At 37.8% G+C, this 72,089-nt stretch overlaps 1 protein-coding gene, 1 long non-coding RNA gene, 1 other non-coding gene and 1 pseudogene across 9 annotated transcripts; 3 read left to right on the top strand and 1 right to left on the bottom strand.

The window, feature by feature from the left end:
• The first annotated feature begins 11,211 nt into the window (after nt 1-11,211).
• Nucleotides 11,212-11,568, top strand: LOC135273658 (large ribosomal subunit protein eL43-like; annotated as a pseudogene).
• Nucleotides 11,569-15,960: 4,392 nt separating this feature from the next.
• Nucleotides 15,961-19,933, bottom strand: LOC135273659 (uncharacterized). The gene is made up of 3 exons (XR_010341451.1): nt 19,863-19,933; nt 16,522-16,574; nt 15,961-15,997 (listed from the first exon to the last, which is right to left on the bottom strand). It is a non-coding gene; the product is annotated as an uncharacterized LOC135273659 (long non-coding RNA).
• Nucleotides 19,934-25,289: 5,356 nt separating this feature from the next.
• Nucleotides 25,290-53,964, top strand: RBM45 (RNA binding motif protein 45). 7 transcript variants are annotated; one of them, XR_010341450.1, is made up of 12 exons: nt 25,306-25,697; nt 30,234-30,356; nt 32,019-32,145; nt 34,227-34,349; nt 35,132-35,317; nt 37,298-37,427; nt 37,605-37,689; nt 37,904-38,067; nt 40,266-40,466; nt 42,860-42,921; nt 49,141-49,180; nt 51,420-53,964. XR_010341450.1 is itself a non-coding variant. In XM_064373325.1 (11 exons), exons 1-9 carry the CDS (start codon nt 25,398-25,400, stop codon nt 40,456-40,458), a joined length of 1,431 nt encoding a protein of 476 aa, XP_064229395.1. In that variant the 5' UTR covers nt 25,306-25,397; the 3' UTR covers nt 40,459-40,466; nt 49,141-49,180; nt 51,420-53,964. The 7 variants fall into 7 exon arrangements, 5 of the variants coding, with proteins under 5 accessions (XP_064229396.1, XP_064229395.1, XP_064229394.1 ...); XR_010341449.1 differs by having other exon boundaries at nt 40,266-42,921; XM_064373325.1 differs by lacking the exon at nt 42,860-42,921.
• Nucleotides 53,965-57,678: 3,714 nt separating this feature from the next.
• On the top strand, nt 57,679-57,791 carry LOC135273791 (U5 spliceosomal RNA). Its single transcript, XR_010341593.1, has one exon. It is a non-coding gene; the product is annotated as a U5 spliceosomal RNA (small nuclear RNA).
• Nucleotides 57,792-72,089: the final 14,298 nt, after the last annotated feature.

Below are 72,089 nucleotides of genomic sequence, written 5' to 3'. Positions count from 1 at the left end.
GCCTATAGTGGCTAAATTTATGTATTCCACTTATACCAGGCAAAGGAATGGAAAGAAATACTCTTCCTTGTTTAAGAAAAATAATAGCTTCTGCTCCATTACATCTGATCTGTAATGATAGGAATAAGTATACCCGCAGGGAAGGAATCTGTTGACTGGCATTTTGTTAAAGTACAGCACTCTGTTGTTGTTGGTTTTTTTGTTTTGTTTTTTTTAATGGAATTAATTATTGACAAATCCTACCACTTAACTTCTTAAAGACCTGAATCCTACCAAACTCTACTACTGTTTTACTGTGGTCAAATTATTAAGACAAAGAAAAGCTCCCACGGGGAAGATAACAATAGAGATAACTCAGACTGAAAATAAACATAAGACTATTTTGAAGTCCTAAAGCAGCCCAAAGAAAGCACCAAGGAAACTTTTCCAAAGCATCCCAGCAAATGAAAGGTTGTGAGCCTGAGGCCAGCAGGTCTGTGGTGCTGGCCTCCCTGCTGGCAGTTTCATAAAAGCCTGAAGATCACAACAGGAGAGGCTGCATGTGTATCCCACTGCCTTTCATACAAGCATCATCATTCTTTTCTCTTTGTTTGATTTTCTACTCCACAGACTACTCTGCTGGACAAGATTGCTTTTCAACTTGGAGTGGAAAAGTCTGGTTTCCACATTCTTTCACATTTTTATTGAATACATTACCACCTCTCCACTGAGATAACTCAAGGAAACCTACCCACCTTATACAGACCAAAAATTCCCAAGTCCCGGAGCACATTCAGGGCACTGACTCTGGGTCCCGTGGTGATCTCTCCAGCTACTTGCAGATGAATCTTCACTATCTCCAGTGGGTTGGTGAAAATGACCTGAGAGCCTCCAGCCTGTAGGCAAGGGAGAAGAGAAAGGCAGATTTCACATCAGAGCCAGACTGGCAGCGTAATAAAGGAAAATCCAGAAAAGGCTCTACATCTTACCATCTTGAAAAGGAGGTGAAACCGCCTTCCTCATGGGGGAATGACAGTCTGATGCTTAGGCTGACCCTGGAGAAGTTCAGAGGGATGGTCCCAAACTCTGTCTCAGGTCAATCTACCTCTGGGTTTGTTTCTAATTGAAATGTCAAGATTGTTTCTCGGACCAGTCTTTCCAGGATCACTCCAGCCACATTCAAAATAACAAAACTAATAAATCCATTTGGAAAAAAAAAGTAAAGCCAGATGTGGCCGCAGGGTACTCAACGAAAGAAAAAGAGACAGTAGAAGACTGTCATCTTTTACAAGCCAGAGCTAAAATTCAGAGCCACAATTATTTTTCCTCTTTGTGGCAAGCATTCTTGGCAGCATACCCATTTGCTTCTGCTTCCTTAAACTGTAGAGCAATTAAAACTACTTTGGCCCCACAGAGGTGCCTTAAGTCAGAAGGGGAAAAGTCTCCTCCAGTTCAAATTCTAAAGTGTATTATCCTAAGCAAAACTCTGATACATGTACATGGCTACACCCACACAAAAGAGAAGAATTTAGAAAGATAAATTTCAGTATCATTTCAAGACAAAACCAGAAAAACTCTTCAAGGCAAAGCTGAGAAATGGAACATCTAGTTACCATGAGTACAACACCCTCAAGATCAAAGCCACATTCCAGATTCTTGCAGTGAGTGACAGAGATTTGAATTTGGATAATGAGAGTATATTTGCATCTGAAATCTGTTAACTAGTTGAGGAAAAAAAAAAACATTTAACAAAACATCTACCAACTTCTTTTTTTGGTTTCTGTAAGAAAGAAAAAATGTGTGTGACCATGGATATATAAAAATAAATAAAATAAATATATATCTCCTTTCATGAAATGAAAAACCCCATTTGTAAATCTTCAACAGTAGCTGTTTACATTATGTAATCATAACCGTATTCATATAATAGTCCTAATTATATTCATATTATCAAATCATTTTATATAATCACAACTAAACTCAAAGCATATCACATGTGAAATATGAAATCTGGGGCACTATAATTCCACAGGTATAGAAAGATTACAAACAATACCTAAAAACTCACATGCAGCTTTCAATGGCACTTCAGTGCTCAACCTTGGCCCACATTCCTGCTCATTTATCTAAAACCCAAAGCCCTCCTAGACCCACTTCTAAGGGGAAGCATCATGGCTTAGTCTATTTTCCTAATGCCTTGGGACTATAAATCCCCCAACTACCCCTATTCCAATCCTGACTCCTTAACTCGTTTCAATATTCACAATTGCCAGCACTGATACTAAATTCCTCTTCTCTTCGTGGACAGCTCATTGTCCTGAATAAGCCAGGAACTTAATCCCCTTTTTGTCTTTTGAGCAGGGAGGTGCAGCAATTTGCTGTCTCTTTCTCTTGGTTTCCTGTAACTCCTCAATTTGACAAAATCCAGACCACTGGCACACAGGTCCCCCAACGATGTACTGACCGTTGTATGTAGATTTGCCTGCATTTCTCTCTCTTTTAATCTTGCACTGCAGGCAGAAGGAAGCATTTTAATGTTTCAATCTAAGCAAACAATACTTTCAAAAGTATTGCTGGGTGAAAAATTATGTTAAAATGATAATCCAAGTAATTGCTCCTGTAGCTAGTATTAAAGACCAAACCAATTTAAAAAGTTTACTACTTCCCTGAAATCACTTGTTTAAATAATGGTTGCAAAGACTATCTTTTGGAAAATGGGCTTTATGTTCTAACTAAAGCAGATTTAAAAAAGAATTTTTATTCTAATTCCCCCAAATTTGCCACTACCAGACAGTGTCAGCCCCTGGGTGCCAAGTGTTAAATGTGGACATTTTGTTTAAATAAATACAAAGGTCTTTCACATTTGTAATCATTAGTAAATTATAACATCCTGCTAGGCAGGAGTACTCCAATCCATGTCCCCAATGCCCCACAGTTGCCTCCTCCCCTTCCTTCTCTCATGCACCCTTTTAGAAATAATTGCCAGTTGATTGAGATTTATACTCCTATAACAATGCTTCAACATTTTTGAAGTATACAAGTAACAGGCTTTCTACTGAAACTCTACAAAAATGGTACAATAAAGAGAAATAATTGATTGCATTTTGTTTGTTTACTTGAGGCAGGGTCTCACTCTGTCACCAAGGCCGAAGTGCTGTTGGAGGATAAGCTCACTGCAGCCTCGACCTTCCAGGGTTCAGGTGATCCTCCCACCTCAGCTTCCCGAGTAACTGGGACTACAAGTATGCACCACCATAGCTGGCTAATTTTTGTATTTTTTGTAGAGATGGAGGTCTTACCATGTTGCCCAGGCTGATCTCAAACACCTAGGCTCCAGCGATTCATTCGCCTTGACCTCCCAAAGTGCCAGGATTACAGGTGTGAGCCACCACACCTGGCCGGGACTACATTTTAAAAATACATACACCTTAATTGTTGTATGCTTTGAAGATTGGTTACCTAGCACACATACTAAATCCCAACAATGCACAGGACATAACCACAAATCTCAATTGATGTGCATTTATAAACACATATAATCTGGCAAGTGAGAGTGCAAACAATCCAACAATGACACTATAGCAAGGCACACATCTATAAGTTTCCTTCATGCCTATGTTTGAGGGAGGAAAGCTCCTGGCAATACATTATTTGTATATGCTTTAAAAATCAAAATGCAAGCCAAGTGCAATGACACATGCCTGTAGTCCCAGCTGCTCAAGACACTGAGCGGGAGGATTACTTGATCACAGGAGTTCAAGGCCAGCCTGGGCAATGGAGCAAGACCTTACATCTTCAAAGGTAATTGCCATACATTTTTAAAACCTCATGATAGGCCTAGGAACAGGAAGGCAAATACTTTCAAGAAACACTGAATAATTTTAGCAAAGATAAAGACTTCAAAAACTACAGTTACTTTTGTAGCAACTTAATAATTTGTCTAAAACTTTGGATGTTTATGATACTTAAAGGGAAACATACATGGCAAATATGCACTGTTCTTTTTGAAACTCTGAGGTGAATCACACTGTCTCTCCTACATATTAAACTGGGGATGGGGAAGTGGGAGTAAAATCTGAGATCAGTTCAATGATACTGGTAAGAAATCAAGCAACACAGAATGAGGGACTATGATGTTCAAACTCTTGAACTGGGTGTTTTCTCTCAGAGAAATATCATATTTATTCTATTATAAGACTCTTGATTATACATGATATCATTAATTTAAAAACAGCTTTCTTTTTTTTTTTTTGAAAGAAAGAAAAAAAAGAATGAAGAAGAGGAAGAAAAAGGAAGAGAAAGAGAGAGAGAGAGAATGGGAGTATTGCTTTCTTGCCCAGGCTAGAATGCAATTTAGTAATGGGTATTGAAAACCACTTTTATACCAATAATTATACTTGATGATGTAGACAGGAAGGAATAAGGGAAGAAAATAACAAATAAGCAGCCAACCAATATTTCATTTAAACCTATGAAATGCTATGCAATTACTAAAAACAGCTTTCCAAAGGATCAGCACATTTGCAGTAAATATAATCTTTAATATATACAATTTCATAAATGTAGTACCTTTTCAATAAAAAAGTACCTGTATTTCTACAAATATGCTCATGTTTGCTATTTCTAATAGCAGCAAAATTGAACAGGAAGAAATCCAAATTCCCAAGAAAACAGTTAAGTAGATACAATTTTATGCTCTTAATTGGGCAATATGATTTGATAGTAAAATCATGCCAAATGACATACACAGAACACAAAATATTAGGTACACATTTGATCATAAATATGTCAAAATTTACCTAAGTTTCTCAAAATCAAAGTGGCTTAAAAATAAAAACATTGATTTCCTCCTGGAAAGAGAAACTGAGTAGCTATGAGAAATAATTTTCAAAGCATACTGCATGGTACCTTTTAAATTTTGAAACATATGAATGTATTAACTATTCAACAACATCAAGAAACAAACCTGGTCTTAGAAACAATAGCTTCTTTATAAACTAAGTTCTCTCTTGCATATGCTCATTCACTGTAGATTTGGTAATTTAGCAAATATATTTTTTAAACTAGTTGGCATTACTGTGGATCCAAGCTTTTTAAAAAGCTTATCTATTACATATGAACATCAAAAAACCTAACCAAATATAGCTAGTGATCTGAAATAATAGACACTAAGATACATAAAATTTTAAATTAATCCACAATGATACACAGCTACAAAACCTTAAATGGACATTGCTAAATTTGACATCTTGCTGCGTCTGTTACTAATGTTTATATTAGATAACATACTACTCTATACCATACCGTTGCTGAATTGATTTTACTCTTGAAATCACCAAAATTAGCTTCTAATTCTTTAATTGCTTAAATTTCCTTCATTAAATTTGCTGCCTATTTTTCTAAAAGAGATACAAGCATTAATATCAAAATAGACTTAGATGCTTTCTATTTTTCAGTATTCTGTTGTCATTTCTGTGTTCTAGAATTGAGTTTAAAAGACAAATAAAAGGGAGCAAATCTTATTTTGAATGAGGGTTACCCATATATAACAGAAATGGAAAGAATAAAAAACTTCCATTTAATCTTATTTGCATTTTTTAATGAGAAAATCAACTAAAGCTGACAGCAAAAGTTAGTGGAGAAGAGGATGTAATACTGAGATGTCACCATGTCTCCAAGGGGCCTAAGGCCAAGAGGCTATATACAGGATTAGGCCTACTCAACCTTCCGCCCTCTCAATCCTACCCCCAGGGCAAGGTTCACAAAGAGGTTGGAGACTGGGCCCTGCTTGTGCCAAATCCTTTGTTTATTTCTTTCTTTGATCTGTTGTCTCCTATAGATTGAAATAATTTCCCTCCAACCACAAAATGTCCAATCTAAGCAACTGATTATAAAGTCTTCCCTTATAGAGACTGATGAAAATCTAACTTCAATTTATTTAAGGTCACATCAGCTCCAGATGAACACAATATGTGCATTTAAAGTAACCAGACAAACAATAAAAGTCACAGAACTAGTTGTCAATAGGACTGACTCAAGAGGAACAGGAACAGACAGTGACTTAGTCTTGCATACCACCAACCATTCATATTTTTGTAAAGCAATAGGAAATGCTATGGTTCTTTCCAAAATAGGATAGTGACAGTTTAAAAGAAATAAATTGCAATGTGCTCATTGCCAAGTGATGAGATATGCCAGGGTGTTATGAATTAACACTATATATACTCCTTACTAGGGTAAGGGAAGTGCTATGATCTGAATGTTGGTGTTTCCCCACAATTCATATGTTCGAAGTAGCAGGGCCTCTTGGGAAGTGATTAAGTCATGATGGTTCTGCCCTCCTGAATGGGATTAGTGCCCTTATAAATGAGGTTGAAGGCAGCTGCCTTGTCTCTTCTACCATGTGAGGACACAGCAAGGTGCCATCTTGGAAGCAGAAAGCAAGCTCTCCCTCACCACTGAACCTGCTGCTACATTATCTTGAACTTCCAGCCTCCAGAACTGTAAGCAATAAATTTCTGTTGTTTATAAATTACTCAGTCGAAGGTATTTTTTAATAGCAGTCACAATGAACTAAGACAGCAAGAGTGAAAATCCCTGTGTACCTATCATAAGTCACTTCTGACATAAATATATAAGGATTTTTAACTTGTACGCATATATATGTGTTCACATAAGTATGTAGGCCTAAAGTTGGACTACACTGATTCCTGGGGATGGGAGGTGGAAGAGCTGTTTCCAAACTACTCTTTAGAGATGTGCAACCTCAGCTTGCTGAGGTAGACATAGAATTCTTCATCATAAGGAGCTGGCTAGTTACAGATCTTGGCCCCCAGGATTAGTAAATGCTCCACCTAACAAGTGGGCTTTCTGCTTTACCAATATGAAGGGAGGGTGTGTATATGTGCAGTGTGTGCACACACATGCTTAAGCTGAAGGGATGAAGCATGGGAGAGTTGAAAGATTCTAGGTTTGGAAGACTATTGACCTAGATTGTCATGGATTTTGCATTCAGCATAACCACTCCATTCCCACAACTGCTCTATCTGCCTCACAGAAGTCTTGTGCACTGACTCATGCAAGAGCGCTATGCACACTGAAAGAAAGACACAAAGGGAAGCAATGTGTCCTCCAGAAATAGTGTTCACATAGGGCTGTCGAAGTTCACCTGCAACATGAGGGGGTGACATCAGCCCTTTGCTGAGCGATAAGTTAAGTTTTGAGTTTCATGACTTCCATCCACTCAGGACTATATACTCTCTGAAAGATGTAATGCAGTCAGCTAGGTAAGTTTATCACTGATCTCTGATTTGAGTTTAACAATTAAAAATAAAAAACAGGTACTTACTAAAGAGACTATTAGAAGGTACATATAGGTTAGTCCATTTAGATTTTTTATATTCTGCTTTGTTAATTTGGAAAGATATTTAAATTTATTCTCACTTAGGTTTCTGGATCTGTCCAAAAAACTACATAATCAATTTTTCTTTAAAAACCACTACAAACATCATTAATAAAAGCAATAAGCACATCACAGACTGGCAAAAAATATTCACAACACATCTATCTGACAAAGGGCTGTATCCATGACATATAAATTAACTTCTACAAATAGTAATAAATATGAAACCTAATAAAATGTAGGCAAAAGACTTGAAAAGATACTTCACACACACACCACACACACACAAAGATATACAAATAACCAATAAACACATGAAAAGATGATCAACATCTTTAGGAATCAGGGAAATGCAAATTTAATTCATAAGATACTATTTCACATACCTAGGATGATTACTATAAAAAGTGCTACAGATATCAAACATTAGTGAGGATATGGAGCAACTGGAATATTTGTACACTGCTGAGGACACTATAAAATGGTCTATCCACTTCTAAGAGCTGGCAGTTTATTTTAAATTGAACATACATCGACTCTATTCTACTCTTAGATGCTCACTCAACAAAAATGAAAGCACAGGCTGACAAAAAGATTTGTACAAGAATGTTTATAGCAACCTTATTTGTAATAGAAAGCAACCCAAACATCCATCAACAGAAGAACGGATAAACAAATTGTGGTAAATTCGTACAATGAAATAATACTCAGCAAAATTAAAAACAAACACAAACCTGATACCCACACAAGGATGACTCTCTGAAAACATATTAAGCAAAAGAAGCCAGCCATCAAAGAATGCATTCTCTACACTCCATTTACATGGAATCCAAGAACAAATAAAATCTGTGACAGAAATCAAAAGTGTGGTTGCATGGGGTAAAGGAGAAGGGATTGACTGGAAAAAGGCATGAATGAATTTTCTGGGGTGAAATGTTTATTATCTTAGGTGGTTACATGGGTGTAAACAATTGTCAAAACTCATTGAGCTATACCTAAAATCTTTTACTTTTAAAAATGTTAATTATACCTAAGTAAAGAACCAAATACATATAAGTATGTCAAATTCATATAATTATTAAAGGAAGAAAGGAAGGAAACAAGCAAGACGGTCACTATAAAGTTGAATGGGGTCATCTAGATTTATTTTGACACAAATCAATGATTTGATTCCCCCAAGAGGACATTACAGAATAAAAGGACTTAGTCTAAAAAAATCAGAATACTTGAAACCTCCAGCATATATTAGCTGTGTAATTTGAGGTAAGAGAGTTAGCCATTTTGAACTGCTGTTTTCCATCTACCTATTTTATAGAGGGTGACAATAATGTATAATAATGTACTTTGAAAATTCTAGGTTGACATTAAGGTCTTATTTTTGCCCACAACAGATATTATAATCAAACATGCAATTATATTTGTGTCTTCTAATAAACATGTTTGTACATATACGTATTATGTATAAACATATATATACAGGTGGTCCGCAACAATGATACGACTTATGATTTTTTGACTTTACAATGGTGCAAAAGCAATATGCTTGATTCAGTAGAAACAATACTTCGAGTACCCATACGACCTTTCTGTTTTTCACATTCAGTACAGTATTCGATAAATTACATGTGATATCCAATACTGTATTATAAAACAGACTTTGTGCTTTATGATTTTGCCCAATTTTAGGCTAACGTAAGTGTTCTCAGCATGTTTTAGCTATGACATTCAGTAGGTTAGGTCTATTAAGTACATTGTTGACCTAAAAATTTCCAATTCATGATGGGTTTATTACAATGTAACCCCATTGTAAGTCAAGGAGCGTGTGAGTGTGTGTGTGTGTGTGTGTGTGTGTGTAAAGAGGTTTCCTAATAGAAAAATAAACATATGATAAGAGTGATTTACCTACAAGAACAATGGGAAAAATTATTTAAAACCTACTGCTACATATTTAACACTCATACAACACTCAGCATTCATATTTACTGAGCACAGTATACCCACAAATATACTCTTATCCCATCTCCATCTAAAAAACATCAAGCAATTTAAAAAAATTATTATGTATTATTATTATTATATGTAGGGGGGGCCCCACTATGTTGCACAGCTGGTCTTGAACTCCTGGGCTCAAGCCATCTTCCCACCTCAGCCTCCCAAAGTTGAGGGGGTTACAGTTGTGAGCCACCATGCCTAGCCAAGGTCAGGTAATTTAAAGTAGTGTTCAATTTATAGATACTAGAAACAAACAAACAAACAAACAAAAAACATGTTGGGCTAGCACACCTAAGTTATCATAAATTCTGATCTAGTAAGTATTTTTTTAGAAGATTTTGATATAAATATAAAACAAAAGTTTGGTTAATATTCACAATGAGATTTAAAAATCTGAAAATACATAATCTGTCTATACTACTATTCCCAAAGGTTATATTCTACTTCTAAAATAAGACATTCCATTGTGACTCCCTCCTTCCTGTAGTAAGTGAGAATTGCTTGCATTTCCAAACAGGAAGTCAGAGTCAACCAAACTTCCATCGGGTTTTAAAAAGTGTGTGTGTGTGTGCATGCATGTGTACACACATCTATGCATAAGAGCATGTACACATGTATATGAAAACACTAGAAGTAAATATACCAAAACATTAGCAATCAAAAATAAAACAGACATTTAGTAATAACTCTCTCTGTTCAAGGCAAAAAAGAAAAAAACAACAGCAAAACTTAGGTTTAAAAATTGGAAAAGACCTAGATATAAAAGCTAAAACTATAAAACTCTGAAAAGAAAAAAAAGACACATACATACAAAGTCAATTTCTATATATTAGAAAAAAAGAGGTATATAACTTTATGGTCTTGGATTAATGATTTTTTAGATATAACACCAAAAGCACAAACAAAAGAAAAAATAGATTAAATGAACTTCAGTAAAGTCCAATTCTTCAAAAGATATAATCAAGAGAGTAAAAAATATGTTAAAAGGGACTCATATCTAGAGTATATAAAGAACTCTGTAACACAAAAGACAATCCAATTAAAAAACGGGCAAAAATTCTGACTAGACATTTTTTCAAAGAAGATATACAAGATGCACACAAAAAGATGCTCAAAATTGTCAGTCATTAGACTGCACGAAGGTATCACTTTTCACCCGTAGGATGGCTACAGTAAAAAGACAGAAAATAAGAAGTGTTGTCAAAGATGTGGAAAGTAGCCATGCATGATGGCACACGCTTGTAGTCCTAGCTACTCAGGAGGATGGAGCAGGAAGATCACTTGAGGCCAGGAGTTCGAGGTTGTAGCATGCTATATTCATACCTGTGGATAGCTACTGCACTCTCAGATTGGGCAACATAGTGAGACTCTGCTGATATTAAAAAACAACAACAACAAAAATACATGCACACACACAAGCAAAGATGTAGAGAAGTCAGAACCGTCACACTACTAATAGGGATGGAACAAGATGTAGCCACTTTAAAAAACAGTCTGGCAGTCCTGAAAATGCTGATTAGAGTTGCCATATGACCCACCAATTCCACTCATAGGTATATACCCAAGAGAAATGCAAACATGTCCACACAAAACCTTATACATCAATGTTCATAGCAGCATTATTCATAACAGCCAGAAGGAAGAAACAACTCAAATGTTTATCAACTAATGAATGAATAAACAAACTGTAGTATAGCCATACGTTCAGCAATAAAAATTACATACTGATACATGCTACAACATGGATGAACATTGAAAACACACTAAGTGAAAAAAGTTAGGCACAATGTCATGCTTTACAAAAGGCCACATATCCTCTTTCGGCTCGGACCAGCAACATGGCCAAACGTAACTAGAAGGTTGGGATCGTCGGTAAATATGGGACCCGCTATGGGGCCTCCCTCCGGAAAATGGTGAAGAAAATTGAAATCAGTCAGCATGCCAAGTACACTTGCTCTTTCTGTGGCAAAACCAAGATGAAGAGACGAGCTGTGGGGATCTGGCACTGTGGTTCCTGCATGAAGACAGTGGCTGGCGGTGCCTGGACATACAATACCACTTCTGCTGTCATGGTAAAGTCCGCCATCAGAAGACTGAAGAAATTGAAAGACCAGTAGACGCTCCTCTACTCTTTGAGACATCACTGGCTTATAATAAATGGGTTAATTTATGTAAAAAAAAAAAAAAAAAAAAAAGGCCACATATCATGATTCCTTATTTATTTATTTATGTACTTATTTTGAGACAGAGCCTCTCTCTGTTGCCTAGGCCAGAGTGCAGTGGGAGTGATCTTGACTCACTGCAACTTCTGCCTCCCAGGTTCAAGTGATTCTCCTGCTTAAACCTCCAGAGTAGCTGGGATTAAAAGCACCTGTCACCATAACCAGCTAATTTTTGTATTTTTTTGTAAAGATGAGGTTTTACCATGTTGGCCAAGTGGTCTCAAACTCATGACCTGAAGTGATCTACCCACCTTGGCCTCCCAAAGTTCTGGGATTATAGGCGTGAGCCACCACGCCCAGCCTCCATTTATGTAAATATTCAAAACTGGTGAATTTATAAAAACAGAAAGTACATTAATAGCTGCCTACCTGCCAAGTGCAGTGGCTCATACATATAACTCTAGTCCTTTGGGAGGCTGAGGCAGGACTGCTTGAGGCCAAGAGCTCAAGACCAGACTGGGCAAGTGAGACCCTGTCTTTATGAAAAAATTAAAAATTAGCTGAGTGCAGTGGCACACATCTGTAATTCTAGCTACTGGGGAAGCTGAGGTGGGAGGATCACTTGAGCTGGCAGTTCAAGGTTGCTGTGAGCCTTGATCACACCACTGCACTCCTGCCTGGGCAACACAGTTGTCTAGGACTTAGGGATATGGTGGGAAAATTGAGAAGTGAGAGCTAATAGAAAAATATAAGATTTAAGAAAAAGAAAGAAAAAATCTGAGCCACAGTGAGTAAAATGGAAAAAAAAAAAAAAGACAAGAGAAGTGATAGCTAAAGATACCGGATTTCTTTCTGTGTTGATAAAAATGTTCTAAAATTGATTGTGGTGATGGTTTCACAACAAAACACTGAATTATACGTACTAAATGGGGGAATTGCATGGTGTGTTAAGTGTATCTCAATAAAGCTGTTATTTTTTTCTGTTTTTTTGTTTTTTATTTGAGACAGACTCTCACTCTGTTGCCCAGGCTGGAATGCAGTGGCACGATCTCAGCTCAGTGCAACCTCTGCCTCCTGGGTTCAGGCAATTCTCCTACCTGAGCCTCCTGAGTAGCTGAGACTACAGGCACGCACCACTATGACCAGCTAATTTTTCTGTATTTGAAGTAGAGGTGAGGTTTCACTGTATTGGCCAGGCTGGTCTCAAACTCCTGACCTCAGGTGATCCACCCGCCTCGACCTCCCAAAGTACTGGGGTTACAAGCGTGAGCACCACACCCTGCCTAAAGCTGTTACTTTTAAAATTTGCATGAAACATAGCAGGTATTCAATAAATAAATGAATACATGAAAGAATGAATAAATGAAAACTATATCAAGTGTGAAAGAATATGGACTTGGAGATAGAAGTGGTTTGAACCACAATTTTGACATTTACTAAGTGTTGGATTTCACTGAGGTTTTAGCTTTTTCAACTCTAGTTGGGAATAATAATGAGATAATCCCTATAAAATGTTCAGCCCAGTAAGAAAAGAATCTACTGCTCATTAGCAATCTAGCAGATTAGAGCTATAGCAAAAGCAATAATCAGTGTCAATAATAGTAGTAACGTTTTAGTTAAGTTGGGTGCTAGAAGTATGAATGCTTAGTTTATTATTATTTGATACTTATATTGTTTGTATTCTTTTGCATATATCAAAAATCACAGGCCTTGACCAGTCTGGTGGCTCATACCTGTAATCCCAAAACTTCAGGAAGCCAAGGCAGGAGGGTTGCTTGAGCCCAGGAGTTCAAGACCAGCCTGGGCAACATGGTGGAACACCAGCTCTACAAAAAATACAAAAATCAGCAGAGTATGGTGGCATGCACCTGTGGTCCCAGCTACTGGGGAGGCTGAAAGATGGGAGGAGCCCTTGAGCCCAGGAGGTCAACGCTGCAGTGAGCTGAGAACATGCCACTCCACTCCAGCCTGGGCAAAAGAATGAGATCCTGTCTTAAAAAAGAAGAACAACAAATAAAAAACAAACAAAAACAAAAATCACATGCCTTTAAAAACAGATCATAAAACAAAACATACCATAACGACAAAATATATAATGCCCAAGGACTAGAGATTTTCACTTCCCAGTCACTTCATGATCTAGTCAACAGATACCATTTCTCCTAAAGGGGAATATTGTCATTTCCATGGCAATAAAATTTCCCTCTCATCTACAGGGAACTTGAGGCTTAGGTCCTAGCTAATCCTTCCTCTGGGAAAAAGGCCTAGAACTCAGTTTGAGCCATTTCTTCCTAATTAACTGCATTAGGTTAATGCATTAGGTGCATCTTTAAAATTGGGTAATTTTTGGAAGAACAGCAACATTCTTCTCACTAGTGACACTGATAGCACTCAGCCAAAACCCCACAAGGACACTGTACATCGTATCACCACCACCATACTCAGGATGGTGAGGACTCAGGGTCAGGGTCATAGGCAGCGACTCTTCACGTGTTAATCTGGTGGCTGTTTGTTGGGTATCGTTTAGGAAATGGTATAACCTATGTCCTACAGAGCCTGATATTCTATAGAGACTCATCCTTTTTAAGACTTTATTCTCTGTTGAAATTTATAGACTTTGGGAAGAAACAGCGAATTGTACTTTAACAATCACTTACACCATAGTATAACTGAATTTGTCAGTAGAAACTCAATAATTCCTCTTTTTTTTCCTCCCCTGAAAGAAGAGATTTAGAACAAAGTGGGAAGCAGAAAACGTTTGAGATGAAAAATTGCAGACAACCTTATCACTCTGCCTAGAGTCCAACCTGACTATTTTTCATGCTGTCAATTTCTCACTAGACAATCCATCAAAGCCTCCAGAAATGAGTCATGATTAAGAAAGATTTAGAGTGTCAGCACAACCCTCAAGGCACCCCAGACTTCAAAAGAAATTCCCAAAGTTCAAACTTATAAAGAGAGTCTGTAGCTAGGAATAACAAAGGAACTAAATATCTTATTTTGGTTTAACCACCTGTTCCCATGTCTGACATGTGGTTAAACCACTTAGGTCACATGTCAGACATGGGAACACATCAGCTTCATGGCCAAAAACCTGGATACTGCAAATGGAAACAAATAATTAGCTACATGGTACAGAAAGAGCATGACTTAGAAGATTTCTGGCAAAGGTATGCATGTGCTGTTATAAAAATGAGTTAGAAAGCTTCTTAACCTAATGGGAACTTAAAACCACCAAGAAAAAGAATATTTATGATTGGCAAAGCTTCTCTCTCTAGATAAGAACCAATTACGGGATCTAATTGGAGCAAAGGAAAAAGAGAAACTTAATTTTTGGTGATCCACCTAAGCAAAAGCTGTATTCTATGTCCACTGTTTACCCTTCATTAAAAAAGAAATGTTAGCCAAAGATATTTCCTTCCTGAGAATGTGCTGGGGCATGCATACAGGCACACACACCCACACAGCAATCCACCTCTTCCAAAGAACTCTGCAGAAAGGTGAGGACTCAGGTATGTGCCACAATGACACATATCAAGGAGAACCTGGAGCAACCTCTCTCTCTCTCTCTCTGACCCCTGAGGCAGTGTCTCTGAATTAAAAGCTGCCAAAGTCACTGACCTCATCACCTCAGGTTTCATAAGCAACTGAGGAAGCTTTAGCCAAGACTGTCAGCCAATTCAACTAGAAGTTATTAATGTTTCCAAGAACAAAATGACTAAACAAGTCTTAAACTGTATATTATCAAATATGAAACAAATACCACCAATGAAATTAGTCAAGCTGAAAACAGAGTATGTATTGGTCCAAATCCAATGCCATGTGTATACTTTAAAGACAGAAACATTTGTGTTCTAAGTAAATATAATCTGAGTCTCTGGGTTCAGAATTTTTGTCAATAGCTAAAATGTAGTTTCCATCACTATTGTTTGCCATACCCTCTGTCCTCTAAAGAAGAAAAATTATAATTAAACAATGGCTTACTTAGTCTTATACCTAAAATAAAAGAGCCCAATTAATCAGCCATCTTACACTTGTTTTAAAGTTCCAGTTAATATTTATGAGTGGTAATTCTATTCACTACTATATTTTCTGTACTCTATTTCTTAAAAGGAATAGGAATTAGGACTTTAAAAAGTCTGGAAAGTAATGCTTTAGGAGCATCAAAGAGATAGAGCTGATTATAATACTACCTCTTTTCTATACTCAAAACCAGTTAGCTTATACAATAAAATTCAAAAATTATTCCATATGATCATTGAGAAAACCTGCTTAGAATCCCTTGAGTTCAAGGGAAATGCTACTCAAAGATCTATCATATCTGTGCAAAAAGGTTAAAGGAATATATTTGTCACAAGAAACGCCTAAGATTAATACTTACACAGCCTTCTGCAAGGATTTCTGCTGGAAGTGGAACAGAGCCATCTCTTCTGGTAAATTTGTCCCGAACAAAATCATTAACCTAATTAGAAAGACAACATCGGTTAACCAAAATTCCTAACCATTTCTCTACTGGCACACTGTTACTTTTCCAAGTCAGCAAAATACTTGTCTTATAATATTAAAAATTATCAAATGCTTATATGTAAAATTAAAGTTTTACAAATTCCGTGATAGCGTGCCAGTCTCGGCAGCATCAATTTTAGTTTTGTTTTTGAGACAGGGTCTAACTCTGTTGCTCAGGCTGGAGTGCAGTGGTATGATCATAGCTCACTATAGCCTCAAATTCCTGAACTCAAGCAATCCTCCCGCATTAGCCTCCTGGCATGCATCACACTTGGCTAATTTTTTTTTTTTTTTTTTTTTGGTAGAGCTGAGTTCTTACTGTGCTTATACTGGTCTGGAACTCCTGGCCTCAAGTGATCCTCCTACCACCAAAAATCCTAGGATTATAGGCATTTGCTACCACACCCAGCCTTGATTTTAGTTTTCTGGCTTAATGGTAATCTAAACAAATGACACAAATTCAGTTAAAAACAAACTTACGGTCAGTTTAATGGCCTTTTCTGGAGCAACCCCTATAAGTTGTGGTATCAGACCTAGGTAAAGGGACAGAATCATCAGCAATATAGATGTACCAGACATGAATACACAAGCCCAACAACTACGTGTTTCACCCATATTATTTACCCATCAAACATTTTAGAGTTTTCACTAAAATGGGAAAAAGATTATCCTAAAAACTCTGCATATATTTAATAATTACTTACAAATGCAGTATAATGTCACGTTTTCTTGAGGTTATAAATCCTTTCTTAAGCACGCTTCCTTTAAAGCCTAGTTAACCAACACCTCCCAAAAAATACATAAGGAAGAAATGGAGCCATGGGTCTTCTCTATTCTGGGAACATTGCCAATAACAATGTAACCAAATTCCCTCCCTTGTTACAACCAACAACATATAAACATACACAGACACTGTATACTTGCAAAAGCTCTGAAAAGCATGCTGTTATGTATATCCAGATTTTGCCACCCAGATTTTGCCACAAACTATGCTACCGACATACTGGCATACAGTGGCTTGGTTATTATAGAATACTAACTCCCATAATCTTCTCTTCAGAGAAACACAGCATTAAATATTCACTCATTTAAAAAGAAGCCAAAACTGCAAAGAAAAATGCAGTTTTAAGTATTGTTTAATGAATATCTCCTATAAGCAAAAACATACGCCTGTTGTATTATTATTTACTAATATATGTCAAGTTTAAGACATTTTAAAAGAATCCCCTCAAAACAAAGGAAATCATAATCCTTAGGAAGTTAAATTTCCCAGGATGGCTGTATACTAGAAAAGAAAAAAATAAACAATATAACATCTATTGGGCTTGGCTTTCTGAAGCTCACAGCTTATCCAAATTGTTAGCATACTTTTTTGCATACATTTTTTAAAGATGCTAACAAATAAACATTTTATATCCTTTAAATCATCCAGCCAAAGGGGAGGTACATGTGTGTTTGCCTGCTTGCTGACTGCTGATCTTAAGCCTGCTGTGAGGACACCGCTGAGTGATTTTCCATGAGTTGAGAGCCAGCAAGTAATCATACGTAAGGCTACTGTCAGTCAGAGTGAATTATCAGTGACACACACAAATCCACACACACCATTCATGGGTAGCAGACTGATTTAAAGGAAGAAATCAGCAGATGGCAGTCTTAACTTTCTAACCCTCATGATTATCAGGCTCTATTACTTTTAATCTAACTCTCATAGAACCATGTCAGCATGCATATTTGTTTTACAACTTGCCTCAATAAGGCTCATGGAATTTAATAAAGTACTGATTTGTGTCATTTTATCATTGTTGCCTGCAAAGAAATGTAGCTAATCTGTCAACAGTTTTGTCAGTCATCTGACAGAATAATGCACCAGTTCCAAGCAATATATGACAATCTCAATAATCATAGTGCTCACATACAGGACTCCTACAATCTTCTCCCTAATACAAAAGTCTCTCATTTAAAGAACTGCTTTTATGAGCTTACATCCTGAATAAAACCAACAATCCCCTCTCCCACTTGCTATATTGCGTCCATTTAATTAACATGACATCTCTCTCGAATGAAATCTTCTGTAAGACCTTTTCATTGAGAAGGCTAAGCTATGCAGTAAATATCTAGGTTCCTTTTAATAGGGGACATTTTCTTTGCAATTTAAAAGCATATTAAAGAGGAGAAAGGTCATTATTCAACAAAGAAATATTGAAGATATCAAGGAAAAAAACAATTTTAATGCTACTCAACCTTGTTTCCCCATTAAATAAAATCTGGATATGCAGGGCTTAATCAGTTAGAACAAGCATTCATGTGGACAGATCTGCATTCTGGATAATGTATACCCCTTTCCACGGGGTACATGCTGTACAGGTGGAATTCTGAGATGATGCTACAGTTCTGAATATTTGAGGAAAAATCATCACATTCATTCTTAAGAGCAGGGTACTTGAGCCTGGTTTGATTTCAGAATGACTCTCTCTTCTTATTCTATATGCAATGCTAAAAATGAACATCCTTGTGACCCTCTCCTTCAATTACGAGTGTACCAACATTATACTTTTTACTTGAATACCTGTATATAATGCTAACCAGAGGTGTTTTTTCTCCCGTCCATGAGCCTAAAGCTTTGTTCGGGCCCAGTCTTTCTTAGGAAGAGGTTCTAAGCCAAATAGTTCAACAGAGCTCAGAATAAGCTAGGGATTAATGAGCTTGTGTGTGCAAACAAACAAGTACAGTAAATTACACAAATGCCCTGGACTTGAGCATGTAGAGAGTATTTTCAAAGAATCCCAAGTGGCGCCCAAAGAGATTAAGAAATTAATCGGGGAGAATTCTCCATGGGGCTGTTGCCTCTGATGTCAACTGCACCATGCTTAGTCTAGAGTGGCTGCTAACATTCCCTGCAGAAGAAAATCTCTCTGTTTTGACTGTGTACCTCTGAGCTAAATGGGGAAAACGAGCGAGATTTAGACTTGGAACCAAAGGGTATTCCTATTTAAAAAAATAAAAAAAACCTTCAGATGACTCATTTGAAAAAATTTATAAATGATCCCTGAAAGAGACAAAAACATTTGATATTTATTTTAGTTGAAACAAGTATATAGAAGGTAAACCCATTTTTGAGTGGTAGCCCAGCTTCTTTTCCACAGAAAAGAGATGTTTTTCTCTTCTTTAATTCTTTGAGAAAAGCCCCTCTATATTTCTTAGCTAACATCCTTGTATTTCACCTGCAGATACGTGTCTTGGTTTGTAGGAGCATGGTGACATATACCCATGTTGGGACAAACACAGAATTTGGATACCAAGAAATATAAATAGCAAGAAGAAGAAATGAAGACCTTGGGCCAGGCGCGGTGACTCACACCTGTAATCTCAGCACTTTGGGAGGCCAAGGCAGGGGGATCACCTGAGGTCAGAAGTTTGAGACCAACCTGACCAACGTGGAGAAATTTCATCTCTACTAAAAATACAAAATTAGCCGGGCGTGGTGGCGCATGCCTGTAATCCCAGCTACTTGGGAGGCTGAGGCAGGAGAATCGCTTGAACCCAGTAGGCAGAGATCACGCCATTGCACTCCAGGCTGGGCAACAAGAGTGAAACTTCCTCTCAAAAGAAAAAAAAAAAGAAGAAGACCTTGTTTGCAGATTAATACTGCTAATCACCACAAAGAGTGTAAAAAGGGAAATGAGCAAAGAGAAAATAAAAAGAGAGAAACAGCCCTAGTCTGGCTAGGCATACTACATATTGGTTTCCATAATTAGTGAGTTAAAATCTGCTGCTGGTTAGATCAAATCACTAACTTCAGCATCTGGGATTTGCTTACTCACCCCGGTAGAGTCCGAAGAAGCCCTCATAATGCAAGACTTTCTTAAAACAGTCAAAGCTGTTTTTGTACATCAGCTCCCCAACAACAGAGCCAGTGCCACGCTGGTTTTGCATTTGGGTCTTCACCAGATCTAAAGGATACACTGCAGTGGCTCCCACAGCTACAAACAGAACAATTTTTAGGCTTAAAAAAGAACATAATTAAATGGAGAGTCCCTAAGAATGACAAATCTCATCTTAAAGGATGAGAAAATAAAACACAATATGTATTCTCACAAAAGAGATTTTATAATACGTATTCTCACGAAAGAGACTTTATATTATCATTTTTCTTTCCCTCACACACAGTGTAGGGATAGCAGGCTAGTAACCACTGAAATCCACAAATACAGCTGCTTCAGAAAACAACTGTCAAGAATGCTCTTTGATATCTTAGGTTCATAAATTACAGAGTGGATTATTGAGTCACTTCCCAAATTAGATAATCAACACTCGGTTTTCTATAATAATAACATTCAACTATTATGTATAACATTTATTTACATTTTCCATTAAATGCCTAAATATTATGCCAGTTACTTCTTAAAATGACTGTATCTGTACACTAAGTGGCTATAATTTTAAAATTTAGTTTAATAAAGCATCTTGGTAAATTAATCAGTTACAACCATAACACTGGAGAACCACTTCAACATTATCCTATCCCTACGTATAGAATTTGGTTTAAAAGAAAATACGGCTATGCTTTAGAATTTCTCAGAGACTGAAAAGTGTATTTACATGAATGAGAGTATTACACATTTTGACTGTTGAAAGCTAAAACCTGCATATTCTTTTGTATTATAATTTTAATGGCTATATAGAAGTCCGCCATACAGAAATCTCATAATTTAACAAATTGAATGTGGAGTTTTAAATTCTTTTGTGTTAGAATTAATGCTACAAGGAACATCTTTTATTATTATTATCATTATTACCATTATCATTATTAGACACTATTATTAGACAGGGTTTTGCTCATCACTGAGGCTAGAGTGCAGAGAGATCCAAGATGGCTGATGATTAGCAGCTCGGGCACGTACCTCCCAGTGAAAGCGCAAAGAACGAGAGGACGCCACACTTTCAGACGAATATTAGTTGCTCACGGACCAGGAGATTCCCAGTGGAGGAGCTCCACGGGTCGCCAGGACAACTCTTGTGGCTGGCGTGGCGGTTTTGCTGGTGCCTTAGCACGCCAGTTCTTGGTGCAGAGTCCGGAGATTCCCGGGCAGAAAAGCACCATCAATCTTAACACCGCTGTTTTGGCCGGCTCAGTGGATTGCTCAGATTTCGGCGCAGGGAATCAACAAGTTGGACGTCAGAGACCCAGTTAGAAAGTCGGTAATTATAAAGACGACAGACGGACAAATATATAATGAAGGGAAGAAACCAGCGTAAAAAGGTAGAGAATACTCAAAATCAGAATGCCTCTCCCTCTACAGGGGATTGCAATTCCTCATCAGTAACGGAACAAGGCTTAATAGATTACACGTGTGTTCCAATAACAGAAGCAGGTTTCAAAACGTGGGTGATAAGAAACTTCTGTGAATTAAAAGAACTTGTTCTAACCCAATGCAAAGAAACTAAGAACCTTGAAAAAAGGTTTGACGAAATGTTAACGAGAATGGACAATTTAGAGAAGAATATAAGTGAATAGATGGAGCTGAAAAACACAACACGAGAACTTCGCGAAGCATGCACAAGTTTAAACAGTCGAATTGATCAAGCAGAAGGAAGGATATCAGAAGTCGAGGACCAGCTCAGTGAAATGAAACGAGAAGACAAGAATGCAGAAAAAAGGATGAAAAGGAATGAGCAAAGTCTCCAGGAAATATGGGACTATGCGAAAAGACCTAATTTACGTTTGATAGGTGTACCTGAATGTGATGAAGAGAATGAATCCAAGTTGGAAAATACTCTTCAGGATATCATTCAGGAAAATTTTCCCAACCTGGCAAGGCAGGGTAATATTCAATTCCAGGTAATACAGAGAACACCACAAAGATATTCTTCAAGAAGACCAACCCCAAGGCACATAATCGCCAGATTTATTAGGGTTGAAATGAAGGAGAAAATACTAAGGGCAGCCAGAGAGAAAGGTCAGGTTACCCATAAAGGGAAACCTATCAGACTTACAGCAGATCTCTCAGCAGAAACCCTACAAGCCAGAAAAGAGTGGGGACCAATATTTAACATCGTTAAAGAAAAGAACTTTCAACCCAGAATTTCCTATCCAGCCAAACTAAGCTTTATGAGTGAAGGAAAAATTAAATCTTTTGCGAACAAACAAGTACTTAGAGAGTTCACCACCACCAGGCCTGCTTTACAAGAGCTTCTGAAAGAAGCACTATACATATAAAGGAACAACCAATATCAGCCTTTACAAAAATATATCAAAAAGCAAAGAACTTTAACACAATAAAAAATTTACATCAACTAATGGGCAAAACAGCCAGCTAGCATCAAACGCCGGTATTAAACTTATATATATTTTAATTGGATAAAAAGCCAAAACCCATTGGTATGCTGCATCCGGGCCCGTCTTACATGCAACAATACACAAAGACTCAGAGAGAAGGAGGAAGATTTACCAATCAAACAGAGAGTAAAAATAAACTAATAAACAAAAAGCAGGAGATGCAATTCTCGCCTCTGATAAAGTAGACTTTAAAGCAACAAAGATCAAAAGAGGCGAGGAATGACATTACATAATGGCAAAAGGATCAATGCAACAAGAAGAGCTAACGATTCTATAGATCAACGAGATAGAAAATTAACAAGGATATTCAGAACTTGAACTCAGATCCGGAACAAGTAAACTTAATAAACATTTATAGAACTCTCCACTTCAAATACACAAAACATACATTACCACCTCACACCTATTCCAAAGGCGACTATATAATTGGAAGTAAATCACTCTTCAGTAATCGCATAGCATTTCATAGGTTTAAATTAAATATTGGTTGGCTGTTTGTTTGTTATCTTCTTCCCTTATTCCTTCCTGACTACATCATTAAGTATAATTATCAGTATAAAAGAGGTTTTCAATACCCATTACTAAATTGTATTCTAGCCTGGGCAAGAAAGCAATACTCCCATTCTCTCTCCCTCTTTCTTTTCCTTCTCCCTCCTCCCCATTCTCTCTCTCTCTCTCTCTCTTCCTTTTTCCTCCTTCCTATTCTCTCTCTCTCTAAAAAAAAAAAAAAAAAAAAAAAAAAAAAAGAATTTCTGACAACTTCTCAGGTTTTTTTTTTTCTCTTACATAGGGTTAAATTTTCAACAATTCTTTCTCCACTATAAAAAAAAAAAAAAGAAAGAAAATTACACATTTTCCACTAGATGGCACTGGTGTGCAAATAGTATTGCTCAGAATCTTTGTACTTCTCATCAATAAAATTATTACACTATCAAATTATTTTCATTTACCTTGATTGTTGTATAAGATAAAGGGAAATGGAAAGTTAAGAAAAGATGCTTCTTAGAGTTGCTCAGCCTCATGGTAAACAGAGCCCTCATTTTACAGATATAGAATGTAATACAAGGATAAATTATAAAAATCCTGTTAGTGCTAAATCCAGGGTGACAACTCACAATCCCTGACTCTCAGTAACCACCACACAACTGTACAATATCAAGGGTTGAGGAGTGGATATCATAGTCAAAGGGAACAAGAAAATTAATCTCAATTGTGCCATTATACAAATATTATCTCATTTGATCTCTAAACTATTTTGAGCTCCATATATATTATCTCATATAAGCATAACTATGCAAGGCTAAATGATTAACTCTTCAGGGGAAGGAGAGTGATTATTTTGTTCGGTACTGCATCCCTTCAGTATACCACAGTGCCTAACACATAGTAGATAGTCAAAAATATTTACTGTTAAATGAATGGGCAAATTAATTAAACTTGATAGCCACACTCCTGGGTAGCTATTGGGTGACTATCAAGCTTAATTAATTCAACCATAAAATAATATTATTTATTACCCATTTGGTAAGTAATATTTCTATTTTACAGTTAAGGAAACCAAAGCTGCAAGCTCACACAATTCAGAAGCAAAACCATAATCTGACACTAGCTTGCATTATATATTTACATGTAAGATTTCCACAGTGGGGAAAAACAAGCTCTCAGGACATGTCTTTCCTGTTCCGCATTATATATCTAGCTCCTGGCACAGAGCCTGGCACATAGTTGGAGTACAATAAGTATTTATCTGGTTAACTTCATAGCAACTTAGGTCTTAGCACCCAGGACTTGTTCATTTGAAGAACTCTGCTCTTGGTCCACTTAGGGGTTTATTCCTTTCCCTTCATTCCAATGCCACTGCTAAATCCAGGCCTTGTTTCTGGATTTCTGCTGGATTTCTGACCTCTCCTCTGACCTCACCTGTTAACAAGAAGGCATTCCCCACTTTGCTTGCACTCTATGATTTCTTGTAGTTCTACAGCTGAGCAGTCCACCCTCGCTGCCCTCCACCTCAGGGGTGCTTGTAGAAGTTGAGTAAATCGACAGATGGAGTTAGTGCTGGTTTTGGCTGTACTTGTATCTCTATTACTTTGGCTATGCTATAGGACTCAGCTTCCTCATTTCTAACAAATGAGGCTGCAATTGAATGATCTCAAAGCTTCCTTTCAACTTTAAGGCTCTATAGTTTGAACTCTGTCCTATAGTGACCATCTATTGAGCTTATGACCAAGATGGTGAGAAAGGACTCTCCACTTTGACCAAAACTTAGTTAGGCTCCCCTGAGTCCTCTGCATGACTAGGCTTGATCTTGGGCTTTCAGTCCTTGTAGCATCCAGGTTGTGCAAGAACCTGCTGAATCAGTGTAGTGAAAATTCTCATTCTTGGTATCTGACCACCATCGATATTAATCACCTTGGCATGCCTTCAGCAAGTATCCTGTCCAGTTGGTTTAGCCAGAATCCTCCTTAACCCTGATGTCTCATCTTAGTAATTTTCCATCCACTGACCTCCCACCCAGCTTCTTTGTTATGAACTTGTCCTTATTAGAGTCAAAATTCAGTCCAATCTCTCTCTCCCACTGCAAGACCCCATTGCAGCTGTCCCTGGCCCTATCACCATGGCTCCCTTTGAATAAAGTTGGCCTTACTGTACCATCTCTAACTAGTGTCATGAGTAATTTTTTGTTTAACACTGGGAAGAATCTTTGGCCTTAGGGGTAGGGTAAAGCCAGCGTTGGGAAAACCTGCGCACTAGGCAGCACAGTTCTGCCTGCAGGGAACGATTGCACAACTGATATTTGGGCCTGGGCTCAGTTGGATTGGAGACTTAGACTGCGTCAGAGTCCTCCATGTCGCCAGGGGGAGCCCTCATGTGCGCGGCTGGACGGCGCCGGGCGCCGGACTCCTCTGTTTCCCGGAAGCGGAGCTATGAACCCGTAAAAGCTCGCTGTGATATAGCCGCGGTGGCGGATACCGCCGAAGCAAAGAGCACCGAGGCCCCTGCGTTCGGGTGTTGCACCATGGACGAAGCTGGCAGCTCTGCGAGCGGCGGGGGCTTCCGACCGGGCGTGGATAGCCTGGACGAACCGCCCAACAGCCGCATCTTCCTTGTGATCAGCAAGTACACGCCCGAGTCGGTGCTGAGGGAGCGCTTCTCGCCTTTTGGCGACATCCAGGACATCTGGGTGGTGCGGGACAAGCACACCAAAGAGTCCAAGGGCATTGCCTTCGTCAAGTTCGCCCGCAGCTCACAGGCCTGCAGGGCCATGGAGGAGATGCATGGCCAGTGCCTCGGCCCCAACGACACCAAGCCCATCAAGGTGCGGGTGCCGGGGTCGGGGTGCCCTCAGGGGAGGGAGTGGGCCTTTCGGACCTCCCTTCACCTGCTGCTCTGCGGGGGTGAGGGAGGGGTGGAACGTCCGTTCCCGGCAGCTGACTAGGCAGCACCTGGCGTGGGGAGGGGGCGGCTTTGAGGAGAGGCTCCCCTCCCAAGAGGCTGTGCCGGGTTGCAGGGAGGGAAGGGGACGGGATGCGGAGAGAACGTTTGCCCCCGAGAGCGGACCCGGCAGCTGCGGCCACCGGGTGGCAGAGCAACAGTAGCTGGGCCTCCCCGCTCCCTTGCCCTTACTCATCCACCAGCTCTTGACACTGCCAAACTCGTCCTAGCCTACTTTAAGGACTTTTCTCACCTTCCTCTCTCAGATGCCCAGAATTTCCATATATGAAAAACAGAAAAACTCTCCTTTTCCTCAAGTAGAGATGAAGCATAACAACTTGACAAAAGTACTTTAACTAGGGGCCTCTGGTGTTGGACATTTTCCCAGTACCAGACGAAAGAATGTATGTATATAATACTTAAGTACAGGTGTTTAAAGAGGCCACTACGTATTCATCACACTTTGTGATTTTGAAAATTATTTTAAATGAGCTCTGTTTCTGAAAGTGTTAATAGCATGTATTTGGTTCTTGACTCTTTCTGTTACTGCAACTTTTCTTTGAAAGCAGACCAAAGTAAACTGCCTTAAGAAGTGCCAAATCATTGAGATAATGACACATGGCGGGAAGGGTCATTTTGAGGGTTATCTGAGTTAATCTATGCTTTTAGCACACTGCCTCACACATAGTAAGCTCTTGTTATTGATCGGTAGTAGCCAAGATGTCACTGCTTACTCTCTGTGACCTCAAATCAGGACTCAATCCTGAGAATCTGCCAATTGCTTAAATTGTACCCTTCATCTGCCCCATGTAAATAGTTGCTGTGTATGTTATTCTGCTGGTACTTTGCACAAAAATATTTTCTCAATTAAAAAAAAAGTTTTCTAAATTGAGAATGGTATTAATATGGACTTATATATAAAAAAAGGACTCAGAGATATTTCAGTCTCTGGAGGTCTTACTCCATCCACAAAAGAGGAGCCTGGGAATATACCAACAACACAGTAAACAATCCCTCCCACTTCTCCACACTTCTTCGAAGTGTGTCAGAATAGTACAGCAACATAATTAATTGTAGGGCTATAGCATACAGGATCAGGAGTTGGCAAACTTTTTCTGTAAAGGGCTGGCCAGTAAACATTTTAGGCTTTGTGGGCCACGTACAGTCTCTGTCACATATCCTTCTCTGTTTTTATAGTCCTTAAAAACTGTAAAAACAGTTCTTTCATCGTGGGCTATACCAAAAATGGAGCTGTGGTTTGCTGACCCCTGTACTAGACTGATGAGTTTCACTGCTGTCCAATTATGACTTTAGTGGAGAGGGTTTTTATATTTTTAGTATAACATGGCCACAGACCCCATGTGGGCAACTCATAAAAAGTGCCATATTTGAAATAGATGGACCACCTTCCCCTGATGAATATCTACAAGAGAAATTAAAGGCCCAACACTGAAATGTACCCTTTCTTTTCACCACAGAGAAATTAAAGTTCTTGCTCCCAAAAAGAATTAAACTTTATAATTTTGTTTTTCACATTTTTGACTATTCAGTTTTAGCCAGAAGGTTGTTTCGCTAGAGTGCAGTGGCTTGATCACAGCTCACTACAGCCTCCACCTTCCAGGCTCAAGCAGTCCTCTTACCTCAGCCACCCTCCTGAGTAGCTGGGACTGCAGATGTGCACCACCATGCCCAGCTAATTATTTTTTTGTTTTGGATGGAGTTTCGCTCTTGTTGCCCAGGCTGGAGTGCAGTGGCGTGATCTCGGCTTATTGCAGCTTCCGCCTCCCAGGTTCAAGCAATTCTCCAGGCTCAGGAGTAGCTGGGATTACAGGTGCCCACCACCATGCCTGGCTAATTTTTGTATTTTTCATAGACAGGGTTTCACCATGTTGGTCATCAGGCTGGTATCGAACTCCTGACCTGAGGTGATCCACCCGCCTCAGCCTCCCAAAGTGCTGGGATTACAGGCGTGAGCCACGGTGCCTGGGCAATTTTTTAATTTTTTGTAGAGACAGGGTCTCACTATGTTGCCTAGGCAGGTCTCAAGCTCCTGGACTCAAGTGATCCTCCCATTTCAGTTGTGACCCACCATACCCTGACAGCCTAGTTTCATTCAGTAGCTGCAGCTTGAGCCATCTTCCACGGGAACACTGTTGTGTTGTTTTCAGCATTTCCAGTTAAATTAATTCAGCTTCAATATTTCTCATGTACTTTGCTTTGCAAAGTTTCAAAGGATCTATAAGACAAGACTATTAATTGTACCAGGCCTTGTTGGGGGAAACCCCACAAGAGCCAAGGAAAGGGTCTGAGACCTTGGTCTGTTCTCATATAAATATTGAATTAGAAGAGAATTAGAGATCGTTACATAGTTATTCCTATAATAATCACATAGCTATTCACATGTAATCATAAATATATACATATATACAATCATATAATCTTTAATTTTATTAGTAAGTCTCAGGTCATGAAGTTTGGAACTGAAGTGGCATTAGGAAAGAGGTGACCCTAAGGCAAGATGCTCTAAGCCCTCCTTCATGCCCGCATAAGGGCTGCTGGAGGGCGCCTCGGCTATGCAGCAGCGCCAGTGCTGTGAAGGTGCCCACTGGTTAGCCAGCTAGGGAAGGAGATGTCCAAAATGGCCGAGATATCTCCTTCCTTGGGAGAGTTAGGAGAAAACTCCGCTCTTCCAAGCCCTTGTGGTAGCCCTGGCAGCTGTCAGGGAGGCCCGCAGTCATTCGAGGGTTTATTTGTCTCTATGTGATGCTGTGCTTCTGTGGTCACGTTCCATGTCTACTTTCATGTTCCGCTTCTGCACCTGGTTCCTCTCTTTAAGATAAGAATTAGTAATAGTAACATAAATGTTAACATCCCTGATATTCTTGACAAATATGAAAAAAGCGCTGACACATTAGGTTTTCTCCTCGCCTCAGCTTCTTGAAAATCCTGAGTCCCTGTTTCCAAGATATGTGATGTTCCTGACCCTATCACTGACCACCATTACCTCACCCTACCTACCCTGCCCCCTGCTTTGTACTCAATAAAAGTCAGAGTGTTCAGGCACTCGGGGCCACTGCCAGACTCTGCACTTTGGTTGGCAGTGGATGGCTGGGCCCAAACTCTTTTCTCTATCTCTGTGTCTTGTGTCTTTAATTTCACAGTTTCTCATCTCCACACCTGTAGAGAGGGACTCACAGGACCCTATAGGGCTGGACCCTATAAGGCCTCAGCCAGAAAATATTGTCCAAGTAAGTTACTCTGTGACTAGCTATGTTATCTGGTGGAAAGGGGGAAACCTAGAAAATAGAAGAAAAAATTCTTGGCTTTAGTTTTTCAAGAATGCTTCTTATCTAGAGCTTATGAACACCCATAGTCTATGAAAGTAAAAATTAATGGGAGAAATCTACCATGAGGAGGTTATTTCACATATGTTCTACATATAGACTCTCCTTTATCAGAGATTTGAAACAGCTCAGTCCTCTGAAATTTAAAAATTTGTACTCTGATGGCACTTCCAGTCTCATCTTACCTGAGGTTCTTTTTTTTTCTCTAGTGTCTTTGCATATACTTAAAGTTTCCTTATTTGTATTTCCCTATTTACCATATATTACTGGTATCAGCCACAAGACTTTCTAGTGGGCCATTTCTCTGTTACTGAATACTGTACTCATAGAGTGCTTGACAAAGTATAGATTTATTGAAGTAATAACTAGAAGTAGACTATATAGGGATATGTCTCTAACCCTGTGGTTTTCTTAGTTGCTGCCACCTACTCTGGGATTTCATAGGTTCCAATTTTCTCATGCTTGAATGATACAGAGCCCCCTTTACCAGCAGTAGATCGGAGACCAAGATATAAAGCCCCCTTTAAAGGAAAAAGAAACAAACAACGAAAGGCCCCTTGTTTATGGTGTTTTAATTAATTGTACTTCATTTCTTCAAATTGCTCTGGCTAAAAATAAATGCAAAAGTAGAAATATGTTTGGGAAAAACAATGCAGAGATTGGTATTATCTCATATAAAAAGTCATTGCAGGCCCAGCGCAGTGGCTTACACCTATAATCCCAGCACTTTGGAAGGTTAAAGTGGGAGGATCGCTTGAGCCCAGCAGTTCATGACCATCCTGGGCAACATAGCGAGACCTCATCTCTACAAATAATAAAAAATTAGCTAGGCATGGTGGTGTGTACCTGTGGTCCTAGCTACTTGGGAGTCTGAGGTGGGAGGATTACTTGAGCCTAGAACATTGAGACTGCAGTGAGCCATGATCACACCACTACACTCCAGCCTAGGTGGCAGAGCAAGACCCCATCTCAAAACAAAAAAACATAAAACTCATTGCAATAAAAATTGCTTTTGAAAAAATTTAAGAAGTGGGAAAATAGTTAACATTATTTTTGGGGTTTTGTTTGTTTCTTAGGTTTTCATTGCTCAGTCCCGATCATCTGGAAGTCACCGAGATGTTGAAGACGAAGAACTTACAAGAATCTTTGTTATGATACCAAAGTCCTACACAGAAGAAGATCTGCGGGAAAAATTTAAGGTACTTATGTTTTCTAACCAGTTAGCATATGTGATAACTCACAGTCCTACACAGGTTGTATGGGTACTAAATCTGAAGTGTTGTTTGAATAAGGTCAGTAGAGTAGTCATGGGGAATTACATAACTGTTTTCATAATTTTCAATCTACTCTTTAAATATTAAACCTAGCATAAATTAGTTTTTAAAATTAAGGATTATATAAAATCTGAAAAGTAGTAATTGTAGTCTCCCCCTGCTTTATTGTGACAGTAGAGATTTCACAGAAATGAAGTACAAAGCTCAGAGACTTTTAAGTAAAGTTACAGCTAGTAGGTGGTAGGGCTGTGATTTAAACCCAGACTCTCGGAGTCTGGAGCCTGTTCTTGGTCTTTAAAATTTCAAAGCACTCTCTTATCACTCCCCTCTATTGCCTGGCATGTAGAGGCGAATCAGACAGGCCCGAGTGTCTGAACTGTATTGTCTAGTATTTGTAACAGGCCTATGGTGTGTTGATATGGTACTACTCATTCACAGAAAGTCTTATTCTTTGAAGAATTTTCATCCTAAAATTGGGCCTTTGAAGGAGTTACATATAAAGAAGAAAACTAAGTACAGCTCTGACCTATATAAATGAAATTCAAAGATCATTTTAAGTCTTTTTAGCCATTAACTTATGCGATGATAAGCTTTCACAAAAATTATTAAAAAGCAATTTTTAAATTATTTTGAGTTGTAGTTTTTTATCTTTTTTCTACTAATCCTTCTATGAATTGGGTGGCAACAAGCAAGAAAGAAAATAAGTAGTAAAAAGTAATTTTCAAACTTCCTCTCCTACCCCAATTGAGAATTCAAAAAAATACTTCAAAAATAACAAATATCAAAAATGTATATTTCATACTTTCTCCAGTGGTAAGAAAAATGTTTTTTACCTTAAATATTTATAAATTTTTATCTTAACAAATGTGACACTTTAATGTATAGTAATTAAGTTGCTAATTAATTACTTAATTTATAAAATAAATAGTATCAATGGTTTATATTCCATATTTCTTTACATTAAAAGTAAACACTACTACATGTTTCTCAGAATAGTAACTTTCTGAGTGAACCAGTATATTTTAAAGATATCCTTTGAAAGCAGTCCTTCTAAAGAATACACAATCATTTATGCTCCTGTTAGAAGACAGACAAGTAATTATAGCTAATGTTCTTTGAGTGTTTAGTATGTTCTAAGCCCCATGTAAGCACTTCACATATTTTACTTCAGTTAACCCTTAAACAACCCTGTGAGGTAGATACTACTGTTACTTTCTTTTAATAGATAAAGAGGTACGCACAGAGAGAATAAATAAACTGCCTAATTAATAAGTGGGTGATCCAGGATTTCAATCTAGAAAGTTTAATTCCAGAGCTCTGGCTCTTAACCACTTTTGGGCAAGACTTTGGAGCTATCCAGACCATGTACAGATTCTTACTTTTTTTCCTGTGGCTTTGTCACTCTTTGATTTCTCTAAACCCCAGCTTCCTCATCTCTGAAATAAGCAGTATAAAATATCTGCAGATTTTATACTGCTTACTTCTTTGTTTGCATGCAAGGGTCGCATATAAACAAATTTTTGGTTCAGAAATACTCTGTTCAATTAATTTTAAGTCCCCTAAGATACTGTCTTTTAACTCTCTTAGGTGTATGGAGATATCGAGTATTGCAGCATTATTAAGAATAAAGTCACTGGAGAAAGTAAAGGTTTGGGCTACGTACGATACTTAAAACCATCACAAGCTGCCCAAGCAATAGAAAACTGTGATCGAAGTAAGGATGTGTTTGTTTAACATTGTTAAAAACTTTTGTAAAATATTCTGATTATTCTAAATAACTGAATTTATTATTGGTTTTTGCTAATAACCATATCTGGTAATGTAATTTTAGTAGTAGGTATTTAAATACATGCAGTCCAAGGATGAAAAATACCTTGGGGCTATGATGAAACATTCACTGAGGCACTGTCTTAAAGAAATAAGAGCAACTACTTTAAGTTAGTGAAATGCATACTTTGCTTATTATTTGCAGAGGTTTTGGGGGGTTTTTTTTCATGTATTTTAGAATTTTAAGTATTAAAAATTGACTTATCTTTTCAGGGTTTTTAAAATATTCTTTATATTTGTTTATATTTGATCTACACCCCAAAGAGTATACAGTATAACTAATAAACATATAGGTTAAAAATAAGATTTATAAGATGTGCTAACATAAGTAATTAATATAGCTAGGATTAATTTCAAGCTAGTGTGACATGAATTTGATCTTCTGATGTTGCTGTATATATAAAGCATAAGAATTTTAAAGATGTCATGGAGAACATTCTTTGTTGCTATACTTCTAGTTAGGTATATTGACCTTTAGAAATTAGATGTGGAATAATTAAATTACAGGATGTTAGGACATTATAAAAATTTATGTGTACTGGAAAGAATTACTGTTAATCAGTAGAATTCTTAGATACCCCTAAGGTACATACCAAAATTTTCTCTTAGATCCTTCTAAATTTCTCATTTAGCTAGCACTAATTGAGTACCTGTGGTATACTCATCAATATGCTAAGTGGAGGGATACAGATGAAGTATATGGCAGCCCTAGCATTTAAGGAATTTATAACTATATTGAGTAGCCAAGATCTAATAGGCAAAAAAAAAATAAAGAATAATGAAAAAACTTTTTTTTGAAGGCTCTTTGAAAGCAAGAAGTATGTCTTTTTTGTCTGTCACTCCAAGTATCTAGTACAATATTAGGCCCTCAATGAAGATTTATTAAGCTCTCTATAAAAGTAACTGCCATTTATAGTAGACTCATTAAGAATTTGCCAAATGAAAAAAATGTGTGTAAGTATATGGTAGAGTCTATCAATGGTGAAAAACAAATGTGCTGGATGAGCATGGGAACACATGCGGAGGGGGTAGGATTTATGTCTGGTGTTGAGTAGGCAGGACAGAAGATGACAGCAGTGCTAGCAGAGGCACAAAGCCAGGAGTAAGCATGTCTTGCTTAGTGCTGTGAAGGCAGCTGTCTGAGTAAAGCACAGTATTTCTGTTGAGACTTTTTGAGACACAGTTAACTAGGTACATTGGAACCATATATGGGAGGTTAGGAAAAGTTCAAGGTTAGTCCACTTTAGGATTCTTTTGTAGATCGTTTAGAAAGATTAAAGTAAGAACAGTTTATCTAACCACACAGATTTCCAGAGAAGAATTCAAACTGGCTGGCTTTATCCTTTTTTAAGCCACTGAATAATGTGAAGAAAACTGAACCCTCCATGTACACATAAATGCATAATAAACATTTTGTTTAAAGTTTCAGAGGGTTCCTGAAAACTTCCCACCTTTTGAAGCTCATCCTTAGACCCCTAGTTAAGAACCCTTGATCCAGAAGAAAAAAAGACAGTTAAAGGACTGTTGTAATTAATTGAAGAGAATCTAAATTAAAAACAGAGGCAAGGAAGTTAGAGTGGAAGATAGCATATTCCAAGTGTGTGCATTTTAAAGGAAGAATCTTAGTGACAGGTTAAATATGAAGAAGCCCTGCAGGATTTTGATGTTGAGGAACTTAGGTGAATGAATGATAATGTTATCTGTAATAGGGGGAGATTGGAAGGGATAGCATAGAATTGTTGATCTTTCATGTCTACATTGATCCATAATTTGGGATACTTGCTATTTTTCATTTACTCTTTGCCATCTTCCAGAAAGCAAAGAAGTAGGTCTGGTGGAGATGGCCTTTGTATAGGTTTTACTTTGTACAATTATATTTATAAAGCTGAATCAGGCACTAGCAATCAAGTATATTTGCAGGTATGTTAAATTTGCTATGAAACTTGAAATTCATGGATTTTTTTTTAGGTTTTAGAGCAATCTTGGCTGAACCTAAAAATAAAGCATCTGAATCCTCTGAACAAGATTATTATAGTAATATGAGGCAAGAGGCTTTGGGACATGAACCTAGAGTAAATATGTTTCCATTTGGTAAGTAGGCCACCTTTACTTTAATAGTATAATGTAGTATATGCAATCTAATTTGGGTTTTAAAAAATACTCTGTTATTTATTAGTCATCTATAAATTTCACCTAGTGATTAAATATCTTAAATGTAGCTTTTTATTTCTAAAAAGTGGCTTATAACTCCTAAGGTTCTTAATATTTGGCATTTATTTTGTTTAACTGATTTCTAATTATAGTTTTCTCTGTTTAGTTACTCATCCTTATATTATAAACCATTGCCACTGCCACATATCACTGTCACTTTTTTGGGTGAGCTTCTGCCTCTATGCAGCTGACCAAAAACTTAAAAAAACATACATAGATATCCTCTCAGTATGAGTCCTAAGATTTTGTCCCAGAACTACTGCTGCTTTAAAATTAAGGCTACAGAAAGGAGAGGAATGGCAAAAGTAGAAGCTATAATAGAAAAAGGGAAAATGGGTGATGAAAGTGAGGCCTATGAATGTTATTTGACATAAACTTTCAGGTAAAATTCTTGCTGTCTTTTTCAGTTTTGCATACTAAACTTATTTCTGTGAAATTAGACTATGCATTTCTGCTTATATTTCTTCATTAAAGATAGGCCAAGGGGGAAGAGTTGTCTGTTTTCTTGTCATTAGTCCCATCGGTAGTGCCGATGACCAGAAGCATACTACAAAATACAGTGCCTTTATTCAGTACAATGGACTCTTTGTTTTCTAGTATTTAAAATGTTAAGTGAATTGTTGGCTGTGTAGAAATCTAAAGATTTACTTTTTTTTATATTGTTGGAGAACAACAATCTGAATTTTCAAGTTTTGACAAGAATGACAGCCGAGGCCAGGAAGCAATCTCCAAACGCTTATCAGTTGTATCAAGAGTTCCTTTCACTGAAGAACAGCTTTTCAGCATTTTTGATATAGTACCAGGATTGGAATATTGTGAAGTTCAACGAGATCCTTATTCAAATTATGGTAAGATAATGTTCATATTAAAATATATATATACACAGAGTTTTGTTAAAATGGCTTTTCTCTAGTAGGACTTTTACGTCAGATACTGCTCATGTGACAGGAATTTTATCTTTCCTTTTTCCCTACTTTAGACTTCAAATTATGGTGATAACTTAAAAAACAAAGCCCTGGAACATATCTCCTTTTTACAAAATAGTTCACTGTAAAATATATTTTAACTCCAACAAAATACAACATTCTGTATTTCCAGTTGCACAACCAAAAAATACCTCAGGATAGAGCCTCTGACTCGATGTACTCTTGGTTAATGCTAGGCAAAGTTATGAAACTCACAGTGTTTCCTCCTCATTCATCCCTAGATCTCTTTCTCTTAAACTTGTACCCTTCATTCTCTTCATTCCAAGTATCTGAATGCCCTACTTCTCTCTCTGCTTCTTCCAATTTCAGTGGAAGCAAGACTCTAATATCAGCCATTTGAACTTATTAGTTAATTGATTAAACCCATTATCTAGCATTAGCCAATCCATCTTTGTGTTTTAAGCTTTTCATTTTATTAAGGCTCTTTGTTAATGGAGGCATTGTGGCATAATGGGAAAGTTTGGCATTCCATTTTGCATCAGAATCAGGTACAAATCCCAGCAGTGGCATGCAGCTTTGAGACCTTGGGAATTTGCTTATACTCTCTGAGCCTCTCTTTCCTCATATGTAAAATGGGATCATTGATACCTTCTTTGCCAGGGTTAGGTAAGAATTAGAGGTAATACATGTAAAATAACCTAATGCAGGTTCTGGCACGTAATAGGGCACTCAGTAAATCTAAAGGTTTTTTTTTCTTTGTTAGTGAAGGGTGGTAGAAATCATACTTGGTTGGCATCTCTTCCAGTTTTGTAAGGATACTTAATTTAGTCCTTTTAGAGTGACAATTCTGTTGATGTAGAAGTAGGGAAGTGAGTTTGGTCTTGTGGACCAGCAGAACTAAGTTAACTCCACCCTTCATACAGACACACCTGGCACGTTTGCTATATGCATATGAAGTTGTGTTTGTTTTGTTTTGTTACCTCCCTTTTATCTTGTATGTCAAAATGTATTTGTTCCTATACCTTCTGTTTTGTTTCTCTGTTTGGATGTGTCTGATATGTATGTGTCATTGGAACATCTTTTTATTAATAGAGGTGTCATCATATAGTTTGAATCTCATTTGATTTAACTTTAACTTTATATAGTCGTTTGATTTCTGTGTTTTATTTCATTAAATATTTTATTAAAATATTGGATGCTTGGGTTTCCAGATGAATATAAATTATAAGTGTTTCCCCAGTGGTTTGTATTATAAATATGAAAACCTTTTGGTTGTGTCACAAGCTCCTGGGCTCTCTAAGGAATGCATTATAACATTGTCCCTCCCTTTAACATCACCTTCCTAAATTGAAATTTGTCCCTTTGATGGAAATCTCTGCAAAGGAATGTAAAATATGTGATTGTGATCTGAGATAATCTGTTCTCTATTTTTGTTTTTCATTCAAATCACTTTTACTCTCCCTACTGCTGCAGATAGCCAGGATGAGTACATATTCCTTTCAACTATCACTTCTCATTTTGTTTCCTAAACAGTATGGTTGGAAAATCTTGATATTTCAAAGTAGATTTCAAAGAATAAAAATTTAGACTCATAAATATATTGGTATCATATAAGAAAGCCAGTACCCTAAAATTAAATTTATTAGACAGAATGTATGTTAATAATCCATTTTCCTTAAAATATCATGTTCATTTTTTCCCTAAATATTTCTTCCTTTTCTAGGAATACACCTATTGCACACATGTATATCAGAATTGTGTTTTCTGATACATTTGATTCTGTATTTGCTAGTTGTGTGATGTTAGAGTTCTAAATGGTTTCATTTTTGAGATACATTGTAACATAGCCCTTAGGCACTCAATCTGCTTTCCTTTTTCATTTCTATATATTTTCTATTTTAGGTCACGGAGTGGTTCAGTATTTTAATGTAGCATCAGCTATTTATGCAAAATACAAATTACATGGATTTCAGTACCCTCCTGGGAATCGAATAGGTGTTTCCTTCATTGATGATGGAAGTAATGCAACAGAGTAAGTACCATTCCAGAAATGTCTAAAGCTGAGCTTTGAGTGTACATGATTGATAGGACTTGAAGAATAAAAATAGAAAACAGTTGACCTCTTAGGTGAGAAAGTCACACAAAACAAGTTACTGTTAAAAGACTGAATATTTCTAGTTTTCTGTAAATTATCAGTTATTGTCTCCAGTCTCCTTAGAAAAATGGCAACACAGATGGTAGCTGCACAGCTTGCATCAGTGGTGTGGAATAACCCAAGTCAGCAACAATTTATGGTAAGTAGGTAAGAATTTAATCTTTGTAGTATATCAATAGTATATAAAATAAATATGAAGAAAAATCATACTTTTTCGATTACCTATATAAGAAAATTTTCAGAACTATAATGGAAGACCACATAGATGCCATGATACATATCTGTCTTTAGCTCTTGGCCAAAAATCTCTAAAGGGCATTTTTTTCTTTTTCTTGTTTTCTACCTGTTAATAGCAATTTGGAGGAAGCTCTGGATCACAGTTGCCTCAAATTCAGACAGATGTTGTACTTCCATCATGCAAAAAAAAGGCCTCTCCTGAAACTCCTGTGAAAGAAAGACTTTTTATTGTGTTTAATCCTCATCCTTTACCTTTAGACGTATTAGAAGATATATTCTGGTAAGAAAATTACACTTTTTATTATAACTTATTTATGCTAATAATTTAAGCATTCTCATAATCTAGACCCTTCCTTCATCCAGTACCTATCAGGTAGAGAGGATTTGTTCTGTGGTTTTAAAAACTACTTTTTTAAAAAATATATATATATATATTTTATTGCATTTTAGGTTTTGGGGTACATGTGAAGAACATGCAAGATTGTTACCTACATGGCAATGTGGTTTGCTGCCTTCCTCCCCATCGCCTATATCTGGCATTTCTCCCCATGTTATCCCTCCCCAACTCCCCACCCCCCGCTGTCCCTCCCCTAGTAAAAACTACTTATTTATATCATCTTTTTCAATTTCTGATCATTTTCTTCTCTTATTTATCAATCACACATCCTAAGGCTCCATATAGAATTTCCTGCTATTTTGTTTTGAAGACGTAAAATACGCCAGACCCAGTGACTCATGCCTGTGATCCCAACATTTTGGGAGGCCGAGGTAGGGGGAATCACTTGAGCTGAGGAGTTCAAGACCAGCCTGGGCAAAATGGCAAAACCCCATCTCTACAAAAAATACAAGAATTAAACAGTCATGGTGGTACACGCCTGTGGTCTCAACTACTTCTCAGGATGAGGTGGCAGGATTGCTTTTACCCGGAAGGTTGAGGTTGCAGTGAGCCAAAATTGTGCTACTGCACTCCAGCCTGGGAGACAGAGTGAGACCCTTTTTATTTGTGTGTGTGTGTGTGTGTTTTTAACTAAGCATCTTCTGTTTTGTTGGTGCACTGTTGTATCCTTAAGGGTTATACAGTCGCTTTGTGTAAATGATACTTGATTGTAGGGAAAAATATATAAATGCTTTTTATTAAAAAAAAAAAAAAAAAAAGGAAGATCTGGCTGGCTCACACCTGTAATCCCAACACTTTGGGAGGCTGAGGCGGGCAGACACCTGAGGTTGGGAGTTCGAGACCAGCCTGACCAACATGGTGAAATCCCATCTCTACTGAAAATACAAAATTAACCAGGCGTAGTGGTACATGCCTGTAATCCCAGCTTACTCAGGAGGCTGAGGCAGGAGAATGGCTTGAACCTGGGTGGCAGAGGTTGCGGTGAGCTGAGATCACACCATTTTGCTCCAGCCTGGGCAACAAGAGCGAAACTCTGTCTCAAAAAAAAAGGGGGGGAGGAGGAAGCTTCTTATTTTTGTGTTTTTAACATAACTTCTTTCTTCACTTTTTCTTTTAAGTCTTTTTCCCATTTGCCTTACAAGAATATTAGTGAATTAGATAGATAGGAAGCTTGTTAAAGAGCTGTACAAAATACCAGGGACATAATGTGGTCGTATATTGAGGCTTAAAAGGAAAAAAAATCAGGGACATGATTCAAGTCTTTTTGACCTTTATTTAACTGATGTATTTAGTTTTTTTCATGAATTTCCTCTTTGTGCAAGGCAGGAACTGTGTATGCTAAGTACAAGAGACATTATGTAAGCAAAATGTTAAATGGACAAGACATTATAGTTCTTGTCCTCTTAGAGCTGATCTCATGTAGGAAACAGATAAGTAACTAGAAAATTACAACCCATTGTGATTGGTGCTGTGATAAGGAATGTGTGAAATACATTGGAGCAGTTACCTTAGAAACTCTGAGAAGCCTTGAAAGAATGAAGGTGTATGTGGAGACCTGAAGGATAAAAATAATGAAAGCTGGTGGTATGCATGGTTATTTCTGCCATAGAGTATGTAAAAGAAGAGCTTTTAGATAGGGAATTTGAGAGTGTTAGGGAAGATGAAACTAAAGAGTCCAAGGACTATGTCAGAAAGGCTCTTGAGCTATATTAAGGAATTTGTTGTCACCCTGGAGGCAGTGGGGAGCTGCTGAGGGGATTTTTAGGGAGTAAATGATCATATTTAGGTTTTAGAAAGATCACTCCGAAGACAGAGTAAATAATGGATTGAAGAGGGACAAGCCTGGGGGGTAAGGAGACTAGTGAAAAAGGAATTAGATTCAGGTAAAGATGATGGTCTGAATGAGAAGAGAGACCTGAAAGAGAATGAATAGAATTGACTTGAGATGTTTAAGATTGACAAAAGTTGGATGTCGGATCTGGGGAGAAGGGTGAAAAAGGAGTCAAGCATGGACTCCAAATTTTAGACCTGAGCAGCTGTATTTATCGATTTTGGTGGCTTATTTTTTCACCTTGTTTCAGCCGCTTTGGTAACCTGATCGAAGTTTACCTTGTATCAGGAAAAAATGTGGGGTATGCCAAATATGCCGATAGAATAAGTGCGAATGATGCCATTGCCACTCTACATGGAAAGATTCTGAACGGGGTGAGACTTAAAGTTATGCTGGCAGATTCGCCAAGAGAAGAATCTAACAAACGGCAAAGAACTTACTGATTCTTGAGGTAAGCCTTTTTTAATCTGAATTTTAAAACATATTGAGTAAATAGTATAGCAAGAGGAATATGCATAAGTACTTTAATTATGAACTTTTCTTTTTAGTGGTTTAGAAGTTGTCAGTTAAAAGAGCTTTGCAACTATTTAAACTTTAAAAATTGTTGACATTTACTGGAAGAATGTTTTTGCCCTTCTATCAAATAAAATTAGATTTCAATTTAGCAAGATAAATCATTGTTTTTTGTTTGTGAAATCTTAGATTTTAAGAATTTGACTTTTTTACTATGTGCTTACATAAACTTTTTAATTGTCCAGTGCTAGAATATAGATTGCTTCAAAAAAAATTAAAATACTTCTAAAGATCTTTCACTTGAAGAATTTCTGTCTTGAGTTATGAATTGAGGTAATTTATAACAGTCTTTTATAAAGATAATGTTTTGAGTTCTCTCTAATGAAATGTCTAAAAGGCAATAAATAATATATCATTTTTGGACCTTCTGAACCTAACTGTTGGTGTTTTCTGGACTTATATTTGTGAGTTTGTACATTAAAACAATACATTCAGAAAATATTCTTGTGTGCATATATGTGTTTTTTAAGAAAACCTGACAATTTACCAAAAACTCTTTATCTATTGTAACTTATGATATGTACAGCCATATGAATTTCATTTCCTATTTTATTTATTAGTTTTCAAAAATCAAACTATAATTTCTTTTACTGTGACAGTTAGTTTATATCTGTGTGGTTTGGGGAAACATTCTTTAAAGTTTGGGCTTTTTTTATTCTGTAAAATAATTCTAAATTTCAAGGGAAGCTGTTTTCCTGTTCCCACAAACCAGTTTTCCAAGTCTACTATGGGTCAAATGTAGTAGATGGCAAGCACTTTGAATTTAGTTGAAGTTATTGGCTTGAAACCTTTATTTCTTTCACTTTAGATATTCTTTCTGACCAATTATGGGAGCTAGCACATATGAAAATGAATCCTATCAGGCCTCACTTCTGATGACCCTTCCTTTCCTAGAACAGGTCACATGATTAGTCCCTCCTTCATAGAAGGCATTTGACAAGAGAAAGTGCCCATTGGGCACATTACATATAATTCTAATTTTTTAATGTTTTTAAATGTTTTATTAAGTGACAAAACCACTCTTATTGTCCCATACATTGTTAGCAGTTTAACCCTGGAAATATTAAATTGCCAGTGAAAAAGAATTAGCAAGCATTTTTTCCTGTTTATGAATAAAATGTTAAGAATGAATTCTATTTGGACAGGCTGTTCTCTAGTATGCAAAAAAAATGTGTTTATTCCAGTCTGTGAATATTTCAACAATAGGAAATAAACAGTTCTTGTTTTTACTCAATAAATCTTTGTCCTTCAAAAGGACAATAATATAGACTTCTCAGTATAGAATAGTATATAAATTACTCTTATGGTTGAACCTTTTCTAATGATTATTTACATGTTAAAGAGAATATTGGGCTTATAATAAAAAGCTATTTAACTGTGACTGGGCTGGTGTCTATGCCTTTTTTTTAAAAAAGCGCATAATCTCTCTTTGTCACCCAGGCTGGAGTGCAATGGCCTGATCTGGGCTTACTGCTACTTCCACCTCCTGGGCTTAAGCAGTCCTCCCACCTCAGAATCCCAAGTAGCTGGGACTACAGGCATGTGCCACCATGCCCAGCTAATTATTATTATTTTTTGTTTTTGGTAGAGTCAGGGTTTTGCCATGTTGCCCAGGCTGGTCTTGAACTCCTGAGCTCAATCCATCTGCCATTCTCGGCCTCCCAAAGTGCTCGGATTACATGCATGAACCACTGCGCCTGACCCTCTTTGCCTTTTTGAGGCCCAGTTTTCTCATAGGGCTATTGAGAGACGAGTCAACAAAATTCCTTGTAAAATGAAAAAAGGCTTTTCAAGTCTAAGCTAAAACTCTTACATTTGTAGCTTCAGTGAAACCTTTGAGACATCCTTTTATCTAAAATAATGACATCCAAATGGTCAGAAACTAAAAGTATAATGATATAAAACTACCTCATGGCCAGCTGGCACTGTGAGAACTAAACTTTATAATACCACATTTTTCCCTTAAACTCATCCAATTTCCTACATTAGAGGAACTGCATATTCAGCATGGCTGTTCATAAAAATTTTAATCTGTCATTTTTCCCTTTTTTGAACTGTTACACATATTCAGGGCAGAGATAAAGTAGGGTCAGGTTAACTGAAATGGTTATTTGGATAGGATACGATTAGCTACATGGTTTTGAATTTCTTCTAATTGCAGCATGGCTTTTTAAAAATTTTTTGCTGCGGATCTTCTATTTACAATGGACTCCATTATGAGATTCTTCTTCTTTGTTGGTGTATTAAATAAATATATTATCTTATTTTAAGGTTCGATAAAATACTGTGGAAGACTTTCCCAAATTTTATATGGTTGTGACAAGTTTTTTTGGGTAGGTGCACTTCTTTATTTGTTTCATTAACTTTTAAGAGGCTACAAACACAACTCATGAAGGCTAGCTTATTTTGTCTCTGAGGTATGGGCCTGGTAGTAAGTGAGTCACGCCTAGGAAATAGAAGCAACTGATCTAAGGATATAACTTTGAAAGTAGTTGAGTTCTATTTCGAGATGGGTCTGATAACCACAATGTAATTGTCTATTTGAGGAAAATAGAAATTTTGTATTTCAGAGCATCGGATTTTTTATTAATTCACGACATTTTCCCTCTAGAAATTCAGTACCTGCATCACCCTTCTGAGTAAGTTTGGTTTTATTTCGGGGTGGCTCTGATTAAGCAGATAACATTGGGTATATTGAAATAAAGGAACAATTCCTAAAATTTTAGGAATACTACAATGCTGTTTGCTTTCAGGTGATGATTTTCATACTTGTGTTGTGTTCTTTCTACAGAACAAAGACTAAATAATGACATAATCCTCAGCTGACTGACTGAAAATGTGACTGGACGCATTCCCTGTGGACAGTTGACAGCTTTTTTTTTCATATACCTGATAGTCTGTGTACAGCATTGTTTTGTCTGGGAAGCAGGGATTGCTGACATGTATTTTTGAATCCATACATTAATGCTAAAGTGGATATAGTAGTTGTTCCTTAGAGCATATGTTGTTACGTGTAGCAGAAATAAAGTTTTCTTTGCTTAACTAAATCATGACTTATTTATGTGAAAGACAAGAAATAAAAAAATTTAACAGGCAGTCTTTAGAACTTGACTAAATGACATATTTCATTTATTTTGAGATGCACATCTTTCACATTTTAACACCTCTGGAAGTGGAAGCATCTCAATATGAATTGTATGGCTTAGTGTAATTGATAACCTTTTTTTCTTCCTTAATAAAACATGAAAAGGTGCTTTTTTCAATCAATTGCTTCTTAGAGTCAACAAAATATGGTAACTGCTACTCAATCTATACATCCAGGTTAACTGTTTACACTTAATCTAGGAACAAAAGACAAATCATTAGAAATATTTTATGCTGTATTTTTTTTTTAGTTATACCAAAATGTGTTGGTAATTTTGTAAAGCTCTTTTAAGATTATTAAGCAACAGTATTAAAAAAAATTAAAACTTGTTTATAATAAATTTAAATAAATCTCAGTGGCTTTGGGGGATGGACTTTTTTTTTTTTTTTTTTTTGAGACGGAGTTTTGCTCTTGTTACCCAGGCTGGAGTGCAATGACGTGATCTCGGCTCACCGCAACCTCCACCTCCTGGGTTCAGGCAATTCTCCTGCCTCAGCCTCCTGAGTAGCTGGGATTACAGGCACGCACCACCACGCCCAGCTAATTTTTTGTATTTTTAGAAGAGACGAAGTTTCACCATTTTGACCAGGATGGTCTCGATCTCTTGACCTCATGATCCACCCGCCTCGGCCTCCCAAAGTGCTGGGATTATAGGTGTGAGCCACCGCGCCCCGCCCGGACATTTTTATCTTTATAGAAATAATGGCCACTCCAAAAATGTGACATGTAAGGAATTTTCAAAACAGACTACAATAGGAGGCATAGTCATTTTGAAATTAAAGATTAAAAATTAGGTCCAGGGGTGGTGGCTCACCACACCTATAAAGTGCTGGGATTATAGGTGTGAGCCACCGCGCCCCGCCCGGACATTTTTATCTTTATAGAAATAATGGCCACTCCAAAAATGTGACATGTAAGGAATTTTCAAAACAGACTACAATAGGAGGTATAGTCATTTTGAAATTAAAGATTAAAAATTAGGTCCAGGGGTGGTGGCTCACCACACCTATAATCCTGTCACTTTAGGAGGCCGAGGCAGGAGGATTGCTTGAGCCCTAGAGTTCAAGAAGAGATCAGCCTAGGCAGCACAGGGGACCCACTCTCTAAAAAAAATACAAAATTAGCCAGGCATGGTGGCATGTGACTGTAGTCTCAGCTACTCAGAAGGCTGAGGTAGCAGGATTGCTTGAGCCTAGAAGACTGAGACTACAGTGAGCCACAAGAGTACTGCTCCAGCCTGGACGACAAAGTGAGACCCTGTCCTAAAAATAAAAACTAAAGATTAAAAATTAGGAATCTATTCTGCTTGTATTTTAAAACTTTAACCAAAAAACGTTATTAGCTCTGTGGTTGAATTATATGTATCAAAAAGACGTATCTCGGTGGCTCACGCCTGTAATCCCAGCACTTTGGGAGGCTGAGGCAGGTGGATCACGAGGTCAAGAGATCAAGACCATCCTGGTCAACATGGTGAAACCCCGTCTCTACTAAAAATACAAAAAATTAGCTGGGCATGGTGGCGTGTGCCTGTAATCCCAGCTACTCAGGAGGCTGAGGCAGGAAAATTGCCTGAACCCAGGAGGCGGAGGTTGCGGTGAGCCAAGATCGCGCCATTGCACTCCAGCCTGGGTAACAAGAGCGAAACTCCGTCTCAAAAAAAAAAAAAAAAAAAAGATGTATCTAAATCAAGCACTTGGCACTTTTTATAAAAAGGTATTATAAATGCTAAACATTTGTTCAAACATAATTATCTCCTCATTATACCTCTCACCTCCTGACTCAAACTAATAATGATGAAAGATTAAATTCAGCAATCTTGGCGTGAGGCAGGTGGATCATGAGGTCAAGAGATCGAGACCATCCTGGCCACCATGGTGAAACCCCATCTCTACTAAAAATACAGAAATTAGCTGGGTGTCGGGGTTTGTGCCTATAATCCCAGCTACTTAGGAGGCTGAGGCAGGAGAATTACTTGAACCCGGGAGGTGGAGGCTGCAGTAAGCCCGGATTGCACCACTGCACTCAAGCCTGGGCGACAGCGAGACTCTTGTCTCAAAAAAATAAATAAATAAAAATAAATTCAGCAGTCTTAATAGAGTATCTTATACTTGGACATCTCCATTGGAAAACTAAAATCCTTTCTTTTAAAAGTCAGTGATCGGCTGGGTACAGTGGCTCACATGTGTAATCCCAGCACTTTGGGAAGCCGAGGCGGGTGGATCACGAGGTCAGGAGTTCTAGACAAACCTGGCCAACATAGCGAAACCCTTCTCTGCTAAAAATACAAAAATTAGCAGGGCGTGGTGGCACATCCCTGTAATCCCAGCTACTTGGGAGGCAGGAGAATTGCTTGAAGTCGGGAAGCGGAGGTTGCAGTGAGCTGAGATCGCGCCATTGCATTTCAGCCTGGGTGACAGTCTTGTCTCAAAAAAAGTCAGTGATTTTAGCAAATTTAGATAAGAAAATGTCATCTTATCTTCACAGGCAAAACTGCTGACAAGAATTGGACCAGCTATCTTTCTGTGAGCCAGAGGATGTATTTTAAAAACAAAGCAAAGCTGGGTACAGTGGCAAGTGCCTGTAGTCCCAGCTACTCAGGAGGCTGAGGCCATAGGAGTGCCTGAGCCCAGGAGTTCAAGGCTGTAGTGTGCTGTTATTGTACCTGTGAATAGCCACAGTCTTCCGTTTCTTTGTTTTTGATTTTTTTTTTTTTAAAGCGATGAAAAACCTAAGTGAGGGGAGTTGTAGATTAATTGCCAAAAAAATAGGTATAATTATACCCAAACTCATTTACGGTACCTATGGTTCAGTTTTCACAGATTGGGATTAAATTGTTCCTTACAAGTCATTGGGCTCTGCCATGTAAGTAATGCTTGAATTACCTCAAAAATGTTTCTGCCAGGTGGTTAATCTAAACAGTGTAAAAGTAACAGTTATAGGAAGGAGCTCTCTACCTCCTACCAGAGTCCATTGCATCTTTGGTTAATCTTCACAATTGAGACAAAATCTGATTTCCTACAATTTTCCCCTATTAAAGTATTTCACTGGACTTTCTAGGAGAAATTGAATCTGTCACATGTTAGTTATCATATACCTGGCCAGCCCTCCACATTCTCTGTTCAGATTAAATGATCCTGGTTTCTCCCTTCTACAAGTCAGGCAGCCAGTCCCAGCAGCTGTGGTAAGAGTAAGGTACCTTATCTAGGTGTATTTCTTTGAATCCTAATATAAATTCTAAAGAGATCATATGATACCTCTCTACCTACAAAACACTTTGTGTTTTCAGTACAACCTGTTTTGTTTTCTTTCCCAGTTGCATGTCTCAGTAAACAATGCTTACTTAGCTTCTGCGTGCATTTCATCTTAATCCTCTCAGTTATTTAGCTTTGGTCCTGTCTTCCTGTCTTTTGCAGTTGATCCCTAAAGCTGTATTTTAACAACTAGAATTTCAGATTTTTCTTAGAATGAGGAAATTCTAGAACCTAAAAATAGCATTTAGTAATCTAGTTGTTTATGTCTTCACCTTAATGTTTACTTCTTAGGAGCACTTTGAGTATGAGAACATAATATATAAATATTTAGATGCTCAGCGAATGTTAGTTATTAAAACTGCTAATAGTGTTTATTAGTGTATATTTATTTTAAAAAATTTTTAAATAATAAGCAGTACAGCTCAATAAACCTCTCAAGTATGTAGTTAAAATAAGAAAAACATTTAAAATAAGCCTGATCAAAGCCTTCTTGTAAATTCATCAACTGAGGTCTTGTATGGTAGGTTACAGGTACTGAAAGCAACTGTAAAATTTGCTGCTTCTAAATCAACATGTTCCAAACTATGTTCCTTGGAATACTAGAAAGAATTTTTCATGGTTAAATACATTTAGAAAATGTTCAGTATTTTTAGTTCCACAGATTTCATCCACTATAGATAAAAAGATAGGGAAAAATACCCAGGAAATTATTGGTCTAAAATTTTAGCTTTCTCTGAATTTTGTTCTCTCTCAGTTGGGATCCTATTCAGTATGAATGAAGCCATAGAGAGCAGAAATAAGGGAATTTACCACTAGGTGGTGGTAAACATTGGTGATAAAGTGCAGCATTTCAATGTTAATTTAAGGCCCTGAGATGGAAATGAAATGATGGTGTTTGAAATGCCTAAAACTGTGCTTTTTTTTTTTTTTTTTTTTTTTTGAGGAATTTTACTCTTATTGCACAAGCTGGAGTGCAATGGTGCGGTCTCTGCTCACCGCAAACCCTTCCTCCCAGGTTTGAGCAATTTCCTGCCTCAGCCTCCTGAGTAGCTAGGATTACAGGCATGCATCACCACACCAGATAATTTTATATTTTTAGTAGAGATGGGGTTTCTCCACGTTGGTCAGGCTGGTCTGGATCTCCTGACCTCTGGTGATCTGCCTGCCTCGGCCTCTGAAATTTCTGGGATTACAGACATGAGCCACTGCACCCAGCCAAAACTATGGTTCTTAAACTTTGGTGTCCACAGGAATCACCCTGAGTGTTTGTTTAAAATATAGGTATTCTGGTTCTGTAGGTTTGGGGTGAGTTTTTGAACAAGCTGTGGTTATGATGGGGTGGTCAGTGGCATTCACTTTGGAATATACTGGCCTAAAGAGGTTTCGTATGTTGGACCTTAGGTTGGACTGTTGTAAAAGTAAGGCATCGAGAAGTTGTTTCTTAGTCTTTTTATCTTGGGCATTTTTTAGAATTATGCATCTGGTTTTTCCTCAGTTTAATATCAGTAAATATGAATTGCATTAAGAAACTGAAAAACACAGTCTCATAAATAACAAGTAATAGGCCAGCATTTTTATTGATGTTCATAAGGGATGGTAACTGTTTATGCCATTCAAAGCTTTTACCTAATATTTTTTATTTACATTTATTTTTAAGTGAGTTATATAAAAAAATTACCAAAGATTGGGGCTCTGAAGAAGTACATAGGTACATGTTATTTGTTTTAAATGTCAAAGGAGCATGAAGGAGATGTAATTATCATTTTCTAAAAAACTGAAATAGAATAATCAAAAGGGTACAGAAACCCCTCTATATGTATGTGAGTGTTCTTACAGTCCTAAGGTGAATCTTCTTGTAAAATGATTGCTTTTTTGATTTATAGGTACATTTTAACTTTCAGTGACTTTAATAAATACTAAAACTAAAAATCAGTGAGGGCAAAAACAAGTGAAATCTATTGCCTTTTCACCTAGAGGTATAGCCACACACAGGCTTTGTTCCATATGTGGATGGTAAGCGCTATTAAAAATCAGGGCAATTATTTTTACATATGATTTCAGTAAAGAGAAAACCAAAAAGGTAATCCTTATTAGATAAGAAGTTCCATTTTAATACCTGAATTCTAATAAATGGATTGCATTGTTTCCTTTTCTAGAAACAGTAGCTCAAGAGCACATGGATCCTGGGAACTGAAGGTATGGTATTGGTAGGAGATCAGACAGCAGTATTCAGTTAAAATATCAAGGTGTAGTTCCTTCATTAATGGCCATGCTTTGACTTTAAGATAGAAAAGTTTTATCCTCAGTAGAAAATGCAGCTCCTACTATACTTTGAAAAAGTTACCAGGCCCTGTGAAAATTTATTTGAGTGGTTATCAGAGAAAAAGGGAGTTCTGAGACTGTCATATATGAATTGAAGGCAGTATCTAGATGTCAAGGTCCATGTGAGCTAGCTAACCTAGGCTGCACCACTGTGGTACTCTTAGAAACTGCCTGTCTGACCACAATGCTGCAGTAGTGGCAGAAGGAAGGCTTCAGGAGACCATTTTTAAACAGTTGTTTGTATATGAGGTACAAAACTCAAGAACTGTGTAAAAGGCAAGTACCAGTACTGTTTTCTCCAGAAATTGGGGGAAATACTGAGCACAGAAGAATAACCAAAGTGCTTCTCAACAATAACTTCTGTGAAACCATGTTTTCTGAATTCTTCAGATTCTTTTCTGATTTTGTAAGTACATGATATTACAACTCCTTGCTTTTTTTGCTCATATATTAATATTTTCTAGCATTAGCAAGACATAGGTAGCAGCATTCATTAGCTCAGAGTTTTTAAGGGTTTTGTTTGCTTGCTTATTCTGTTTCTTTGTTGTTTTTTTATGCTAGAAAAAAAATTAAAGTCATCTACTTTAAAATTATGTTCTAATTACTAGAAGATGTGATATATAAAAGTATATAATTTCATTTTTTTCCTCTCTTTGTCAACAAAGCCTATCTGGGTCAGGTGTAGTGGCTCATGCCTGTAATCTCAGCACTTTGGGAGGCTGAGGTGGGCGGATCACTTGAGGTCAAGAGTTCGAGACCAGCCTAGCCAACATGGTAAATCCCTGTCTCTACTGAAAAAAAATACAAAAAAACTAGCCAGTGTGGTGGCAGTCACCTGTAATCCCAGCTACTAAGGAGGGCTAAGGCAGAAGAATCACCTGGAGTAATCCCAGCTACTAAGGAAGCTGAGGCAGAGGTTGCAGTGAGCCAAGATTTCGCTACTGCATTCCAGCCTGGGTGACAGAGCAAGACTCCATCTCAAAAATAAAAATAAAATAAAACAAAGCCTATCCATTGTGTTGGGTTTTGGCCCTAGGAGATAATTTTTACATTCTTACATCATTTCTCCACTGGCACAAAAGACTTCCTCCCTCTTCTATATTAGTACATTCATAACTTAATGTAAGTGCGAGCATGATCATTTGAAGAAGGTAGAGAAGAAGATTATAATCTGTTGCTTGGAGGACTGACTTTAGAAACAATCTACAATAGTTGCTGAGAGCACTGGACAGGGTGAACTGCTTTGGCAATGTCAAGACTGAACCAACAGTGGCAAAAAAAGTGTACTAGCAAAGATAGCACCTACTTTTGGTTTATCATCACCAACTTCTACCAGTATTTATCTACCATTAGGTACCATCTTGGCTTATTTCTTTCACCAGCAATTTCTAACAGGACTTATCTCCTAATAATTTTAGCCTAAATCTGGGAATCATAGGCAATAAGGAGTCTATACCAGGTACTGTAATGTCATCCCTACAGTCTTATTTACTATGTTAACTCAAAGGAGGTATTTCACACACAAAGAAAACGGAAGTAGATCTCCCTTACATCATCCTTAAAGATTAGCAACGTGCCTGGAATACCCAACTTCTACCAATTAGCTTTTAGCTATTTGTAACAGGAATTTATCATGTCTTCTAGATCTTGTTGATATTATTGGCCTTCAGTTCCCAGAAAGTGAGTTTCATATATGGTACCCACATTGCCTTCTTGGGTCTGTTTTCTCATCTAGAAAATAGGAAAGATAATAATTAGTAGTGTAAATACAAGCCACTGCAAACCTCCTCTCCCAGTGTTCTATGAAAATATCCTTGAAAACATTAAATAGGAAGAAAATTCGTATCAATCATAGAAACTTAGGTAAGAATAGTGGAAACTAGAATTTCTACGAAATCGAAATTTAGTAGAATACCAGTAAGGGGTAGGATTTTTAAAAATGGCTGACTCCAATTCGACATCAGAACATCTTGTTAATAAAACAAGATGACACCTTCACCTCCCATCTTCTAACACTCCTTATTAACTTACATATCTGAAAGCTATACTATTAATTTGAGACAGCTATTGAGAGTCTTGTCATAATAGGCTTCTTTCTGCATTCTTTCACTAGTGGCCCTGAAGCTGCACTATGTTGGAGGTTTCCTTGACTAAGAGAACCACACCTGGCATTCACCTCTGTAGGGGAGTCATAAAAGATCCTGACTCTGACTAGAAGAGTATGAATGGCAAAGGTGACATAACCAGCACAAAAAGACCTATTAGCTTCTGCACATCAGCTGATCTAAATCAGCTGATACTTACAGATGGGGAGCAGGGGGTATGGAATGTTCTTTTCAGCTTCTTTGACCTGAGAACTTTTATCTTATTGCAAGGAAGTCCCTTACCCTCTTCTACCCTAGATCTGACAGACCTCCTGGGATTTCCTGGGGGGATGAAATGAGTCTAACACCTCTGACCACCTGCTGGGTATTATATCAGCACTTACTGGGTAGACTGTGAAAGCTGAAAGCAATATTCCGAGTCTGACAGTTCTCTGCAATTGGCCTAGATAACCTCATTGAGAAATAAGTAACTAAATGGGCAAAAGATTTGAACAAGCACTTCACAAAAGACCAAAAGAGATGGCAGGGTTTTTGTTTGGTGGGGGAGGGTTCTTTTGGTTTTGGGTTTTGTTTTGTGTTTTTGGCAGAGGACAGGGATTGGGTGGATTCCTTTTGTAAAGAAATATTAAAATATTCTTTTTAATTTGACAGTTAATTAAGTTTAAGAATCTTTTAAAACTCAAAATGTTCAACCATATTAGTCATTAATGAGCTGCACATTAAAACTGCAATAAGATACCCTAACAGTGGTATGAACAGCAAGAATTAAAATGTTGACAATACCAAGTACACAGTGTGGAGCAATAAGAACTGCCGGTGCAAGTGTAAGTTGGCTCAACCATTTGGGAAAATGTTTGACAGTATCTACTAAAGTTGAACATATGTACCCCCTCAACTCAGCAATTCTACTTCAAGCATATATCCAACAAGGATGTGTACATATATGTACCAAAAGATACATAGAAAAGTGTTCTTAGTATTATTCACAGTAGCCTCAAAGTGGAAACAACCCCAATGTCCATGAACAGAATGCATATAACACTCTATAGCAAGGAAATGAGCTAACTCTTGCTACACTTAACGATTTGAAGGAATCTCACTAACATAATGTTTAACAAAAGCAACCAGCCAACAAAAGATGTGCTGTTGTATTCCCACTTACAGAGTTCAGAAACAAGCAAAACACACCTTTGAGCAGATAGAATGGGGAAGGTCACAAAGGGAGTTATGGTGTGCTGGTGATCTTGTCTTTCTTGACGAGGATGGGGATAACTGATCGTCTTTTGAGCTGTATTCTATGGAGTATGTGTTTTTAATTTATCTTTTACTTCAATTAAAGTTTTTCTTTCTTAGTGAATAAAGCAAAAATCAGCATGAGGCTGGTGAAACAGACAGTTCTGCAGAAGGAGAGAAGAGCAATGTCCTGAAGCGTTTAGAAAGAAGGCCTTTGTTCTTCCAGTGCTTACAGAACAAGAAATATTAGAAAAGATCTGCTTTTGCTCCCCCTATGATGCAGTAGGGTATTGTGATGGCAAGATGGCAGGAGAGTAAGAGTGAGAAAAGAAAAGGAGAAGCTAAATTAATATTTGTGTCAGAAATAATAAATAGTCATGGCACTAAAGAAAATTGAATCCACGATGAACAGTGAATACTGAACTACCTTTCAGAATCCTATAGGTTCTCATGAGCCCACAAAGGGAAGTTGGAAGGGGGTTCCCCGACTTCTTGTTCATTATCCAGATCATAAATACCTTCATCGATGTTATATATTGTGCTTTAAAAGCTTTCCTTTAAAGGATTCTGCAGTGTAAATAAGTTAGGATGAGCAAAAAGCACCAAAGCAAAAGATAAAAAGCATCCTCCAATGAATATAGCAAGAGAAAAGATGCAGGTCAAAAAGGCTGATTACAGAGACTTATCATTTGACTAATAGATGTTCCCAATAAACAGTAACCCGCTTTAATAGAAGAAAGATTGTTGACCTAAAAAATTTTAAAAAGCACAAGACTGAAGATCCTCTTCTACACATTTTAAATGCCATCTGGAATGGAGCAATGTCTGCTGTTTTGTAGCCCAGGATTTTTCTACTCATCCAAATTGTAAAGGTAACAGTCATTCTGGGAGATACAATGTACTGCTTATTTGCCCTTTCTGGAAAAAAATTAATCACCACACTCCCAAAATGAATCAAAATTAAGAATAAAAGAATAAGGAAAGAAAGGCTAGTTGGTGAATATTGAAATCATCACTGAAACTACTAGAATAATAAAGATAATTGTAAATTTCATTTTTTTTTTTAAAAAAGAGGTTTATTATATGATTTATCTATTCCAAAATTTTTCAGTGGGGTTTATAACCCTTGGTTAAGTTAATGAAGGCCAGAAAGGTATGGCAGTTTCTTTTTTTCAGGGGGCAGAGGCAGGTAAGGGATAAAAATCCTTCTCTTTTGTAAAGAAATATAAAAATTAATTTTTTTTACTTTGATAAATGTAAGATTAAGAATCTTTTGAAATCTGTTAAGGTGGTTAATAATAAAATTAATAACAGAATGTCTCCTCTTCAAATTCTTGAACAATACAAAAGTGAGATTGTATGTTTGACAAATGTCAAAAAAAAAGCACATAAGACCAAAATTGTTTGATCTGTTTAAATTCTAAAAACAAAATGAAAGTATTTCCTTCATCCAAGAGACTTACCTTTAAATCCAATTCTGTCACACACACTTAACCCAAAAAGTATCTCAGAGTACAATTTAAGGAGAAGTTATAAGGCTAAATAACAGGAGCATAGTCACTGATAAAACTGCAATTACTAGTGAAGACAACAGACCCTGCCACTTAAACGCAGGCTTATATAGGATTAAAATGTGAAAGTACCGAGGCCTTTACAATACTGTAAGTATTGTGATGGAAACCTAAACATGTTCCGTGAACCATCACAACACAAATAGAGGGAGAAATTATCCTCAAGAAATGAAAAGTGATAAAGCAAACAATATGTACAGAAAAAATAGAATTAACTTTTCTCAAATGAAATAGTTTACAAATCCATCAGATAGCAATGTCACATGACAAAAGCAGCATAGAGGACCCAGAAAGATCTCTTAGATTTTTGCACATTAGCTGATTTAAAGTATTTGTAGCAGGATAATAGAAACACCTCCAACATATTCTTTCCAGCCTCTTTGTTTGAAGTCCTTTGGTCTGATTGCAAGGACATCTCTTGCTGTCTTCTACCCTAAGCCTAGATCCTATAGGCCTCCTTGGATTCCTTACGAATTAAATGGGTCTGATATTCAATGCCCACCTGCTGTACATTACTTCAGCATCTGAATGGCCTGTGATAGCTGAAAGCAATCCTCAGAGCCTGACAGTTTCCTTGCAGTGCATTTTAAAGGGCAAAAGTTACACATGGTAATAAAACTAAAAAATACTAATTAAATTACAATCCCCTAAAAAATAATTTAGAAGCCTTCTAAACAGTGTTTTGTCAAAAAGGTCCAGTAAAATTGAGTGAAAACAAAATGGCAAATAAAAATGAGAAGATGTGTTTAAAGCTATGCTGAAAGGCAAACTGATAGCCACTATTATATAGAACGTGAAAATGAATGAATTAGACATGTAACACAAGGGCAAAAAGTAACAATTCGGATAAGACTAATTAGAAATAAATTGAAAGCAAATAGACAACCTCCTGGCAAATGCATTTTTTTAAAAAATCAAAATCAGAAATAAAGATAATGAAAACCAGAAGATTATTAAAAAACTAAATGCCATCCTTAATTCTCTATTTTAGTTCAAATACTTGCTATGAAATATTCAGTACAGCACCAGCACAGTGGCTCACACCTGTAATCCCAACACTGGGAGGCTGAGGCAGGCAGATCATGAGGTCAAGAGATTGAGACCATCCTGGCCAACATGGTGAAACCCCATCTTTACTAAAAATACAAAAATTAACTGGGTGTGGTGGTGCACACCTGTAGTTCCAGCTACTCAAGAGGCTGAAGCAGGAGAATTGCTTGAACCCAGGAGGTGGAAGTTGCAGTAAGGGGAGATCACGCCACTCCACTCCAGCCTGGTGACAGAGTGAGACTCCATCTCAAAAAAAAAAAAAGATATATTCAGTACACAAGTTTAGAAAACCTACAAAATTCAAACAGCTCAATAACCAAAGAAAAAATGTAGTCACCAGTGAATTATATCTCCTCCAATGAGTCCTGATCACTTTATGCATTCTCCCAAACTTTTAAGAAACACATTACTTCTATGGTATATCAGTTTTCTCTGGCAGACAGAAAAAGGTGGGTGTATACCACATTAAATTTTGTGCAGTTATTGTTACCCTGACACCAAAACTTTGAAAAGACAAAAAGTTATGATTGTTCTTTTACCTATGAATATGGATGCAAACAAACCTAAATAAAATATTAGAAATATAAATCATGTGTTCAAAGAACAACTTACCATTACCAAGTAGGGTTTATCCTTTGATGAAAGAGGAGTTCCCATTGAGGGAGGAAAAACTGTCAATACGCTTTTTTTTGGTGGGGACAAGGTCTCACTTTGTTGCTCAGGTTGCTCTCAAATTCTAATACACATCTCAGTGTAGCCACAATGAAGTCTGTTTGCCCAAATTGGTTGTTCATTCGTGATCATATGACTGTCATGGACTCTTTGGATTATGCATGATTAGTTTGAAACAATCACTAGCTAGAAGGATGGGACTAGCCTGAGTTGTTTAAATGAATCAGTATCTAGCCTTGTTCCCAACCGCATGACTGCAGTATAATGGAGAAGGTATGAAAAGCATGTTGGTAAGGCAAACACAATGTCTAAAACTGCTTATTTGCTAGATTTATTGCCAGGCACTGGGCGAGTGACTTTACATATATCTCAGAACTCTATGATGTTAGTACTATTTTTCCTGTTTTATCAACAGGAAGCTGAAGTACATTCAGAAAATAAAGTAACTTGCCCAAGTAACAGCCAGCAAATGGGGAAGCTGGTCTTCAGATACAGGCAGACTTAAAATTGATGCCCAGTCTCTTAACCACTAAACTAAATATCAATGGTCATAACGAAGATTACAGATGCTACCACATGCACACACTAATCGAATATTGTGTAACACCAAATCCTTCCAAAACTATGGGATAGAATGGAAATAATGCTTACTACTTAGAGAAAGCAAACAGAATACAAAATTGCGTATAATGTGGTTAATGATTTTTTTAAAAACTAGAATGGATTTGAAAGAGCAGGCCAGGCACAGTGGCTCATGCCTGTAATCCCAGCACTTCAGGAGGCTGAGGCAGTGGCTCAGTCCTGTAATCCCAGCACTTGGGAGTCTGGGTGGATCACCTGAGGTCGGGAGTTTGAGACCAGTCTGACCAACATGGAGAAATCCTGTCTCTACAAAAAATACAAAATTAGCCGGATGTGGTAGCGCATGCCTATAATCCCAGCTGCTCGGGAAGCTGAGGCAGAAGAATCGCTTGAACTCGAGAAATGAGCCAATATCACACCAGTGCACTCCAGCCTGGGCAGCAAGAGCAAAACTCCCTCTCAAAAAAAAAAAAAAAAAAAAAGAAAAGAAAAGAAAAGAAAAAGAAAGAACCTTGTGGGCGTATTTGCTTTTCACTATTTTTCATTTTTCCTTGGTGAACATTTGTACCTTTAAAAAAATCTAAAAAGTATCCTGTATGCCCTACTGAATTGTGGTTTTTATGAGCAAAGCCTGTGTTTTATTTTTGTAACCTCAAACACAGCTATGCACCCTACACATAGTAGGCACAAAATCAATTTTTATCCATTTGGATTACAACATAAAGGATTCCTATGTGTATCTTCTGCAGAGATTCTGTAAACAAATGTGTATTGTCTATAGATGTTGCAACAATTATTTAGGTACTACCTTTTCAAATTGAAGTTTTACTTAGGCTTATTTTTAAAGATTATGCTAATTTTTATTTTAATGTTGTGTTTTTGTTGTTTTGTACAATTCTACTAGTGCCTAGTTCACAGTCCAAATACAAATCTAGATGATTTTTTGAATAATAAATGATACTTGTTATACTCTTACTGTATCACTGCTGTTCCAAGCACTGTGAGATATTTTCCCATTTAGCCATCTAACAGTTCTGTGAAATTAATACTGTGAGGCACAGGGAGGTTAAATGACTTCTGACAGGACACATAGCAAATGGAGCTGGGATTAATGCTCAACAAATATGATTCCATGGCCTCACTTAAGTCACACATTGTGATACTCTGGTTTATCTTCAGATCATATAAATCTTTTGCCTTTACTGAAGATTTCTGTGGAGAGGAACAGTTATGAGTTTTCACCCAATTTTTTGAGGCCTCTTGTTTAATTTTTTTTTTAAAGTTTACATGCTGTTTAATTCAACCACTGTTCTGGGTTTTGTTTGCTTGTTTTTTAAGAAGGAAATATGAAATCTTTATATTATAAATAGGCCATGCAATTGTGAAAAAAATTTTATTCCATTTTATGACTCCTTGAAAGAATGAGGTGGCAGGAAAAGATAAGAAAAGTATAACTGAGATGAGAAGATGTGAAAGCAAGAGTAAAAGATGACAGATGGCAGGATAAAGAGGTGACTTAGTGACTTTGGGGTCAAAGTGTTGGTTCCCTTTTCATCTTGGTTGTACAAGTTCATTCAACAATAATATATTGAACATGTATGTACTAGTTGCCAAGGACATAATGGTGAAGAGAAAGAAAAAAAGATGACTTATTTGCCCTTATATATAATAGCTTATATAATTATTATACGCTATTATAACTCTATAATGTAGTTTGAAGAAATAGTTTACAGTGAGGTCAGCTGCCACTTGAGTAAGGCAGGCTGACTTCTACCAAACCTATCAATTTTAGAGGATTCACAAGAACACAGGAATCCCCCTTTTCCGTCATCCTTAATTTGTCCACACCTAATTCTGTTTTTGTGTTTGTTTTAAAGGATTTTATTGTTGTGTTATTGGGGATAAAGATTACAGTGTAGTCTACACTGCTTAAGCGTAAGATTTGAGAATTCTTGATTAATGCAAACACTCTCATAACTCACTTTTGGAGACTATTCCCATGGGTCTATTGTGTTTCTGTTTGTTTTGTAAGCAGAGGCACTATCTTCTTAAGGATTTTATAAAGTAAACAGTCTCAGAAGACAGATGGTGTCTCCCTCTGGAGCAAAAGACAAGTTCTATCCAGTAAAATTAAGATACTGTTTCCTTCCAGGGCAAAGGGAAAGCAGACTTACAGCTCTTGGTTAAAGATTAAGGCTCCTTAAGCTTGGTGTTCTTCAGTTCTAGCACACAGTGCTGCATGCATGGCATCCATTCAGGCCCCTCTGCATTACCCCTGTAAGACTTGGGGGATGACAGGAGCCAAGGCAGACATGCAGCTCAAGCCACTTACTGTGTTGTGGATAATGAAATCCTTTGTCTCTGATGCAGGAGACGGTGGCAGGTTTTTTATCTTGCAAATAGGGTAACATCTCCAACCCTTCACAGTTCTTGACAATCGCATCCCTTCAAGATATAGATCATTTTTATTGGGTCAGCAAGTTCCCTCATGCCCCTTTCCCATCAAGCTCACAAGAATCTCCTTTTTCTGATTTCATTCACACTAGATAGTGTTGTGTTTTCTAGAACATCACCTACATGGAATCATGCAGTACACAGTTGTCCCTTGGTAACTGCAGAGGAATGTTCTCAGGACCTCCCTGCAGATAACAAAATCCACTGATGCTCAAATGGATAAGTCTCATATAAAGTGATGTAGGCCAGGCACAGTGACTCACGCCTGTAACTCCAGTGTTTTGGGAGGTCGAGGCGGGTGGATTGTTTGACCTCAGGAGTTTGAGACCAGCCTAGGCAATATGGTTAAACTCCATCTCTACCCAAAAAAAAAAAAAAAAATTAGCCTAGCATGGTGGCTCATACCTGTAGTCCCAGCTACTTGGGGGACTGAGGTGGGAAGATCACTTGAGCCTAGGGGGCAGAGATTGTGCCACTGCACTCCAGCCTGGGTAACAGAGCAAGACCCTGTCTCAAAAAAAAGTAAAAATAAAATGCTGTAGCATTTGCATATAATCTATGCACATTTTCCTGTTTGCTTTATCTGTAGATTACTTACAATACCTAGTAAAATGTAAATGCTATGTAAGCAGTTTTTATACTGTATTGTTAAGGAAATAATGACAGGAAAAAAGTCTGTATGTGTTCAGTGCAGGCACAACCATCCATTTTTTTTCATATATTTTCAAACTAGGCTGGTTGAATCCACAGATGTAGAACCCAGGGATACAGAAAGCTGACTGTGTACCCATTTGTGTTTATCTGCTTTCACTCAGTATGAGGTCTGTGAAATTCATCCATGCTACTGTGTGTATCAATGGTTCATTCCTTTTCATGGCTGAAGAGTGTCTGTTGTAAAAATAACAGTTGTAGCATTAGTCATTCGCATGTTTAGCTTTATCATATATAAGACATTGGGAATCAAACATTGTTTTGACTAGATTCTATTACCTTTTTATGAAGAGTCTTTATTTCTATTCTAGCAGTCGCTTAGCTTGCTTGGACCCCCATTTCCAACTCTGCCTCTTTTGCAGTTGGCAGCGACTGGATTTCTGTTGGAGTTTTCAGCTTTCCAGCTGTTATTTTCCATCACCATCACCTTTGGCGGTCTCCTTTGCACATGCACAGCCAAAGAGTCAGCCAAAAAATTTGAGTGAGGTTTATCATAGATGTTGGGACTCCTTGTTTTTTGGCTCTATCCCTTTTGGGGGATGCTCCCTTGTGCTCATATTGCTTAGGCATCCCCAGTTTGTGCCCACTGACTCAAGCCAGTAAGACTGCACTTCTCTGCTTGAGTTCTGGCATCACTGTGCTGAGGTAAGGTTTCATAAACATGAATCTCGCCCAGTGTGGTTCTCTTCTTTCAGTGTTTACTCCCGTTGGTTTCTTCCTGCTTTTGATTCTCCAAGTACCTTCAATTAGTTCATATATATGTCAATTATCAATTAGTTCACATATATATGAACTAATTGAATATATATATGTGTTCCCCAGAGTTTATAATTATTATAGAACATATAGTCTGATACAAGCTCCTCTCTCATTTTCAGAATCAGAACTCTGTGTAGTGCATTTTTATTTCTTTATTTCAAAATTCCTGTGACATTTTACTTTGGATGTATCCCTTACAAGCAACATGTGGCTAGATTTTGTTTCTTTTGGAATCTGATAGTCTGTCATTCATTAGATCAGTTTAACTCGTTTACGTTCATTGTGATTAATGACATTTAGATTTACTTATTTACTCATTCATTCATTCATTCATTTAGAAGTGTGGTCTTGCTGCGTTGCCCAGGCTGGTCTTGGACTCCTGGACTCAAGTGATCCTCCTGCCTCATCCTCCCGAATAGCTGGGACTTCTAGTGTGTGCCATCGTGCCTAGCTCTTTTTTGTTGTTGTTTGTTTTTTAAGACAGAGTTTCTCTTTTGTTGCCCATGTGGGAGTGCAATGGCACAATCTTGGCTCACTGCAACCTCCGCCTCCTGGATTCAAGCGATTTTCCTGCCTCAGCCTCCCAAGTAGCTGGGATTACAGGTATGTGCCACCATTCCCGTATTTTTAGTAGAGACGGAGTTTCACCATGTTGTTCAGGCTGGTCTTGAACTCCTGACCTCAAGTGATCCACCCACCTCGGCCTCCCAAAGTGCTGGGATTACAAGCATGAGCCACCACACCCGGCCTATCATGCCTAGCTCTAGCATTTATTTTTTACCATTTTATTTTATGTGTTTATCATTATTTACATTTGCTTCTTCAGTTTTGGTCTTCTGCCAGGTTGATAAGGTTTCCTATTATCCCCCCACTTTGATGTTCTCCTTACTTGGAACATCTTTCTTCCAAACAAGAAAAGGACGTTATTTTGTTTTCTCATTAACCGATTCCTACATTTCCTTTTATTGTCTGGAAATTCAGTATCAACATTTTTATCATAAAATACATTTTTTAAAAAATCAATATTCAAACATGACAATTTTATGCCCATCATTTTTTCTTTTTACACAAAATAATTTTATTGATATTCAGTTCACATACCATAAAAATCACCATTGTATTTTGCATCTAACTTCTTGCCCTTACATTCACTTTTCCTCTTGAAATCTGTAATGGTTATTTCAGTGAGATGTATCTGGAGTTTTGTTTCATTTCTTTTCTTTTTGTCTGCAAATGCCTTTACTTTGCTTTCACTCTTAGATAATAGCTTTTGGCTGAGTATAGAATTCTGCATACGGAGTTACTTTCTCTTAGCAATTTGAAACGATTATTCCATTGCATCCTGTCACTTATTTTTCTCAATTAGAAATCTTATTAGTCTAATTTTTATACCTTTGTGGTTAATTATTTTTCCCTCTTTGATAACTTTAATTTTTTTTTTTAATCCTGCAGTTTTACTCTTATGTGTCTACATACGAGTTTGTATTATATCCTGCTTGGTACAAAATGTGCTTTTACTCCAAGGGGTTATTCTTCAGTTTTGGAAAGTTCTCTGCTCCTATCTCTTCAAATATTGCTTCTTTGTAATTTTCTCTATTTTCTTCTTTTGAAAGTTTATTAGACAGTTGGAGCTTCTCTGTTCTCTATGTCACTTATTTTCTCACTTATTTTCAAAAATCTCTTTGTTGCATTTTGCATTATTTCCTCAGTAATGCCTTAAAATATAGTAATTCTCTCTGAGACTGTGTGTAGTCTAGAATGCCCATTGCATCTTTAAATTGGTATGTTCTAATTTTTTGAACTCTTTTATTTTATTTATTTTAAAAAATGTTTGTGTTTTTAGAGATAGGGTCTCACTGTGTTGCCCAGGCTGGAGTGCAGTGGCTATTGATGGGGCCAATCATAGTGCTCTACATCCTTAAACTTCTGGCCTCCCACCATCCTCCTGCCTCTGCCTCCCAAACAGCTGGGACTACAGGCACACCACCATGGTGTGGTGGACTACACACCACCATGTCCAGCAAATTTTTAATAAACTATTTCTACCTATTCTTGGGTCATTTAAGCCTGATTTTGTTTCATAATTTATTCTTTTTAAAAATTTATGTGGCCCAGCACAATGGCTCCCACCTGTAATCCCAGCACTTTGGGAGGCTGAGGTGGGCAGATCACCTGAGGTCAGGACTTTGAGATCAGCCTGGCCAACATAGTGAAACCCCTTCTCTACTAAAAATACAAAAATCAGCCAGGCATGGTGGCATGCGCCTGTAATCCCAGCTACTTGCGAGGCTGAGACAGGAGAATCACTTGAACCCAGGAGGCGGAGGTTACAGTGAGCTGAGATTGTGCCATTGCCCTCCAGCATGGGTGACAGAGCAAGACTCCATCTCAAAAAAAAAAAAAAAAAAATTATATTATTGCATCATCTCACTTTTTGAGGATTCTAAACATATATTATCATTCTTTTTTTCTTTTTTCTGAGATGGAGTCTTGCTTTGTTACCCAGGCTGGAGTGCAGGGGTGGGATCTCGGCTCACTGCAACCTCTGCCTCCCAGGTTCAAGCAATTCTTCTGCCTCAGACTCCTGAGTAGCTGAGATTACAGGCACATGCCATCACACCCAGCTAATTTTTGTATTCTTAGTAGAGACAGGGTTTCACCATGTTGACCAGGCTGGTCTCAAACTCTTGACCTGCCTCAGCCTCCCAAAGTTCTGAGATTACAGGTGAGAGCCACTGCACCCAGTCCATGTGTTTTCATTCTTTCAATTGTCCTATTTCAGTTTAATCTGGAGCAAATCATTCTGATTATTAAAGTTTTGAGAGCATTTCTTAATGTAGATTTCTTTGTGTGTTTTGGAACATTTTATGAACTTTTAATGTTCATTTTGGGTGGAAAAGATTATTCTGTTATCCACAGCTGCCTATTGAAGGATTTTGCACTTAACAAACAAGTTCCCAGGATACCAAGTTTTAAATCAGGCCTTATATTGACAATTTGAGATTTCTCTTCTGTATTAGTTATTCCTGACATAGCTCAAAATCTCAGTGATATACAGCAGTAAGCATTTATTTTGCTCACAAGTTGGTGGGGCAACCTCTGATTCAGATTGTGGGTGTATGGTCAGCTGGGGCAGCTCCAATGTGTTCATTGTTGAGCTCAGACTGAGGGAGAAGCAGCTACCTAGGGGAATCTCATGATGATGGCAAAAGCACAATAGGACAAGCCTCACGGTGCTAGCAGTTCAAGCCCCTGCTTACGTAACATCTGCAGACATCTCATTGGCCAACCCAAGTCCCACAGTCAAGTGCAAGATCAAGGAGCAGGTAAGCATACTTTGCCTTTTGTGGGAGGAACTTCAAAGTCACAAGGCAAAGCAGGTAGATACATGGAAGTGTGAAGCACTGAGACCAAAAATCAGTTCAATCAACTATAGTCCACCTTCTTAGTCATGATTACTTACATCCATCCCACAGCAAAACAGACTCATCCTTATCCCAGGACCCCCAAAAGCCTCATCCAGTCATTTATAAGGATTGCATTCCACTATCTTATGGTGTACGTCTATTTTAGATGTGGTTCCCCTGATCTGTAAACCTGTGAACTGAAAAAAAAAAATATGTGTTATAACGGTGTTACGGCTAATGATGGACTGCATGTATCATGGTGGTCCAATAAGATTATAATCCAGCTGAAAAATTTTTATCATTTCTATCCTTACATTTCTATCATCTTCAGCTGAAAAAATTCATACACGTACAGTCATGTATCACTAAATGATGGGGATACATTCTGAGAAGTGTGTTGTTAGGCAATTTTGTCCTCGTTCAAACATAGTGCACTATACAAACCTAAATGGTATAGCCTACTACACACCTAGGCTATACGGTGTAGCCCATTGCTCCTAGGCTACAAACCTATACAGCATGTATTATACTGGATACTGTAGACAATTGTAATACATTGGTAAGTATTTGTGTATCTAAACATTATCTAAGCATAGAAAAAGCAATGTATTGTGCATTGGTGATGACTATGAGGTCTGACAGCCTGGACCTCTCTGAGGAGATGACAATTGTACTGACTTATGGGTGATGAGAAGGACCCAGCTGGGCAGAATGGGGGAGGGTGTGCCAGTGCAAAAGCCCTGGGGCAGGTGTTCAAGGGAGAGGGAGGAAGCTGTGGCCCTAGAACAGTGAGAGAGGGAGAGTGGAGAGGAAGAGGCCAAAAGGCTGCTAGATCATATCACCTGGGGCATTGTCAACCACAGAGAGGGTGTGAGGTGAGTGGAGTTACCAGGTCTGCAAACAGGAAGGTCACTTCTGCTCCACTTGCTTATTCCGGGGCCTAGGGCCGCAGCTACCCTGGGGAAAACTCTCCTGATTGTGATGACAAAAGTACAAGGGACAAGCCCCATTAGATAAGCACATTTCAAGCCCTTGCTTTCATCATATCTGCTAACATCCCATTGGCCAAAGCATGTCCTATGGCTGAGCCCAGAAAAGTATACTGCCTTTTATGGGAAGAATTTCAACATTACAGTGGCAATGGATATGGGCACAAATAGGGATAAAGAATTTGGACCTATAAATCATTTTATTATAAAGATACATGTAATTTATTATAAAGATACATGTTTATTGCAGCACTATTCACAATAGCAAAGAAATGGAATCAACCCAAATGCCCTTACATACACAGTGGTACATATACACCATGGAATACTATGCAGCCACAAAGAGGAATGAGATCATGTCCTTTGCAGGGACATGGATGGAAATAGAAGCCATCATCCTCAGCAAACTAACACAAGAACAGAAAACCAAACACCACATGTTCTCATAAATGTGAGCTGAACAATGAGAACACATGGACACAGGAAGAGGAATATCACACGCTGGGGCCTGTGAATGGGTAGGTCAGGGTAGGGGAGGGAGAACACCAGGAAAAATAGCTAATGCACGTGGGGCTTAATACCTAGGTAATGGGTCGACAGGTGCAGCAAACCACCATGGCATGTGTTTACCTGTGTAACAAACCTGCATGTCCTGCATATGTATCCAGAAACTTAAAATAAAATTTAAAAATAATCATTTGGATGACTCATTGATCACATCCTTCATGGTAACATGTAGAATATTGGTTGACAGCTTGTGTTTTTGTCCTGCCTCCTGAAGCTCGCAGCTTCCCCTAAAGCTGTAGTACCAGGCAGTAGTCAGCAGCAGCTTTTCAAGCTTCCTTGTGAAAGGGATGAGAGTAAGTGAGGATCACCAGCCTGTCTCCTGGTTTTAGGCAGTGAACCTGTCTCTGATCTCCCAAAAGGATATGAACTCACAATTGCCTCTATCTACTTCTTGACTTAGAGTTTAGCAGACTCATGGCTCCCACCTAATTTCTTCATTGCATTTTCTGTTCCTGGCTCACAGAGATGTATTATGAATCATGGCCACGAGTTTTGAGTAAAGGAATAATGTAAATCATGAACATTCAATAGCATTGCAATCCAAAGTCCTAGACTCCTATATGAAATATATATCCTTTATTTCATGTGATGGTTTTTTAAAAATAAAATGTTTTAAAATCCCTTGGCACTTAAGCGTACCAAATTTAGTATATTACCAAACAATAGTTTCATAAATATTCCAATTCAATATCTTTTTAAAAAAAAAGATCAGGCAGATTATATAAAAGGATAATAGGCTGGGTGCAGTGACTCATGCTTATAATCCAAACACTTTGGGAGGCTGAAACTGGAGGATTGCTTGAGCCCAGGAGTTTGAGACAAGCCTGGGCAACAAAATGAGACCTCATCTCTGCAAAAAATACAAAAATTGGCCCAGTGTGGTGGCATGTACCTGTAGTCCCATCTACATGGGAGATTGAGGCAGGAGGATCACTTGAGCCTAGGAGGTCAAAGCTGCAGTGAGCCATGGTCAAGCCACTGCACTCCAGTCTGGGTGACAGAACAAGACCCTGTCAAATAAATAAATAAATGGAAAATAGCCAGTAAATCTGATCAGTAAACTAGTAAAATGTATATATATCAAATATGAAGGTATTTTATCTCAGCCCGGTTATCTCATTCTCTATCTCTTATCAAAATTTTCTTTCTTCTTTGTTTTTGACTTTTTATTGTAGAAAATTTATTACGGGAAATTTTAAATATATAAAATGTACACAGAATGGTGTAACAACTTTGATGTACTCATCACTGAGCTTTCATAATTATTAATCACAACAAATCTTGTTTCATTTCTCCCTGGAGGTTGGAAACTATGACCCACAGACTAAATCCAGCCTGTTGCCTGCTTTTGTAAATAAAATTTTGTTGGAACGCAGCCAAGCTCTTGTGTTTACATGCCTGCTTTTGTGCTGTAGTAGTGGAGTTGAGTAGTTGCAACAGAAGTTGTATGGCCTACAAAGCCTAAAGGAGTTATTATTTAGCCCTTTACAGAAAAAGTTTGCTGACCTCTGAACTATAGACTTTCATCCACTCATCTCAGGAAAAATGTCTCTTTCATATTACATTTTTTAATGTTTTAGTATGTCTCTAGAAACTAATGACTTTTAAAAAGACAATATCACTCTTACCTACAAAATTAACAGCAATTCATTAGTTTTCTCTTCTTTTCTATAAAACTTCAACTAAATAAGAACAAGTAAGAATTCTTATAATAGTTCAGTTTCTTGCTAACTCATTATTCAGGTCCACTCATAGTCTACAAACCGTTGAAAGAGCCACAAACTATTCTTTATTAGTGGTTTACTCTCAGAAATTTTAACAATTGAACAAGCAATTTATCTGTAGATGACCTCAAATAATAAAATATCGTGAATTTAACAAAGCATGTAAGAAGGTTAAGCAATAATGGCAATCATTAGAGAGATTTCAGCACAATTGCAATTTGAGTTCTATTAAGGTTCTGTGAAAAAAGAAGCCTATAAATACAATCTCACCATTTTAAAAGGCTAACAGTGTTACCAGTTTTTTTGTTTGGTTGGTAGTTTTTGTTTTGTTTTGCTCTGTTTTTTATTTTTTTGTCACATTGGTTTTTCTTTTCTTGAGAAAACCAAGTTCACTTTTTGAAGTTTTAACAGTTATGTGACTGTTAGCATTTTAAAATAATATTTTATATTAAAATAGCCCTTTACAGTTTACATGGCAGCTCTATGGGAGCCAATTCAATATTTACACAACCTTGTGAGGTGGAGATTCTTTTCTTACTAAAGGACTCTGCTGAGTCACAAACCCAAGTCATCTATTCTGTTCAAAGTCCATCACACTTCTGCTGCTGAACTGGCAATCACAAATCTTACCACAGAGCAGTTTTAAATGGAGTTTATCACCTTTTACAGGCCTTCACTATATAAATTGTACTGTGTTATGATACTAGTCACTTTACACTACTTCCTAGATATACTAAAGATACACATCTATGCAGTAAAGATATTGGAATAAACCTATGACGTCTATACCTTTGGAGCTTAGAATTTTAAGCAGAGTGTTGTAATTTTCAAACTTAACAAGCAAGAAACACTCCATTATATAGTTTTCACAAACTCTTCTTTAGCATACTTTTACATCCTTATGATGGGTGAAGTGCCCTAATGGAGAGGGGACCTTAAATAGAGCTCAGAGACATGGGCCAGGTGTGGCGGCTCACCCATGCAATCCCAACACTTTGGGAGGTCAAGCCAGGAGGATAGCTTGAGCCCAGGAGCTCAAAACCAGCCTAGACAACTGTATTAGTCCATTTTCACACTGCTGCTAAAGACATACCAGAGACTGGAAAGAAAAAGAGGTTTAATAAACTTACAGTTCAACATGGATGGGGAAGCCTCACAAGCATGGCAGAAAGCAAGGAGAAGCAAGTTATGTCTTACATGGATGGTGACAAGCAAAGACAGAGCTTGTGCAGAGAAACTCCTGTTTTTAAAACCATCAGATCTCATGAGACCCGTTCACTATCGTGAGAATAGCATGGGAAAGACCCACCCACTTGATTCAATCATCTCCTACTGGGTCCTTCTGACAACACATGGGAATTATGGGAGCTACAAGACGACATTTGGGTGGAAACACAGAGCCAAACCGTATCATTCTCTCCCTGGCCCCTCCCAAATCTCATATCTTCACATTTCAAAACCAATCATGCCTCCAAACAGTCCCCTAAAGTCTCAATTCATTTCAGCATTTACTCAAAAGTCCACAGTCCAAAGTCTCATCTGAGACAAAGCGAGTAAGTCCCTTCCACCTATGAGTCTGTAAAATCAAAAGCAAGTTAGTTAATTCCTAGATACAATAGACATACAGGCATTGGGTAAATACAGTCATTCCAAATGGGAGAAATTGGCCAAAACAAAGGGACTACAGGCCCAATGCAGGTTCAAAATCCAGTGAGGCAGTCAAATCTTAAAGCTCCAAAATGATCTCCTTCAACTCCATGTCTCACATCCAGGTCATACTGATGCAAGAGGTAGGTTCCCATAGTACTGGGCAGCTCCACCCCTGTGACTTTGTAGGGTACATCCTCCCTCCTAGCTGGCTTCACTGGCTGGCACTGAGTGTCTGCAGCTTTTCCAGGCCCACAGTGCAAGCTGTCAGTGGATCTACCATTCTGGGGTCTGGAGGACGGTGGACCTATTCTCACAGCTTTATTAGCTGGTTCCCCAGTAGGGACTCTGTGTGGGGGCTCCCACCCTACATTTTCCTTCTGCACTGCCCTAGCAGAGGTTCTCCATGAGGACCCCACCCCTACAGCAAACTTCTGCCTGGGAATCCAGGCATTTCCATACATCTTCTGAAATCTAGGTAGAGGTTCCCAAACCTCAGTTCTTGACTTCAGTGCACTCACAGGCTCAACACCACGTTGGAAGCTGCCAAGGCTTGAGGCTTGCATCCTCTGAAGCCACAGCCCGAGCTCTATATTGGCCTGTTTTGGCCATAGCTGGAGCAGCTGGGATGCAGAGCACCAAGTCCCTAGACTGCACACAGCATGGGGACCCTGGGCCTGGCCCATGAACCCACTTTTTCCTCCTAGGCCTCCAGGCCTTTGATGAGAGGGGTTACTGTAAAGACCTCTGATATGCCCTGGGGACATATTCCCTATTGTCATGGGGATTATTTGGCTCCTCATTACTCATGCAAATTTCGGAAGCTGGCTTGGATTTCTCCCCGAAAATGGGATTTTCTTATCTATCACATTGTCAAGCTGCAAATTTTCTGAACTATTATGCTCTGCTTCCCTTATAAAACTGAAAGCCCTCGACAGCATTCAAGTTGCCTCTTAAATACTTCACTGTTTAGACATTTCTTCTGCCAGATACCTTAAACCATTTCTCTCAAGTTCAAAGTTCCACAAATCTCTAGGGCAGTGGCAAAATGCTGCCAGTCTTTTTGCTAAAACATAACAAGAGTCACCTTTGCTCTGGTTCCCAATAAGTCCCTCATCTCCATCTGAGACCACCTCAGCCTGGACCTTACGCTTCATGTCACTATCAGTATTTTTGTCAAAGCCATTCAGTGGGTCTCTAGGAAGTTCCAAACTTTCCCACATTTTCCTGTCTTCTTCTGAGCCCTCCAAACTGTTCCACCCTCCGCCTGTTACCCAGTTCCAAAGTTGCTTTCACATTTTTGGGTATCTTTTCATCAATGCCCCACTCTACTGGTGCCAATTTACTTTATTAGTCTGTTTTCATACTTCTGATAAAGACATACTCAAGACTGGAAAGAAGGGGTTTAATGGACTTACAGTTCCACGTGGCTGGGGAGGCCTCACAATCATGGAGGAAAGCAAGACAGAATAAGTCACATCTTACGTGGATGGTGGCAGTCAAAGAGATAGCTTGTGCAGAGTAACTCCTGATTTTAATAAATCCTCAAATCTCATGAGACTCATTCCGTATCATGAGAACAGCATGGGAAAGACCCACCCCCATGATTCAATCATCTCCCATCAGGTCCCTCCCACAACATGGGAATTATGGGATCTACAAGATGAGGTGGGGACACACAGCCAAACCATGTCAACAACGTAGCAAGACCCTGTCTCTACAAAAATAATTTTTTAGAAATTTGGCCGGGTGCAGTGCCTCATGCCTGTAATCCCAGCACTTTGGGAGGCCAAGGCGGGTGGATCACGAAGTCAAGAGATCGAGACCATCCTGACCAACATGGTGAAACCCTGTTTATACTAAAAATACAAAAAATTAGCTGGGCATGGTTGCGCACACCTGTGGTCCCAGCTACTAGGGAGGCTGAGGTGGAAGAATCGCTTGAACCCAGGAGGTAGAAGTTGCAGTGAGCCGAGATTGTGCCACTGCACTCCAGCCTTGTGACAGAGCAAGACTCCATCTCAAAAAAAAAAAAAGAAAGAAAGAAAGAAAGAAATTAGACAGGTGTGATAGTGCATACCTGTAGTCCCTGCTACTCAGGAGGCTAAAGTGAGAGTATGCTTGAACCCAGGAGTTCAAGGCTGCAGTGAGCTATGCTGGAACCACTGTACTCCAGCCTGAATAAAAAGGAGGGACTCTGTCTCAAAAAATGAAAAATAAATAAAATAGAGCTCAGAGAAATGGCTGATTTCAGAATTAGGGCAGAGGAAATAGAAGATCAACCTGGAACGTCTTACTAGGCTAAAAAGTAAAGAAGCGTCCCCCAAAATTGTGCAGGCATCAAGTAAAAATGACTCAGAAGTCAGCTTTAAGTGTACACCACTAGATAAATCTGGAACAATTTGAACATCAAAGAAAATAATAGTAATAAATTAAAGCATAAATCCATGAGTTCATAATCATATAATAAGTCACATAATAAGTATAACGTCATATAATAAGTAAGTTCATACTTTGTGGAGAATGAGATATTTATTTAGCCTCAAAGTACTTCCTGAAAATTATTTATGAATAAAAAAGGGAAAAGGGGTTAATTTACAATAGAGGAGCCTAGAAGACATCATTTTAATCAAATAATCAAAGTGAACATCTCAGTAATAAAACAGATTGAAAATGTAGACCCTCTGATAGAATGCAATGAGAACACAGCATTGTTTCACTGAGATTCCTGCCAAAAAAGCATAACCTTATCATAAGGTAATATCAGACAAAGCTAAATTGGGGGACATTATAAAAATTACTGTATAAAAATTACTCTATAATCTTCAAAAGTGTCAGGTCCTGAAAGTAAAGGAAAGATAGGAATGGTTCCAGATTAAAGAGAACTGAAGAGACGAACTAAATGCGGTACTTGATTTTGGACTGGATTCTTTTATTATAAATTACATTGGAACATTCGGCAAAACTTGAACATGGTCTAAGAATTAGATCATAGTAATGTGGTGATGTTAACTCCCTGATCTTGAGTAATTGCGTTCTGGTTAAATAGGAGAGTATCTTTGTCTATAGGAAAAACACACTAAAGTATAGGGGTATTACAGCATCAGGTCTGCAACTTACTCTCAAACTGTTCAAATAACAAAACTTCTTTGTTCTCTCTTTGTAAGTTTTCTACATGTTTAACATGGCTTCAAAATGTGAACTCTTTTTTACAAAAATTCAAAACTAAATGTACATTAAGTTACAGCAGACTCTTACAGATATTTGTCACATAATGCCATTTTCCTTGGCCACAGGTATAGCTACAGAACG

Source organism: Aotus nancymaae, unplaced genomic scaffold (genome assembly GCF_030222135.1).
Source record: "Aotus nancymaae isolate 86718 unplaced genomic scaffold, 86718_ANA_hifiasm-v0.15.2.pri h1tg000008l, whole genome shotgun sequence".
NCBI classification, from domain to species: Eukaryota; Metazoa; Chordata; class Mammalia; order Primates; family Aotidae; genus Aotus; species Aotus nancymaae.
The sequence above is the reverse complement of the archived record's forward strand: the minus strand, read 5'-3'. Positions and strand labels throughout refer to the sequence as shown.

Coding starts and splice junctions, on each gene's coding strand:
- RBM45 (XM_064373325.1), top strand. CDS start 25,398: ATGGACGAAGCTGGCAGCTCTGCGAGCGGCGGGGGCTTCCGACCGGGC. Junction 25,698..30,233: donor ACGACACCAAGCCCATCAAG/GTGCGGGTGCCG, acceptor TTTGTTTCTTAG/GTTTTCATTGCTCAGTCCCG. Junction 30,357..32,018: donor ATCTGCGGGAAAAATTTAAG/GTACTTATGTTT, acceptor TAACTCTCTTAG/GTGTATGGAGATATCGAGTA.